Source organism: Sphaerodactylus townsendi, linkage group LG02 (assembly GCF_021028975.2).
Source record: "Sphaerodactylus townsendi isolate TG3544 linkage group LG02, MPM_Stown_v2.3, whole genome shotgun sequence".
NCBI lineage: Eukaryota > Metazoa > Chordata > Lepidosauria > Squamata > Sphaerodactylidae > Sphaerodactylus > Sphaerodactylus townsendi.
In genome coordinates this window covers 29,391,573-29,461,027 of record NC_059426.1, presented here as the reverse complement: position 1 = coordinate 29,461,027, position 69,455 = coordinate 29,391,573, and the positions used below count along the sequence as shown (strand labels likewise).

Genomic DNA, 69,455 nt, shown 5'->3' with positions numbered 1-69,455 from the left:
GGGGGGGGGGGTGGGGGGGGGGGGGGGTGGGGGGGGGGGGGGGTGGGGGGGGGGGGGGGTGGGGGGGGGGGGGGGTGGGGGGGGGGGGGGGTGGGGGGGGGGGGGGGTGGGGGGGGGGGGGGGTGGGGGGGGGGGGGGGTGGGGGGGGGGGGGGGTGGGGGGGGGGGGGGGTGGGGGGGGGGGGGGGTGGGGGGGGGGGGGGGTGGGGGGGGGGGGGGGTGGGGGGGGGGGGGGGTGGGGGGGGGGGGGGGTGGGGGGGGGGGGGGGTGGGGGGGGGGGGGGGTGGGGGGGGGGGGGGGTGGGGGGGGGGGGGGGTGGGGGGGGGGGGGGGTGGGGGGGGGGGGGGGTGGGGGGGGGGGGGGGTGGGGGGGGGGGGGGGTGGGGGGGGGGGGGGGTGGGGGGGGGGGGGGGTGGGGGGGGGGGGGGGTGGGGGGGGGGGGGGGTGGGGGGGGGGGGGGGTGGGGGGGGGGGGGGGTGGGGGGGGGGGGGGGTGGGGGGGGGGGGGGGTGGGGGGGGGGGGGGGTGGGGGGGGGGGGGGGTGGGGGGGGGGGGGGGTGGGGGGGGGGGGGGGTGGGGGGGGGGGGGGGTGGGGGGGGGGGGGGGTGGGGGGGGGGGGGGGTGGGGGGGGGGGGGGGTGGGGGGGGGGGGGGGTGGGGGGGGGGGGGGGTGGGGGGGGGGGGGGGTGGGGGGGGGGGGGGGTGGGGGGGGGGGGGGGTGGGGGGGGGGGGGGGTGGGGGGGGGGGGGGGTGGGGGGGGGGGGGGGTGGGGGGGGGGGGGGGTGGGGGGGGGGGGGGGTGGGGGGGGGGGGGGGTGGGGGGGGGGGGGGGTGGGGGGGGGGGGGGGTGGGGGGGGGGGGGGGTGGGGGGGGGGGGGGGTGGGGGGGGGGGGGGGTGGGGGGGGGGGGGGGTGGGGGGGGGGGGGGGTGGGGGGGGGGGGGGGTGGGGGGGGGGGGGGGTGGGGGGGGGGGGGGGTGGGGGGGGGGGGGGGTGGGGGGGGGGGGGGGTGGGGGGGGGGGGGGGTGGGGGGGGGGGGGGGTGGGGGGGGGGGGGGGTGGGGGGGGGGGGGGGTGGGGGGGGGGGGGGGTGGGGGGGGGGGGGGGTGGGGGGGGGGGGGGGTGGGGGGGGGGGGGGGTGGGGGGGGGGGGGGGTGGGGGGGGGGGGGGGTGGGGGGGGGGGGGGGTGGGGGGGGGGGGGGGTGGGGGGGGGGGGGGGTGGGGGGGGGGGGGGGTGGGGGGGGGGGGGGGTGGGGGGGGGGGGGGGTGGGGGGGGGGGGGGGTGGGGGGGGGGGGGGGTGGGGGGGGGGGGGGGTGGGGGGGGGGGGGGGTGGGGGGGGGGGGGGGTGGGGGGGGGGGGGGGTGGGGGGGGGGGGGGGTGGGGGGGGGGGGGGGTGGGGGGGGGGGGGGGTGGGGGGGGGGGGGGGTGGGGGGGGGGGGGGGTGGGGGGGGGGGGGGGTGGGGGGGGGGGGGGGTGGGGGGGGGGGGGGGTGGGGGGGGGGGGGGGTGGGGGGGGGGGGGGGTGGGGGGGGGGGGGGGTGGGGGGGGGGGGGGGTGGGGGGGGGGGGGGGTGGGGGGGGGGGGGGGTGGGGGGGGGGGGGGGTGGGGGGGGGGGGGGGTGGGGGGGGGGGGGGGTGGGGGGGGGGGGGGGTGGGGGGGGGGGGGGGTGGGGGGGGGGGGGGGTGGGGGGGGGGGGGGGTGGGGGGGGGGGGGGGTGGGGGGGGGGGGGGGTGGGGGGGGGGGGGGGTGGGGGGGGGGGGGGGTGGGGGGGGGGGGGGGTGGGGGGGGGGGGGGGTGGGGGGGGGGGGGGGTGGGGGGGGGGGGGGGTGGGGGGGGGGGGGGGTGGGGGGGGGGGGGGGTGGGGGGGGGGGGGGGTGGGGGGGGGGGGGGGTGGGGGGGGGGGGGGGTGGGGGGGGGGGGGGGTGGGGGGGGGGGGGGGTGGGGGGGGGGGGGGGTGGGGGGGGGGGGGGGTGGGGGGGGGGGGGGGTGGGGGGGGGGGGGGGTGGGGGGGGGGGGGGGTGGGGGGGGGGGGGGGTGGGGGGGGGGGGGGGTGGGGGGGGGGGGGGGTGGGGGGGGGGGGGGGTGGGGGGGGGGGGGGGTGGGGGGGGGGGGGGGTGGGGGGGGGGGGGGGTGGGGGGGGGGGGGGGTGGGGGGGGGGGGGGGTGGGGGGGGGGGGGGGTGGGGGGGGGGGGGGGTGGGGGGGGGGGGGGGTGGGGGGGGGGGGGGGTGGGGGGGGGGGGGGGTGGGGGGGGGGGGGGGTGGGGGGGGGGGGGGGTGGGGGGGGGGGGGGGTGGGGGGGGGGGGGGGTGGGGGGGGGGGGGGGTGGGGGGGGGGGGGGGTGGGGGGGGGGGGGGGTGGGGGGGGGGGGGGGTGGGGGGGGGGGGGGGTGGGGGGGGGGGGGGGTGGGGGGGGGGGGGGGTGGGGGGGGGGGGGGGTGGGGGGGGGGGGGGGTGGGGGGGGGGGGGGGTGGGGGGGGGGGGGGGTGGGGGGGGGGGGGGGTGGGGGGGGGGGGGGGTGGGGGGGGGGGGGGGTGGGGGGGGGGGGGGGTGGGGGGGGGGGGGGGTGGGGGGGGGGGGGGGTGGGGGGGGGGGGGGGTGGGGGGGGGGGGGGGTGGGGGGGGGGGGGGGTGGGGGGGGGGGGGGGTGGGGGGGGGGGGGGGTGGGGGGGGGGGGGGGTGGGGGGGGGGGGGGGTGGGGGGGGGGGGGGGTGGGGGGGGGGGGGGGTGGGGGGGGGGGGGGGTGGGGGGGGGGGGGGGTGGGGGGGGGGGGGGGTGGGGGGGGGGGGGGGTGGGGGGGGGGGGGGGTGGGGGGGGGGGGGGGTGGGGGGGGGGGGGGGTGGGGGGGGGGGGGGGTGGGGGGGGGGGGGGGTGGGGGGGGGGGGGGGTGGGGGGGGGGGGGGGTGGGGGGGGGGGGGGGTGGGGGGGGGGGGGGGTGGGGGGGGGGGGGGGTGGGGGGGGGGGGGGGTGGGGGGGGGGGGGGGTGGGGGGGGGGGGGGGTGGGGGGGGGGGGGGGTGGGGGGGGGGGGGGGTGGGGGGGGGGGGGGGTGGGGGGGGGGGGGGGTGGGGGGGGGGGGGGGTGGGGGGGGGGGGGGGTGGGGGGGGGGGGGGGTGGGGGGGGGGGGGGGTGGGGGGGGGGGGGGGTGGGGGGGGGGGGGGGTGGGGGGGGGGGGGGGTGGGGGGGGGGGGGGGTGGGGGGGGGGGGGGGTGGGGGGGGGGGGGGGTGGGGGGGGGGGGGGGTGGGGGGGGGGGGGGGTGGGGGGGGGGGGGGGTGGGGGGGGGGGGGGGTGGGGGGGGGGGGGGGTGGGGGGGGGGGGGGGTGGGGGGGGGGGGGGGTGGGGGGGGGGGGGGGTGGGGGGGGGGGGGGGTGGGGGGGGGGGGGGGTGGGGGGGGGGGGGGGTGGGGGGGGGGGGGGGTGGGGGGGGGGGGGGGTGGGGGGGGGGGGGGGTGGGGGGGGGGGGGGGTGGGGGGGGGGGGGGGTGGGGGGGGGGGGGGGTGGGGGGGGGGGGGGGTGGGGGGGGGGGGGGGTGGGGGGGGGGGGGGGTGGGGGGGGGGGGGGGTGGGGGGGGGGGGGGGTGGGGGGGGGGGGGGGTGGGGGGGGGGGGGGGTGGGGGGGGGGGGGGGTGGGGGGGGGGGGGGGTGGGGGGGGGGGGGGGTGGGGGGGGGGGGGGGTGGGGGGGGGGGGGGGTGGGGGGGGGGGGGGGTGGGGGGGGGGGGGGGTGGGGGGGGGGGGGGGTGGGGGGGGGGGGGGGTGGGGGGGGGGGGGGGTGGGGGGGGGGGGGGGTGGGGGGGGGGGGGGGTGGGGGGGGGGGGGGGTGGGGGGGGGGGGGGGTGGGGGGGGGGGGGGGTGGGGGGGGGGGGGGGTGGGGGGGGGGGGGGGTGGGGGGGGGGGGGGGTGGGGGGGGGGGGGGGTGGGGGGGGGGGGGGGTGGGGGGGGGGGGGGGTGGGGGGGGGGGGGGGTGGGGGGGGGGGGGGGTGGGGGGGGGGGGGGGTGGGGGGGGGGGGGGGTGGGGGGGGGGGGGGGTGGGGGGGGGGGGGGGTGGGGGGGGGGGGGGGTGGGGGGGGGGGGGGGTGGGGGGGGGGGGGGGTGGGGGGGGGGGGGGGTGGGGGGGGGGGGGGGTGGGGGGGGGGGGGGGTGGGGGGGGGGGGGGGTGGGGGGGGGGGGGGGTGGGGGGGGGGGGGGGTGGGGGGGGGGGGGGGTGGGGGGGGGGGGGGGTGGGGGGGGGGGGGGGTGGGGGGGGGGGGGGGTGGGGGGGGGGGGGGGTGGGGGGGGGGGGGGGTGGGGGGGGGGGGGGGTGGGGGGGGGGGGGGGTGGGGGGGGGGGGGGGTGGGGGGGGGGGGGGGTGGGGGGGGGGGGGGGTGGGGGGGGGGGGGGGTGGGGGGGGGGGGGGGTGGGGGGGGGGGGGGGTGGGGGGGGGGGGGGGTGGGGGGGGGGGGGGGTGGGGGGGGGGGGGGGTGGGGGGGGGGGGGGGTGGGGGGGGGGGGGGGTGGGGGGGGGGGGGGGTGGGGGGGGGGGGGGGTGGGGGGGGGGGGGGGTGGGGGGGGGGGGGGGTGGGGGGGGGGGGGGGTGGGGGGGGGGGGGGGTGGGGGGGGGGGGGGGTGGGGGGGGGGGGGGGTGGGGGGGGGGGGGGGTGGGGGGGGGGGGGGGTGGGGGGGGGGGGGGGTGGGGGGGGGGGGGGGTGGGGGGGGGGGGGGGTGGGGGGGGGGGGGGGTGGGGGGGGGGGGGGGTGGGGGGGGGGGGGGGTGGGGGGGGGGGGGGGTGGGGGGGGGGGGGGGTGGGGGGGGGGGGGGGTGGGGGGGGGGGGGGGTGGGGGGGGGGGGGGGTGGGGGGGGGGGGGGGTGGGGGGGGGGGGGGGTGGGGGGGGGGGGGGGTGGGGGGGGGGGGGGGTGGGGGGGGGGGGGGGTGGGGGGGGGGGGGGGTGGGGGGGGGGGGGGGTGGGGGGGGGGGGGGGTGGGGGGGGGGGGGGGTGGGGGGGGGGGGGGGTGGGGGGGGGGGGGGGTGGGGGGGGGGGGGGGTGGGGGGGGGGGGGGGTGGGGGGGGGGGGGGGTGGGGGGGGGGGGGGGTGGGGGGGGGGGGGGGTGGGGGGGGGGGGGGGTGGGGGGGGGGGGGGGTGGGGGGGGGGGGGGGTGGGGGGGGGGGGGGGTGGGGGGGGGGGGGGGTGGGGGGGGGGGGGGGTGGGGGGGGGGGGGGGTGGGGGGGGGGGGGGGTGGGGGGGGGGGGGGGTGGGGGGGGGGGGGGGTGGGGGGGGGGGGGGGTGGGGGGGGGGGGGGGTGGGGGGGGGGGGGGGTGGGGGGGGGGGGGGGTGGGGGGGGGGGGGGGTGGGGGGGGGGGGGGGTGGGGGGGGGGGGGGGTGGGGGGGGGGGGGGGTGGGGGGGGGGGGGGGTGGGGGGGGGGGGGGGTGGGGGGGGGGGGGGGTGGGGGGGGGGGGGGGTGGGGGGGGGGGGGGGTGGGGGGGGGGGGGGGTGGGGGGGGGGGGGGGTGGGGGGGGGGGGGGGTGGGGGGGGGGGGGGGTGGGGGGGGGGGGGGGTGGGGGGGGGGGGGGGTGGGGGGGGGGGGGGGTGGGGGGGGGGGGGGGTGGGGGGGGGGGGGGGTGGGGGGGGGGGGGGGTGGGGGGGGGGGGGGGTGGGGGGGGGGGGGGGTGGGGGGGGGGGGGGGTGGGGGGGGGGGGGGGTGGGGGGGGGGGGGGGTGGGGGGGGGGGGGGGTGGGGGGGGGGGGGGGTGGGGGGGGGGGGGGGTGGGGGGGGGGGGGGGTGGGGGGGGGGGGGGGTGGGGGGGGGGGGGGGTGGGGGGGGGGGGGGGTGGGGGGGGGGGGGGGTGGGGGGGGGGGGGGGTGGGGGGGGGGGGGGGTGGGGGGGGGGGGGGGTGGGGGGGGGGGGGGGTGGGGGGGGGGGGGGGTGGGGGGGGGGGGGGGTGGGGGGGGGGGGGGGTGGGGGGGGGGGGGGGTGGGGGGGGGGGGGGGTGGGGGGGGGGGGGGGTGGGGGGGGGGGGGGGTGGGGGGGGGGGGGGGTGGGGGGGGGGGGGGGTGGGGGGGGGGGGGGGTGGGGGGGGGGGGGGGTGGGGGGGGGGGGGGGTGGGGGGGGGGGGGGGTGGGGGGGGGGGGGGGTGGGGGGGGGGGGGGGTGGGGGGGGGGGGGGGTGGGGGGGGGGGGGGGTGGGGGGGGGGGGGGGTGGGGGGGGGGGGGGGTGGGGGGGGGGGGGGGTGGGGGGGGGGGGGGGTGGGGGGGGGGGGGGGTGGGGGGGGGGGGGGGTGGGGGGGGGGGGGGGTGGGGGGGGGGGGGGGTGGGGGGGGGGGGGGGTGGGGGGGGGGGGGGGTGGGGGGGGGGGGGGGTGGGGGGGGGGGGGGGTGGGGGGGGGGGGGGGTGGGGGGGGGGGGGGGTGGGGGGGGGGGGGGGTGGGGGGGGGGGGGGGTGGGGGGGGGGGGGGGTGGGGGGGGGGGGGGGTGGGGGGGGGGGGGGGTGGGGGGGGGGGGGGGTGGGGGGGGGGGGGGGTGGGGGGGGGGGGGGGTGGGGGGGGGGGGGGGTGGGGGGGGGGGGGGGTGGGGGGGGGGGGGGGTGGGGGGGGGGGGGGGTGGGGGGGGGGGGGGGTGGGGGGGGGGGGGGGTGGGGGGGGGGGGGGGTGGGGGGGGGGGGGGGTGGGGGGGGGGGGGGGTGGGGGGGGGGGGGGGTGGGGGGGGGGGGGGGTGGGGGGGGGGGGGGGTGGGGGGGGGGGGGGGTGGGGGGGGGGGGGGGTGGGGGGGGGGGGGGGTGGGGGGGGGGGGGGGTGGGGGGGGGGGGGGGTGGGGGGGGGGGGGGGTGGGGGGGGGGGGGGGTGGGGGGGGGGGGGGGTGGGGGGGGGGGGGGGTGGGGGGGGGGGGGGGTGGGGGGGGGGGGGGGTGGGGGGGGGGGGGGGTGGGGGGGGGGGGGGGTGGGGGGGGGGGGGGGTGGGGGGGGGGGGGGGTGGGGGGGGGGGGGGGTGGGGGGGGGGGGGGGTGGGGGGGGGGGGGGGTGGGGGGGGGGGGGGGTGGGGGGGGGGGGGGGTGGGGGGGGGGGGGGGTGGGGGGGGGGGGGGGTGGGGGGGGGGGGGGGTGGGGGGGGGGGGGGGTGGGGGGGGGGGGGGGTGGGGGGGGGGGGGGGTGGGGGGGGGGGGGGGTGGGGGGGGGGGGGGGTGGGGGGGGGGGGGGGTGGGGGGGGGGGGGGGTGGGGGGGGGGGGGGGTGGGGGGGGGGGGGGGTGGGGGGGGGGGGGGGTGGGGGGGGGGGGGGGTGGGGGGGGGGGGGGGTGGGGGGGGGGGGGGGTGGGGGGGGGGGGGGGTGGGGGGGGGGGGGGGTGGGGGGGGGGGGGGGTGGGGGGGGGGGGGGGTGGGGGGGGGGGGGGGTGGGGGGGGGGGGGGGTGGGGGGGGGGGGGGGTGGGGGGGGGGGGGGGTGGGGGGGGGGGGGGGTGGGGGGGGGGGGGGGTGGGGGGGGGGGGGGGTGGGGGGGGGGGGGGGTGGGGGGGGGGGGGGGTGGGGGGGGGGGGGGGTGGGGGGGGGGGGGGGTGGGGGGGGGGGGGGGTGGGGGGGGGGGGGGGTGGGGGGGGGGGGGGGTGGGGGGGGGGGGGGGTGGGGGGGGGGGGGGGTGGGGGGGGGGGGGGGTGGGGGGGGGGGGGGGTGGGGGGGGGGGGGGGTGGGGGGGGGGGGGGGTGGGGGGGGGGGGGGGTGGGGGGGGGGGGGGGTGGGGGGGGGGGGGGGTGGGGGGGGGGGGGGGTGGGGGGGGGGGGGGGTGGGGGGGGGGGGGGGTGGGGGGGGGGGGGGGTGGGGGGGGGGGGGGGTGGGGGGGGGGGGGGGTGGGGGGGGGGGGGGGTGGGGGGGGGGGGGGGTGGGGGGGGGGGGGGGTGGGGGGGGGGGGGGGTGGGGGGGGGGGGGGGTGGGGGGGGGGGGGGGTGGGGGGGGGGGGGGGTGGGGGGGGGGGGGGGTGGGGGGGGGGGGGGGTGGGGGGGGGGGGGGGTGGGGGGGGGGGGGGGTGGGGGGGGGGGGGGGTGGGGGGGGGGGGGGGTGGGGGGGGGGGGGGGTGGGGGGGGGGGGGGGTGGGGGGGGGGGGGGGTGGGGGGGGGGGGGGGTGGGGGGGGGGGGGGGTGGGGGGGGGGGGGGGTGGGGGGGGGGGGGGGTGGGGGGGGGGGGGGGTGGGGGGGGGGGGGGGTGGGGGGGGGGGGGGGTGGGGGGGGGGGGGGGTGGGGGGGGGGGGGGGTGGGGGGGGGGGGGGGTGGGGGGGGGGGGGGGTGGGGGGGGGGGGGGGTGGGGGGGGGGGGGGGTGGGGGGGGGGGGGGGTGGGGGGGGGGGGGGGTGGGGGGGGGGGGGGGTGGGGGGGGGGGGGGGTGGGGGGGGGGGGGGGTGGGGGGGGGGGGGGGTGGGGGGGGGGGGGGGTGGGGGGGGGGGGGGGTGGGGGGGGGGGGGGGTGGGGGGGGGGGGGGGTGGGGGGGGGGGGGGGTGGGGGGGGGGGGGGGTGGGGGGGGGGGGGGGTGGGGGGGGGGGGGGGTGGGGGGGGGGGGGGGTGGGGGGGGGGGGGGGTGGGGGGGGGGGGGGGTGGGGGGGGGGGGGGGTGGGGGGGGGGGGGGGTGGGGGGGGGGGGGGGTGGGGGGGGGGGGGGGTGGGGGGGGGGGGGGGTGGGGGGGGGGGGGGGTGGGGGGGGGGGGGGGTGGGGGGCGGGGGGGGGGGGGGGGGGGGTGAGAATGCTGCTAGAACACGGCCATACAGCCCGGAAACCACACAGCACCCCAGTGATTCCGGCCATGAAAGCCTTCGACAATAAATTATTGGTATTGTTCGGGTTCAAGTTTTTTAGACCTGCACATTTTTCTAAAAACCTGGGGAAAAAATCCAGTACTGCATATCAGCTTTTTCAGGTTATTCCGAATATTTTTCTGTTATTAAACCTGAACCTGAAAAATATACCTGCCTTTGGACTCCATGTGGGTCTGGGAGGTAACAGGCAGCACAAAGCTGAACCCACACTGCCTGCTGCCTCTGAGACCCACATAAAGTCCTGAAGCAGGCACAGAGTTCATGTGCACTTTAGAGGTGGTGCCAGCAGTTTAAAGTTGGACCCAGCCAGACTGAGCCTAGCATTGAATTGGGGGGGTCCATCAGTCTGGCTCCAGCATTGAACATTGGACTCTGCCCAAAGTCCATGTGGATTTCAGAGGTAGCAGGCACTGCTGGACCTGACCAGGCTGCAGATAAGGGAGGGAGGACAGCGGAGAGGGGTTTTCTTTCTTTTTTAAGATGGTGGGTTGAATGGACCCAAAACATGTTGGGAAAAAAATCAGTATTTTTCAAGGTCTGATTTTTTGGTTTCCCTTGGTTGTCAGCCTTTTTCAAGTTAACCCCCCCCCCCAAAAAAAACGCCAACAAGATATTGGGGGAGAGGGGTTCTGGTCCAGATTTACCGAACACCCCTCATTCTTCTTTTCTGGAACTTATCCTCTCAACCTATCTCACAAGAAGGATACAGTGAAGGAGATCAGTGTAAGCTGTTTTGGTTCCCCTTTGGGAGAAAGGCGAGGTATAAATGAAGTAAATAAATGAACAAAATAAAGTATCTGTGGACTATTCTGAACAATGTGACATGTAGCATGAGGGGGTGCAGCAAACAAGTCACTCCAGTCAAATACCACTCCTTCCAGAGTTCACTCACACAAGAGTAAAGAGGAATGGCAATTTAACTTGATTCCCTGACTTCCTTACAGCTCCCCTGTGCCCCTAGGCATAATATTAAGGGGGTACCCCAACCCCAGAGGTGGGATCCAGCAGGTTCTCACAGGTTCCTGAGAGTAGGTTACTAATTATTTGTGTGTGCCGAGAGGGGGTTACTAATTGGTGATTTTGCCACATGATTTTTGCCTTAGTTATGCCCCTCTCAACAGTAGCACGCAGAACTTGAAGCAGTCTAGCAGGAGGTGCACTGGCGTGCGTGGCAGCCTGCGCCTGCGTGCATTCGTTTCTCGCCCAAGGACCGGTGCAGCGACTGCATCCTTGCTACACTCCCGCCCAGGAATGCCCCGCCCTTGGAATGCCCCGCCACGGCCCCGTCGTGCCCTGCCCACCCCCATTGGCGCTACGCCACAGTTTGAATCCCACTACCATGGGAACCTGTTACTAAAATTTTTGGATCCTACCATTGCCCAACCCTCTGTAGTGGCTTTATGGGGGGATCAGCAGGCTGGTGGGGAAGTTCTGCCCATACAAACCTGGAGTTTTGATTAACGCAATAGTCCTCCAACAAATTGACCTGGCATAAAAAAGAGTACAGTGGAACTATAACAAAAAGTCTGTTTAAAACTGTTTTAAAGAGTGAAATGAGTGGGGGGAATGTACAAAGCTAACCAAACAGAATGTCAAAACACCAAGAAAATGAAAATGTCTTGAGGTGATTAGGGAGGAACAAAGATAAGTATCTGGAAAGAATTACTCAGAGACACTCATTAATGCAAAGGTCTGATTGTTTGCTGGCTTCAGACAGGCTGCTAGAATCTTTAGGTAACATTTGTCACAGGTGGAAGAATAAGGTAATATACTAATGACATTTCTTTGTTTTTATGTAGGCAATTCTTGAATATTCATAGCACTTCACGTAACTGTCTTCCTTGAACAACCCTGTAAGTCAGGGACTAATATTTTTCCCACATTATAGATCAGGGGTCCCTAAACTTTTTTGAGCCTCCGGGCACATTTGGAATTCTGGCATGGTAGGCACAGCAACAAAATGGCTGCACAAAATGGCTGCCATGGGAGGCAATGCCCGCCACAAAATGCTTTCCAGGACTTAACTTCAGAGTAGATTCTTAGGCTGTGGTGGCAACTGCTGTCAGAGCAACGTTATGGAAAAAATTGCACAGTCAGTCAACAGCCTCATGGGCAAAAGTCCTACCTGGCCTCACAGACTTCCTAAAATCACTTCACAAGTGCCAGGAAAGGTGTTGGCAGGTGCCATGACACCAATGGGCACCATGTTGTGGATCCATGTTATTGTTGGAGGCACAGACTGAGATGGAGGCTTGACCAAACCTGATGCAATACAGGAGATTTGAAGATTAAAAAAAAATAAAAATAGGCATATGGGGTTTCCAAATCTGACAGAACAGCAGTGTTGTGAAAGACCATTACTTCTCTCCTAGAAATGTGAAAACTTGGGAAAATTTTGAAATACTTTTGGGAATGGGTGTATGTTTTTCTGTTTTGGGGCAGCATTGAAGAAAGAACTGCTATGAATATTTTCTCTTTTGGAATGAGTGAGGACAAGCTTTTACTTAAAATGTGCAAATTTTTATGGACAACAATCTACATAGCATGAGGCTATGGTAGTTCCTGTGTACATTGGAGACATCTGCAGTATTTTCAAGGATGGACTTATTTTTTCAATGTGACTAATTCTGGCCAGGATTAATGTGCTGTTGTGTGCTTGATAATACATTATTAAACAGTTCAGAGTGTTTTCAGGTATCCAGATATCCTGCTAGTCCTACTGGGATTGTGTGAGACTGCTTGCTACAAAATTTGTGTTTTCTGTTTTCAACTTTTTCCTTACCTCTCAGATGGCAGAAATCAAGGTGCATGTGCAAAGGCGATATGAGATGTAGCAGATTGCACCTCTCTTGCTAGTATTGGGTATATTCATAGTATTATTTGTAGAAAACTCTCCATAGGATTGCACTGTTAGTTATTCCAGTCTAAGTCAATGGATTTCAGTAGGTTTTGACTGGAGCAACTTTGTATAGGGTTGAATTGTGGGTCATTTATATTTCTGTCCTGTCCTTTCCTGAACATTTAGAACAGGTGGTTGGGATTTGAGAAGTACCATTGTCCCTAACAGGAGAAGCACCACGCTGAAAAAAGAGAAACAAATCTTTTTGTGTTAATCATTAAGAATTTATTACAAGATCTTAATGTTTATAGGGCCGTAAAAGTGTTCATGAGGCATTAACTAACCTGGGGGTTAGCTAGCCCCTTGTATATTGTATACTTATCTTATATCCATGTAAAGAGAGTTTTTTGTTCGAGTTATATCATTGCACGGGCATAAAAAATAATTGGTGTAGTAAAAATGTCATTGTGAAGGTAGTAATACCTATGTGTTTGTTGAGCATTATTTAAGGAACTCATGTTTCACAGTACTTGAGCCTTAAAGGTACAGAATATATTTTTGATAACCTTCAGGTGTACCTACCCCTTTTTTTCTTATGGACTTTCCTGACCAATGGCAGGCTCAGAGCAGCTAACCACAAATTCAACAGGCTGTTATCATGCTATCATAGTCTATAAATATGATGCTGGTGTTCATAGTTATAGGCTATGATAGTATGATCACAGTATGCAGATAAATTAAGGAAAGTAAGGGAAAGAACAAATTTTCAAGATCAGTGTTTCCCAACATTTTCGATGTCATGGTACCCTTGATCTCACTCTTCATATCTCACGGTACCCCTGCCATCCCCGCACCTTCCCCTCCCAGTGCCCCTGCTTGCCGCCACCCCGCCACCACCTTCTCCCAGGGTGAAGGGAAGCACTGTGGGGCAGGAAGTGGCAGCTGACCTTGTGGCAGGTCCTGCCCCCTGGGCCAGCTCCATATCCTTGCTGGCACCGGCGGAAGACACTGCAAAAGTGAGGGGGGCTGGTAGCATTGCCACGGTACCCCTGGGACATGCTCACGGCACCCCAGGGTACCACGGAACCCAGGGTGGAAATCACTGGTCAAGATGATGCAGAAAAATGATAATCTCTAGTCATGGGAGGATAATCTCCAGATTAGATTGGCTGTTGTGGGTTTTCCAGACTGCATAGCCATGGTCTGGTAATTTTAGCTCCTGACGTTTTGCCCACATCCATGTCTGGCATCTTTAGAGGTAATGGTAAGATGTGTTTCTCACTACATCAAATAATATGTTATTAAAGCATTAAAGTAAGTTTAGGGCTGAGTAAACATTGTGAATGTTGTATATGCCCCCTCAATTTTCAATTCTTTTTTCTTGGGAAAAGAGAGAAATAAGTTGCTGTTTTTCTCCACGGCTTTAAAACTTCAGGCAATGTCACATCTCTGTCTCCCTCTCTCGTATGCCATTTCCCTGATTTGACTCAGATAGTAGCTGTGTGGTGGTGTGTCTCCAGTGGTGGGATCCAAAAATGTTAGTAACAGGTTCCCATGGTGGTGGGATTCAAACTGTGGCATAGCGCCAATGGGGCAGGGCAGGACATGACGGGGGCGTGGCCAGGCATTCCGGGGGTGGGGCATTCCTGGGTGGGGCTGTGGCAAGGATGCAGCCGCTGTGCCGGTCCTTGGGCAGGAAACGAATGTACACAGGCGCAGGCTGCCACGCATACCGGTGCACCTCTTGCTAGACTGCTTCAAGTTCTGTGCACTACTGCTGAAAGGAGGGGCATAATTAAGGCAAAAATCACGTGGCAAAATCACCAATTAGTAACCCCCTCTCGGCACACACAAATAATTAGTAACCTACTCTCGGGAACCTGTGAGAACCTGCTGGATCCCACCTCTGTGTGTCTCCTCCCTCTGCCCCCCTACACGCAGCAATTAGCCCTGCTTTCTCCCAGAGTACTAATGTCTGCTTGAGGTGGGGAAACATTTAGATCAGGGAGCAATGGGTTGGGGACTTACCACTGCTCCAGTCAATTTCAGAATCCAGCACCCTCTCTTAAAATTAGAAAATTTGGATGTTGGATAATAGATTTCCTGTATCCCAATTGTCTTAGTCCTAAGGCACGTCACTGAGTTAAAACGGTGTGAGCATCTTTTGTTCAGGCCCAACATTTCATATAGCCTTCAAACTGTGTGAGGCGAATCACACTTGTTTTGTTAAGTTAGGGGATCTGAGCAGTGGAGGGATTCTATTAGTCTATCGACTGGTTTGGTAGATCCCCCCCCCCCCCAGCTGCCGCCGTCTCACACTTACCTAGCTGCTGTGGAAGGGGCCGCTTCCCTGGGGATCTGAAAGGGGGTTTGAAAGCTCTAATAGCCCCCTCGCTCACGCTGCCATGGCGGGAAGCAAGGGGCCTTTCAAAGCCCCACAGAAGTCTGGTGCCTCAGCTCCAGGCTTCTCTGGGGCTCTAACAGTCCACTTGCTTTGCTTTCCTTGAGGTGGTGGGATGCAGCTGGTTCAGCGAACCAAACTAATATATAACTACCGGTTCTGCCAAACCGGTGCAAACTGGCTGAATCCCACTTCTGGATCTAAGGTTGAGAAATGCTGTCTTTGAAATCTCCTAGTGCAGGGGTAGGGAACCTTTAACACTCAAAGAGCCATTTGGACCCATTTTCCATGGGAAAAGAAAACACTTGGAGCCGCAAATAATTTTTGACATTTAAAATAAAGATAACACTGTATATATTGGGGGTTTTAACCTTTTACTCCGCCCATTCTGAGAAGCGCATGGATGCGTCCGCCCTGCTGCCTGCAGGGCGGGCAAGGATGGGGCCAGCGGCTCGGCCTCGCCAGCTGCCGGGAAAGTGCCCACCCCACTCCAATGGGGCAGGCGAGAAGGGAAGCCCGCGGTGCGGCCCAGCCGGCCGCGGGCAGTTGGTGCGCCCGCCTTGTTGCCTGCAGGGTGGGCAAGGATGGGGCCAGCGGCTCGGCTCATGGAGCCGCAGTGCAAGGGCAGAAGAGCCGCATGCGGCTCTCGAGCCGCAGGTTCCCTACCCCTGTCCTAGTGAGTCAAGCCATGGGATCAGAATATTTTTCTAACACCAAATGGAAACTGTTCTGTCCAGCCCATCCTGGTTCTGCAAATGTGTGGTGGTAGAAACTGTACCTGCTGAACTGTTTGTGTCAAACTGCTTTTAAAAGTTCAGCAACCATCCTTGGGTCATGAGTTAACTGCATTGTACATCACTAAAGACAAAGTCTATCTGTCTTACTTATTTATATCTTGCATCTCTGCCCAAAGGCACTGAGGTCATTGCCCTCCACCCTCAGCAATAGTGGAAGTCTTTACAGAGTGAAGGAAGAGCAGTGCATTCACTGAAATGCTTAAATCCACCAGCAAGACCCGTTTCTTGCCTCTGATACCCCATGAATTTATTATCCATATATTTTTATATCCCGGGTTTCAACTGAATTGCCTTCACAAAAGCCTACAGGACCAAAAAAAGATTCAATAAAATCACAAAACTATCATAGGCTCATTCCGCACATGCAAAATAATGCACTTTCAAACTGCTTTCAGTGCTCTTTGAAGCTGTGTGGAATAGCAAAATCCACTTGCAAACAGTTGTGAAAGTAGTTTGAAAACGCATTATTTTGCGTGTGCGGAAGGGGCCATAGAGAGAAGAATTTCAGTTAAATGCAACAATATCACAGTGTTCTTCTTAAAAAACAGCAGCAATAGAACAGCAAAAAAAATAAACAAAAATATCATATTTGTGTTGGGTGAATTAAATACCTTTTAAGAACCCAGATAATATTAATTTTTGGCACTTTACAAACATATCCTGGGAGGATATCGACGGGGTGTGTCCACACAAAGGGCACTTTCTCTGGTCACCACTAAGAGTGAGTCTTACCTATGGGGCAACTCAGACAATTGCCCAGGGCCCTGCCTTGGGAAGGGGGGTGACAGTTAATGGGGCGATTAAAATGGTAATGAAAAATAAAGCCAAAACACGCACTCAGGTGTATGTTTTAAGGGACATGCATACATTATAGAAATTGGGCACTTTCCTCCTGTTTAGGTGAGATTAAGTGGAAATAAAGGGGAGTGTTAGGAAGGCTTCATCCTTGACTTTGTTCTGGGCCCCAGAATCACCGAGGGCACTTTTGTACATGCAGAATAATGCACTTCCAATCCACTTTCAATGCATTTTGCAGCTGGATTGTACTGTGTGAAATAGCAAAATCCACTCTCAATCAATTGTGAAAGTGGATTGAAAGTGCGTTATTCTGCATGTGCGAAAGTGCCCTAAGACTGCCCCTGCCTTCACTCTACCACAAAGCCATGTGGAATGGAATTCTGTGCTTTGTGATACTGTATTCAAAATGTGTTATCTTCACTGTAAGAAGACATCTGGGAGCAGGTGTATTTTTTAAAAAGAGAGAGAGGAAAAAGTTCTATAGTACCTAATTCCTAAATCTCTTGCTGCGCTTCTGAGAACTACATCTGAATGTTTGCTAAGGAAAAGTATGAAAAGTTTACACGGTTGTAGTGCTCTGAGTAAAGAGTCATATATATATATAGGCTTATAGCTCATTCAAATCACAACCAATTTTCACAGGAACACTCAAAGGCACTTCTTGACAGTGAGGGAGGTTTTCCCACCGAATTTCAACTTTCAACCTTCGCTGTTTCACAGCTGGTTCTGCTCTGGGGAAAAGGGTTGTAATGATAACATTTAAAGTGTATATTTTCCCCACTTTGCTCATATTAAAAAATGGCCTAGACCCCTCTTTTTTTGTGAAATCTTGCCAAAAGTAATCTGCATCGGTACAAAACAGAATCTTTTTTTTTTAAAATCAAAGCTTGAAAAATGAAAGTTTCTGGAAATGACAGGTGTCTGGAATTGGGGTGTCGCATTGGAAATGTTAATATAGATTGAACTGTATTGTATTCACTGCTGCTTATGTGCTTCCAGACACCAGCCAATGTATTGAAGCAGGATGAATTTGAGTGCTCAGAAAAGAGGGTACTTTTCTCTGAAATGCTGAGAAGCCAGTGCTTTACAAAAAAAAGGGGGGGGGGTGTTCATTTCTTTTTGCAAGGAAAGCCATATTGTCAGTTGTTGTTTATGCATGTTTGTCAACGTATATGACATTTTTAGAGAGCAACATAAGCTACCCTGAGGAGTCTACTTCACTGGTGCATGAAAGGGGACGGGGTTCGCAGTATGGAAGACATTTAGGTTTCTGACTCAAAACCTGACACATTGGCCAGACCACCCCCTCCACCTCAAGACTGGTGAAGGAGTCCATCATCTCATCAACGGTGCTGTTCCCATTCTGCATAGGACACTCAGAAACTTCAGAGAGCGTATACGAGAGCCCCGTTTGCTTGCCTTCTTTCCTCCCTTTTCCAAATTGCAAGACCCAAGAATTGGTATGTGTAGAGAAAAGGCTGTGCTTTGCTAAGGTCTGACTTGGTCACAAGCCGGTTGCAACTGTGGTATTTGTGTCTGCTCAGAAACACAACAGGAATGTTTCTTTCATGACTGGGAGATTGTATATGTGCTGTGAGGGGTATAGATCACAATTTTGGACCAGGCTCAGAGGAATGCTCTGCAAAGGGCCTGGAAGGTTGAACTATCTGGGTTTTTTTTTAAAAAAAATGTCTTCTGGAAATGCCAACATAACCTGTCTGCTATTGAACCATGTCTTGTCAATTTTGGCTCGTACCCAACCTTTTAAAAAAAAAGTTACTCTAGGCTTCTGATTTCTTCGTTTTTATTTTTTGTCATGTTCAGGATGCAGAATTCAGTAAGCAGTCAATGTAACGCCCATTTTAAATTGTACTCTTTTAGGTTGGCATGACTACAGAAGAAATAGATTGCCTGGTTCACCGTGAAATAATCAGACAAAATGCTTACCCATCGCCTCTGCATTACGGGAATTTTCCAAAATCTGTTTGCACCTCTGTGAACAACGTGGTATGTCATGGGATTCCTGACAGGTACTCTTATTTCCACCCCCACCCCCACTGTAAAATTAATTTATCTCCATCATCTTTTCCCCTTTTGCCTAAATATTACATCTACACAATATCACTATTACAAATATCTGCTTCTACTTATGCATGGAGAAACTCCTATGAGAATATCACCAAAATGCTACGGCAAGTGTGCTGTTGCTGTGCTTGGGGGTCGCTTCCATTTTAATTTTGTTGAAAGCTACCCAAAGTGTGATACAGCTGGTTGTCATGTTGTAAGGAAATAATGTGGGCTCATAAGGGATAGTTTGCAGCAATGAAAACAATGATTAGGACTTTACCACATCTCTTCCCTTCGTGATGTAGCTCCTCAGTCTAGTGTTAAAGAAAAAACCCTCAATGGAAAATGATGCTAATTCTTCCAAGTGCATAACTACTATGCCGTGAATTATTCGTAAATATTACTTGCTCCCAACGGAAAAGAGGCCTACGGTCAGTCTCTGAATTTGGATAGAAATTATAACCATGTTTATCTTATTTCTCAATTGTTAGCATGGGTTGCTTTTCCGATTTCTAAGTGCGCGTACTCAGGCGCCGTTGGAGCTGGCGGGAGCTTGATGATTAGAAACGTTTATTTCATTTGCCTCCTCCACATTCACTCCTTAGTTTTGTTTAGGCGTATCTGTCATGGGGGGGGGGAGGTGTTCTTGGATTTCTTTATTGAGAACTGCCTATCACCATTATGTGTTTTCTTTTTATATATATACTTAAGCCGCCCTCTCCAGGATGGTGATATTATCAACATTGATGTCACGGTGAGTAATTTGTGTGTGTGTATTAATTCTGTCTTTGATCAACTTTTAGAGTTGGCAATAGCAACAGGAAGAATAGCAGATTACAAATGTAGCGTGCACCGATGAATGCGCCTCTCTCTCTCTCTTTTTTTTAACTTCTAAGCCAAGGCACTAGCAGCTGGTTTCCCCTTTTGTTTTTTCCCCCCTCTACTCTGTGTTTATTCCAACAAGACCCAGGCCTGCCTTGAATTTAGGGCTGGAATCAGATGCACTGAGATCAATGTTGGCCTAAGTGAAATGTCAACCCAATCCTGCTATGTGTCATGTTTTTGAGAAGGTGTAATTGTTATTGATCCACTGGGTAGTTAATGCAGAGCACCACGGTACTGGGCAGCAGCTGAAGACAGATATGTATGAGATGAGCTAACATGAAGAAAGCCAGCATTTTTCCTTCACTCTGCCAAGATTGATCTTCCTCTTCCTGCTGATTTTGAGTGGGGCCTGTCATTATCTTACTCTGTCATTAGAGGCTACATTGGCCTGTGTATGTCAGTCTATTTGGACAGCAACTCTTTTGCTAGCCGTGTTCCCTACATTTATTAAAATCCCCAAAGGTAGTGTTGTGTTCCATTTATGGCACAAGAGCCCTGAACCCCTTTTTCTTCAAAATATATAAGCTGATCCTTGGCTGGGTTAGTCTAAACTGTATGGATTTCTTCATGGGACTCAGATATCTGAAAACCTAGCATTTCGGCTTAACTGGGTTGTGGATTGCTGAACTGACCACTAGATTTGTTAGGGTTCACATTCATATGGACCAAGGCTATACACACATGGTCAATATGCACACTGCCCTGTTCACAGAACATGGGACCTGAACATGTTCAAAGAGTATTGGGGGTAGTGTGCGCATCCGTCATATGACATTAGAAGGATCCAAGGACACTTTGTTGTAACTTTGGGAAAGGTCTAAAGTAAATAATTTATATAAATGTTAAGACTTTTCTTATTATAAAAATCTCTAAAGCTGAGATTGATTAATTAATTAATGGCTTCCTTTAGCCATGCAGGAGTCTTTAAGTGTAAACTGAGATATTTTCTGTTTACACAAGAGCAATTAATTATATTTTAATATTTTAAGACTGGTTTTCTTTACTTTTAAAAGTTTCAGCTATTCATTTCTTATTATGCATGCATGTAAATAAGAATAAAATTTCAGGACTGTTATAAACAGTATTAACCCTGCAGAAATGTTGATACTGGGAAATTTCATCATCATAAAAAAATGGCAAAATCTTCCTCATTAGTAGTCTTCTGTGCATGAGTCATTTATTACATATCTTGCCACCAAATGCAAAGTTTTTTCCTTTTAATTCCACCTGTTTTTAGTTCTATTTGTTCCTGGAAATGTTTTCCCTTCATTTTTCCTCTGTTGTTTTCCTCCAAGTTTTTGGGTCCATCTCCAAGCCAGCTTCTAATGATTGTGCAATCGTATTGAAACAGGCCTTATTTCTCCACCCTGCCAAACACCTGGCCCTTATCCACACCCCTTTTGTTGCCCAGCCCATCATGTCTGGGGACTCCTTGGAGGAGGACTCATGGAAAAGGGCACAGCTTTGGCCCCAGAATCCCAGGTAATACCTGTAGGTTCTGAGCCTGAGCTTCCCGCTGTACCTGTAGGACCAGGACCAGAGGCTCAGGCAGTAGTCTCTGCAGGACCAGGTCCACAGGCTCTGACAGAGCAAGCTAGCTGGGAGCCACAACCAGGCCGGCGCGGCGAGATTCCCCAGCCCCCTGACACCAAACAAGGGGAGACCCAGCCAGCCCCCCTTATCCCCAGAGCTCCAAGAGCGTTGCTAAAAGAAGCTTCATAAATAGCTTTACCTATTTGCAGTTTGCAGGGAAGAAGACAGAGCAGCAAGCTAGCAGCTCTGGGGTGAGCTGGGCATGATGAGAAGTCTTTGCAGGAGCTGGACTGCAGTAACACAGCTGCATGAAGTATTTGCACTGGAGGGTGGAATATCTGCTCTAAAAGGGGTTGGTAGTCAAGCTGTGTTGTGGCAGCAACGTTGCGCAGGGACTTGCAAGCCACTGTGTATGTTTATGGTGCCTGAATCCAGTTTTGATCTTGCTTTAGACTCTGGACTTGGTACTGTTTTGCCCTTCTTGATGCTTGATTCCATTAAACTACTGACCCAACTGTGAGCTACTTTTGACTCTGCTTGGTAAGGGCCGGTCTACAATAGCCCCCTAGTTGCCCAATCTCCTCTTCTGCCATGTTCTCCTCCACCTTGTCAGCATTCAGGCAGACATACCTGGGTCAATTGGATCAGCTTTGTCAGTAGAACTTACAGTGGAACATTCCGGCAGAAATACTAACAGGCAGGGTCAATTTTTGTGTGGGCATTGACCTATAAAGTTACAACAAAAACACAGTCCAGATCTGTTGTGTCAGCTTTGTCAGTATCCTCTGTAGTTAATGATGTAGCGTTAAGGTGAAGATACACTGTGTCCACAGTTAGAAGTGGATAAAATTGACAAGTGAAGTTTCAAGAGGAAATTGACAAGGGTCTGCTGCAGCTCTAATTTGGCCAAGAAAATGTGGTACTTTGTGGGTGGTAGGGTATGTGTTTCTGTTTCTCCAGGTAATGGCGCCTGCTCCTGGCCTTTATCCACATCCTGTGAAGTTGCCCGACCTCTCCTTCAGCCATTTTCTCCTCCTCCTCCTCTTCTATTTTCAAAAGGGATTTTTAAAAATCTCTTTATTGTATTGAACTAGCAGTGTAACTAGCAATGTAATGTTGGGGCAGAGATACAAACTAGCATGGTCAATTGATGTGACTTTTGGACAAACAGCGATTTTGAAGCTGGGACCATTGAAAAGAGTACTAGGAGTCATTGCTGCATGTAATTGGAGACTGATGCAATAACAATTGTGGTTTTTTGGGGGTGGGGTACTTGTTTTTATTCCCTCAAGTGCTTGCTCCAGGAGTTGTTTTGGCTTCCATTTTGGGTTGGTAGTTCTCAGTAATAGAAATGGAGGCTGAGACATTTTTGAACTGCTTCTTCAACATGTAACTTCACTGGAACGCTAGAGCGCCTGCACAACAGGAAACAAAGGAGGAGGGTTGTTCCTCTGCATAATGGATGATATCCCACCACCATCAGAAATAATACCTTTTCTACAGTAGTATGTGGAACTGAAGAGACAAGGAGACCCCTCCCCAAATGATGGGTGTGTGTGTGCGCGTGCGGAATTGGTGACCATATTTGTATTCCGTTGAATGTTGCTATTTTGTTTGGTGGGTTCAGTGACTGCCAACTAATCAAGACTGGTTGTAAAATATCAGTTAATTGTGGGATCGTGGATGTTGTATAATAACTTCAGGAAAATCTTGCTTAACCAATTCAAGCCTTTATTAAACACAAGGGATACCTTCTACTTTTCTTCTTTTTTTGTCACTGACACCAGTAATGTCAACTCAACTGCTTTAATCTATGAATACAAACATCTTTGACGATTCTTTGTTCACAGCTCCAACCTAATCATTTTTTTTTACCTTCCATTTAACTGTGATCATTTCATAGTATTCAAAATACATTAGGCCTAGGTTTGGATCCATGCTGACATTTCCCCCATGAAGCACGATTTCCTCCTTTCCCTCAGCAGCCCAAAGTGCCTCCCCCCAAAATCCTGTCTCCTGTTTCTTAGGAACATGATGTTACAGGATGCTTCAGTCTGCCAGGGAAAAGTCACATTTTTTAAAAAATTTTTAAAATTTCATTTTTAAACTGCCCTCCCCTGAAGGGCTCAGGGCGGTGTACATCAACATTCTGTAGCTGTAGGTCATTGTACCTGTGCAAATTGTAGCCTGAATCCAAACTGTAATCTTCAAATGTTACTCATCAGCATTGGTTACATTGGGTCCATGCATTTAACATCATGTTAAATGCAAACAATGCCCTGTTAGTTTAATATGCATCTGGAACAATGGGGAGGGGGAGAGATTTGGAAAAGGGCCTGGGGCTCAAGAAACATAGGCCCAGAGTCTCTTAGGAGAAACACAGCTCTTTAGACCATGGCCTCTGATGGTTTGATCCCTTAAAACTCAAGTAACTTACTTTTGGTTCCAACCAATGGTTTGAACTGTCAATACAGTTAAAGTAGCACATTGGATCCAGTAAGGCAGTTGGTTCTGCTTCCTTCCAGTGCAAGAGTTCTTGTCCCAGTGTCCCTGATAACCTCCTTCTCTTGACACCAGTTCTGGATTTCTCTGGTACCCACCATTCCCATGGAAACACAAGACCTCTAGAATCCCACATTAACAGAATCACCAGAGATGTTTTCAACTATTTCCTGATGCATAAGTCCAGAGCTTTAAAAATTATCTTGAATGATCTGACTCAGTGTGGCCCCATCTTTGGTTATTTAAATCCAGAGACTGGGGCCATGAATACCCCAGGTTTGCAGAAATATCTGAAATCTAAAACACACACACACACAGGTAGGTTAACCCCTCCCCAATATTAGAAGCAGCTCCAGGGGAGCTCAGTGTCAATTATGCAGGTTGCTAGGCAACCACAGCAGTATTGTCAGCCTTCAAACATTTATTTCTGTCAGTAAATGGCAGGAGGGTGGACAGGGTCCTTTCCAGGACTGTTTTGGCCTTTGAGGGAGGACTCATTGAGGCTAGGCCTGGTGGCAACCACTGAACAATTTGTTACCATCCAATTTATCCATCTCTGGCTGCTTGCTACTGATGGCAACCACTTCACAAAAGCCAGTGTGATGTAGTAGTTTGCATTTCAGACTAGGATCTGGGTGACCCAGATTCGAATCTCCACTCTGCCATGGAAACTCATTGGTTAACCTTGGGCCAGTCACACAACCAGCCAACTTCATAGGGTTGTTAAGACAAAATGAATGAGATAAGCTGTTTTGAGGCCCTGTTGTGGACAAAAGCATAATGCAAACAAAATAAATTTAGCTGCAGAGGGGTGGCAGATAATGGTCAGTTGGCTGCGAGTGGGAAGGAGAGAAGGAAAAAGGGAAATGAGAGAATACAGGGGTTTTCAGGGAAGGTAAAGATAAAATAGTGGGAGATGGGGAAAATAAGAGCCCTCTACAAGTCCTTGTTCGAGAGCCATCGTGATGTAGTGGTTAAAATGTCAGATGTGGAACTGGGAAACCCAAGTTCAAATCCCAACTTACCCCATGGAGGCTAGCTTGGTGACCTTGGGCTAGCCACATACTTTCAGCCCTGACCTTGCTAGTGTTTGGATGGGAGACCTCCAGGGAATACCAGGGTGATGCGGAGGCTGGCAATGGCAGACCAACTCTGAAGAAGTCTTGCGTTGTAAACCCTACAGTTGCCATAAATCAGCTGTGACTTAAGGCCAAAAAAAAAATCTTTGTAAATCCTCTGAATGTTCCTGAATATGTAGTCCAATCCCATTGAACTCAGCGGTGCATATTTTTTAGTATACATTTTCAGAATCAGGATATAATTCAGAGGCTTACTTTTGTTTATTCCAACAAATGTGTTTGTTTGCTTAGAAAAAGCATATGCTGCCTTTTCAATTAGCTGCTTGAGGCAGCGTGTTTGCTGTAAATTCAGATCTGTTTTTGTACTTTGATTTAGGCTGTTCCTAATCTTCTTTTCAAGTAATGTTGAAATTTAAAGGTTTCATAAAATTCATTCCTAATTTTTTCTTCATCATCATAAACTGCTTGCTGCTGCCATAAAATTAGAATAACAAAAGTGTCCAGGAATATCTGCTTCCTACTGTTATTGATTTTCCTCCTTTTGGTATGATGTTTTAACACTCGAGTAGGACTTGTTGATCTATCATAATTCATAGCTAATATGCTTGAGGAAGATTTTTTTTGGCAGCATTTATAATTGACCTTTTTAATGGGCATAACTGGGCCATTTCATAGACAGAAACAATGATTATGGTCAAAAAAGGACAATTATAGTAGATAGCTTTCTGCAATAATTTGTTTATGGTTACATACAAGATCTATAAAATGATTAAATAATAATCTTCTGCCTATCAAATGGAAATGCTTTTCTGTGAGTGCAAATTGTTTTGGAATTACAAACTAAATATATTTTACTGTATTTGTTGGGGTTGGGGTAGAGACTACACAGGAAAGCATTTTATTTACTCTCCTCACATGGTCTTTCCATGTTGTTTTAAGAATTATAAAAACAAATTCTTTGTACTTCACTGACCACCAACACATTACAGCTCTTAACCACTAATTATCCTGTAGGGCTTTCCTACATCTTTAGTAGACAGTCATAATTTTAGCATTGACACTTACTAAACTACAATAGCTACTTACTCTGATTGTTGTTTATACATCTTAAAAATAGAATTTTAAAAAGATATATTAGTTGCTGTTGTGTTTGTTATGGCCTGAACACTGTCAATAACACTTATTAGTAAAAGTCCTATTATCCAAATTCCAGGAATAATGGTAGAGCTTATAGAGGTTTATGTGATTAATTATTTCGCTATCCTTCTTTCCTGCATGGTGGTGCAGGGGATTGTGTACTTTTGTATCTGAAGGGTTGAGAAAACATTATATACAAAAGGATCCTGAAAAATATCCTAGTGCCTGAAAGAAAATACTATGGGGATCCCAGCCCCCAGCCCCCAGCCCCCCCAGAAAGAAAAGAATTTGACAGAACCCAGTTATATGCATTTTTTAAAAAGAGCCAGAATCTCTGGATTTTGGTGGAAACAGTTGACCAAACATTGCTGCAATATAATTTTCCTTCATGGGTGGCGAGGGTGGTGGCTTCTGTACAGCGGTTACAGTTCAGAGCAAGTTAGTCATGGGATATGTAATTCTCTGTGCATTTATTCAGAAGGAGACTACACCGCATTCACTGCTTAGGCTTGTAGTATACAGCTAGGTGCTTAAGCTTGCAATTCTATAATGTTGGAAATAAGTACCGGTGGAACTTGGTTTTGAGATAGACATGCATAGTCTCACATGGTAAAATCACGTTTGGTGGAAGTTTGGCTAAATGTGTCTGACTTGCATCTGTTCAGTGAGATGCAACCAGTTTTTTTTTCATTCAATCTCATTTAATTCCCCTCCTGACTACAACCCACAACTGATACATCTTTGGTCTCTGAGCACATCCTATGAACCCTAACAAAGCCCCCTCTCTTTTTTACTAGCAGAAAAGCTTCTTCTAATGCCTAACCCCTCCCCCCCACCCCCACTTTCTTCAAATGTCTGTGTCAAAGCCTAACCCTCTTTTTAGACAACGGAGGTAATTCTGGCCTGATCCTGGGCATGTTTAGCTAGAAATCTCTTTTTAGTTGCGTAGTCTGTACACCCTGGGGATTTATATGGGATTGTTTTCAGAGTAGTTTTCACTTACGTTTAAGAAGCAGCGTTTCAGCAGACTGAAGTCGTAACCAATTAAAAATGGCACTTCTATTCTATATTATTATTTTAAACTCCCAAGCACATGATGGTACGTAGGACTTTAGTTACAGATAGGAAGATTCCCATAATGTAAGAACTGGAATTATCTACTCAGAAATTACTGAGAAATCCCTGTTGCCTGATACTACAGTGTCAAAGGTAATCTTTTGTTTCTGTAAGAGCATTTCATTTCTATTGAGTGTGAGGCATACAGCCAGAATTACCATTACCCCCCTACCCTTAAAAAAAATCAGACATATATATACAGTCTGCCCCTTTGGTAGTTCACGGTTATAGGAGTTATTTTCAAAGGCATTGTCTAAAAACGGCCAGTATGTATTGAACGCATAGGTATTCATGCTAATAGTCATCTAGCCCATTTTTTGCTTGAATTATAGTTCACATATACATTGGTATGACATGCAAGTGGTAACTGGTGCCATTTTAAAGGAATTGAAACTAGTTCTTGTCCAGAAATAAATTCCCATCCAAATAAGGAATGTGGGGATCTGCACTGCATTTCGGACTATTAACTTTTAAAAATGTAAACATCCTCCTGACACCGAGGTTTGGTGCTGTCTTAATATAAAGATAACATATAATCTTCTAGGCACTGTACGCTGGCATCCTCTTAGCGCCTCTTTGTGCCATGAAACAATGCTCATCGCAGGCACTGTAGAATCTGATCTGTTTGCAAGAAAGAAGGGGTAGCCACTCTGTGCAAGTGTCGCGGGATGTAAATTTGGATTTAGTCAGTAGCCCCTTGACAAATGAAATCGGTGATGCAGATAAACACTCCAAGGCCCCAGGGAGAACGTGGCCACTTTGAGGCTTTGTGGGGAAATATGGCAACTGGTCCTTAGCCAGGGCCGACTTAACATTATAGGCCTCCTGGCAAAGCAGTGTCTGAAGGGCCCCTCCCTACACAACCACTCATAGGAATAAAAACGTGAATCCGTGATCTTGAAGAACTACGACATGCTTACCCTACAAGTGTTCCTAATGAATTTCAGATTCAATCTCTAAGAACCAATGGCATATAAATATAACCAATATCATTGCTATTAACTGTCCAGTGAGTTGAAGGGACATTAACATATACACTTTTTATGTAGTGAATGAGATATGTACGCATACATGCACATGTGGTTGCAGAGGTGACCATGATACCAAACCAACGTCTACTCGTTGTCATAAAAAATTAACATTAACATTGTTCGTTAGCTTTAGTAAAACACATGCTAAATACGCATTTTCCCATAACAAATATTTATAGTTTAGTATAGTATTTATTTATTTATTTATTGACATCACGTCATCACATACATAGATTAGCATGGCATCCCTATGCTTGTGGAGACCCCGGGCAGCTTGCCCATTTGTTAAGACAGCCCTAGTCCTTAGCTTTTATCCCAGCACTAGCTAAAGCTCTTTATCACACCTTCTCCCATCCAACCTTTTGACATTTCAGTTTCATAAGAGTAGTTTCTGCATTGTTCTAAGTTTCCTCTCCTTAACGTCTGTACTTCTCCCAAGATTTATGCTGAAGTTCCATGCTATAGGACTGCTTAAATCCACTTGGTGACAGTGGGACTTAAAAAGGCTGGATCTGGGCAGGACTTGGAGCTTCAGTGTGCAGGTTTAAAAAAATGGTCCACCCCTGTAAAGAGAATCTACATCTCAGACATCTAAGCTCACTGCGCCATCTTGGGCTAGTCTCACACTCTCAGCGTGACCTACTTCGCAACGTTGTTGTGAGGGTAAAATGAAGGAGAGGAGAGCAATGTAAGCGATTTCAGGTTCCTCTTGAGGAGTAAGGTGGGATACAAATGAAGTAAATAAATGATAATAAATGTATATTTTTAAAACACAGCCAATCTTCATGTTTACCCTGATAAACAACTTTTTCCATCCTTACCCCCACCCAGACCTCCCTTTCCTATTCTGTTTACTGTCACATACGTGTGCATATGTATTTGTGTGTGAATGTCCTCTATTGCAAATTACCACTAAACTCGTGGCCTTCCAGACATTATAGACTACAGTTCCCATCATTCCCTGCCAGCATGATGCTGGCAGGGGATGATGGGAACTGTAGTCCATAACATCTGGAGGGCCACAAGTTTGACACCTGTGCGTGACTAGACGTATCACAGAGAGAGAGAGGGCTTAGGAATGTACTTCAGTTAGTTAATGTAAAGTGCAATAGTCTTAATTAAAAAAACACCTTTTCTATATCTGTTTAGGTGTATTTCAACGGCTACCATGGTGACACTTCTGAAACATTTTTCGTGGGCAGTGTGGATGAGGCTGGTCAAAAGTTAGTGGAGGTGGCCAGAAAATGTAGAGATGAAGCAATTGCCGCCTGCAGACCTGAGGCTCCTTTCTCTGTAATTGGAAACACAATCAGGTAAGCCTTCTCCTGACAAGTAAAGGGAGGGCTGGCAAGAGGGACAAAGGTTATTGGTGGTTTGGTGTAAAACTTGATGACATGTTTTGTGATTCAGAACCATCATTTCAGTCTGATATCACTATGTGAACTGCCAGCCTGTGATGTTGTTCCTTGGAGAAGAAAAGGGTTTTTAAAAAGAAAATCACACCAGGCAGGGTCAGCAGAGATACCCGTAGAAAGAGCCAGGGACGCAACGCAAATTGGCTTCAGTCATACCTTGGTAGGCATGAGGGATATTTATCTTAATAAAAAAATTAGCTTGGGACATTGTTACACATGTGAAATAATGTCAGCAGGGATGGAATTACAGCAACCAGGAAAGGAACCAGCGAAGGTCTTTCAAAATATTCAGTGATAGAAAAGTCTTCCCTTCACATGCCAAGTTGCCTGCAAGTGTAATAAATGCAAGAAAGCCCCCTTAAACGGATCCCTCCCCCTTTTTTGTTTTAATCCTGGTACAATTGAATTGCAATGAACAATTTGAAATGAACAATTGTTGTCGGTTGGATTAAAGCATATTACTGGTTTCTTTTTAACACTTCTGTACAATTTTTTTGAAAATCGCCTCTTACGCCTTTTCATTAATATGTTTACTAATGGCTATGGGGCGGGGGGGAGATTGCTTGAATCTTGACGGCTATAAAAATGTGCATGGCTCAGAATCTTGAAAAGGTGCCGCTTTCCCCTCCTCCCGGGTATAAATCTTCAAATACTTTGAGAGGAATAAGGTGGGGGGAGAAGAAGAGCAGCAAAATATCAGTTTGATGTATTTATAGCTTTAAAAATATTGTAACAGAGTCTGAATCAAACTTTAGTAAAACCACTTTGGGTTATATCTGAAAAGCTTTTATTGAAGACTTTGTATAAAATTGTGTTTTTGACAGTTTTAAATTATAGGCTAACTAGCCTGGGGAAAAAAGATACTGTCTTTCTGTTCTTTCATAGGAAATGTTGAATCAGACCCCTACTGGGAAAAGAAATTTAATGCATATCTCACTATCATACTGTCCATGAATATAATAGAAGTGAATTCAAAATGTAGTTTTATTTTTGCAAATGGGATGAGTCTCTGGATGCACCTCCGTATTTTTGAGCACCCAGGGTTCAACAAATTTACTGGTGGTGCTCTTGCATTTTAACAAAATTTATTCTCAAGTCGAAGGGGGCACGGAAGACGAGATTCTTATTCAAGCATTCTCTTGAGCACTGCATTCATGGCTGTGTCTAAAGGGCATGTCAGCCTTTGATTCTCTCTGAGAGGTAATTATCCTTTTCCTGTCACGGAACAACAAATGATAGCTAACTACAGAGGCACATTTGCAGTAGTCACATTCATCAACTGCAGGGGAAAAAAATTCAATTTAATTGTGTAACACAGCTGCACATGAGCTTTTTGAGCATTTCTGTTGTTCTCTCTGTCGTGCTATTCCTCCCTACCAGATCTATTTTTTTAAACTTTTTTCCCTCTCTGCTTATTTTTTTCCTCTCTTCTCTCCCCCCCCCCCCCACCTTTTTGTCTCTTCTTCCATTTTTACTCTCTGTACTTTCTTGTTAAAGTAATTTTCCTTTGTGGCTCTCATTCCCCCCCTCCCCATTGAAGGCTATGAATGTAGAAAATTATCACAATTACTCATATAATTGAGCCTCTTTGTAGCAAGTGCAACTCCAGTAGCCTTTCTCCATCATGAAAATGGTTTCATTATAGGGTTTTTCATATTCTCTGACACCATCTACACAGAGGAACAGGCGTGCAGATGAGATGTACTAGGAATAGGGTAGAGAAGGAAGGTCACAGTGGGAATAATTAGTTCTGCTATGGAAAGAGCATCTAGGCCTTTTTACTGCTACATAAATGTACTGTCCGTGGCTTTTAGTCACAAAAAAACTTGCTAACAAATGGAGCTCCCGCCTACTACTTTGAAAAAAAGATTTGTATCAACACTACAATTTTCCATCATTAAGACTAATAACACAGAGCCTAGTATACATCAAGGGGAATAAAAAGAAAAATCTCACATTCAAGTGGCGGCTGGGTGCTGACCTTTGTTCCCCCTTTTTTGTGTACGACTTAACTCTTTACAAAAAAAGACAGAGAGGGAGAGAGCCACACGCCACACCAACGCGCAGGTGAACTCTACCCGGTGCCAGCAAAGTATGGCATTCACTTGGAAAAAATCTGATAAATCTCCGTGCAGGGTAATGCATTTCATTAGATTACTACATTAATTCTAGTTGTATTTTTTTTAAAAAAGAAAGACAAGACAGGCAGAATTGAAAGTGACATTGGTCCCCCTTTTCTCTCTCTTGCTATGTCAATACCAGAGGTCAGTATTTTCACAGCATGTAAATGTGTATGCAAAGCTGTGTTGAAAAGCAAATTAATCTGGATTGGTCTGTAGTCACAATTACATACAAAATAACAGACTGCGATCATCTGGGCTATTTCTACACACACACACACACACACGCACACACACACGCTTTGGATATCTTATTTTATGATTAAATATGTTGGTTTTGTTTAAATCTCCATACTGTTAAGGACTGGGAGCTTATCCGGGCCTGTTACAATTTGGTGATCTTTTTGTTGTTTTATGATCACTGTTAACAAAATTAGAGATTGACATGAAAAAAAAAATCAATGTCTGCCTTGCTGGCGTTAGAGAAAAGGCTCGTTCAAAATTTGAATGGGTTTCATCTTTCTAAAATGCAGTGGGTGTCTTGGCAGAGCATATTTTCAGATCCTGGGTGGAAAAGCTAAATTCTGTAAATATATACCGTGGGATTTAAAAGGATCCTGAAATTAAATTATGTTATTTGGAGTTAAAAGGATCTGTCGGACAAATTAGTCTGTCAGACAGACAGAGATTTTTAAAAAACTGCATTGCTGATTGGTTTCCTTGGCCTAAGCAATTGCTGATCTGATGGTGTTCAGTCTTTTTAAGCTGGTCACCATACCTCAGTGGAGGCAGAGTGGGGACAGTATTGCTGCACCTCAGTAGTCTTTCTGTACACCTTGTCATATTTTTTCTTTTTAACTTTGTTGAAATCCTGAAATCTTTAAAAACAGTAAATTAAGAGCCCTGCAATTGGTTGCCTCAATCCAAACAAATGAAAACATAGTTGCAGTTAAATAAAAAAACCAATTTCGAACTTGTAGTTAAAATTACTGAGATAAGGGTATCAATAAATGGTTTCTAAACGTTTTAACTTATAAATATATGTTTTGATATTAACTTAGAACAATACAAAGGCAGACTTTTAAAAAAGAAATCTGTTTCTATCAGATTATGCACATTTAAACAATAAGTGGCTCAGGCAAAATAAGTCATTTTAATGTCATCTGTGATAGATTTTCTTTGACAGCTACTGTAAATTACAATTACACTGCTTCTCCCTGCACTTGAAAGTAAGCATGGCAATAAATTATCTTTTATTTCAATCCATCATGTCTGCCTTTCAGGAACAGAGCACCTCACATAAAAGTTCAACACTATTGTAAGGGAAAAAATATATAGTAATTTGTGTTGGTTTGAAACTAAAATGTACCTTTCTTTAACGGAGAAAGCCCACAATTGTGGGCTTTCAAAAATATTACTAATTATACTTCATCATTCATTGTCATTAGAGGGAATCCCTGAACTTGCTCGTTTCCGTAGTCTAAGATTGCTAGTTAAGGGAAATATCTTAAGCTCTCCCAAGAGCATTGTGTAAGCAAACAAGGTAAGCCAGTATGGTACTATTGAATTAATCTTCTAAAATGTATGTTTCAAGGTTGGTCCGGCTCTTCGTGACAGGTAGCCCCACGCTTGCCTTGATTAGCATTGGCTTATGTTGTGTTTGGTCACGTGCTCCCTTCTGTATTAGAAATAAAACCTACACCTTGCGCACCTTTGATTATTAGGAAACCACCGCTGATTTGCCTGGCTATGATTTGGTTTCCTATCACTCTCCTTGTTCCTCATCTTTTGCAAAATCTCTGTTATGGATCATGTGATTTTGCATTTGAGAGTTCTAGTTTTTCATGCTTCTAAATAAGCATTTTTAAAATTTTATTTTTACATCTCTGGTGTTTGAGGAATAGCCCCAACATAAGAACATAAGAACTAGCCTGCTGGATCAGACCAGAGTCCATCTAGTCCAGCATTCTGCTACTCACAGTGGCCCACCAGGTGCCTTTGGGAGCTCACATGCAGGAGGTGAAAGCAATGGCCTTCTGCTGCTGCTGCTGCTGCTGCTCCCGAGCACCTGGTCTGCTAAGGCATTTGCAATCTCAGATCAAGGAGGATCAAGATTGGTAGCCATAGATCGACTTCTCCTCCATAAATCTATCCAAGCCCTTTTTAAAGTTATCCAGGTTAGTGGCCAACACCACCTCCTGTGGCAGCATATTCCAAACACCAATCACGCATTGCGTGAAGAAATGTTTCCTTTTATTAGTCCTAATTCTTCCCCCCAGCGTTTTCAATGTATGCCCCCTGGTTTTAGTATTGTGAGAAAGAGAGAAAAAAAACATCAGCAACTTTTGTCTTGCAAATCTGCAGGGACATGCAGTTGTATAAATAAGGAAAACAGAAGAAAACCCCTGTTTCAGGTCATGGATCCAGCTGGGGGACAACACAGGGTTTAGGGAAGCAAGTAGGGATAGGGTAGGTTCCATCCACAAAAAAATGGGATTTATGTATCTATGTGGTAGGGGTAAACAGACAGAGCAATCCCAAGAAGAGTTGTACCCTTATAGCTAAGTCCGTGAACTTCAATAGATTTAGAAGGATGTAACTCTCCTTAGGGGCACAATGTGAAGCACTGGAATGACTTTATACTTTAAGCATCCAACTTAAAGCCAGTTTACTTTGTCTATACGAGCCATCCAGATCTTTGCTTGCTGTGATCTTCCATGGACAAATGTGGTTTGTGAAGTAGTATTCTTCATGGGTATGGGTCCGAGTGGCAATTTTTCCATTTGCTGCAATCACAGTAGCTTCTGAATCTGTCACCACTTTGTCTGTGATCACTGAGTTAACACACAATGTGTATTCACCAGAGCGTATATCCAGGGCAGAAAATGGTCACATGGACAGAAAATGTCTTGTACGAATCACCCAAAGACTGGAAAATTATGTGCAGCGTAGACTTTGGAAGTCAGATGTACTTTGTTCATGCTTCATTTTTTTTACCATCAGTGAAATCCTACCTAGTTCTGTCAAGACTTTCCTTTACTTCACAGACACAGCTAATAGGAAAGTGATGGATCTAGTTGAAGCCAAGTCAACAGGCAGTCGGGCGGCACGTAGATTGACATAGTACATTCTCAGTCATGAATGCACCCCCTCAAAATTCAGAGGAGCTATTCCTTTAAAGCCACTCTCCACATTGCTCAAAAATTTAGTAACGTTACTAAAATGACTTCCATGTTGAGGCTTAGAGACACATGGATTGAAAGGTTGTATGCCATTCTGATGTATCTCTGAGAAGGGCCATTTCAAACCTCCAGGAAGTGACATGGAAGTGTCCCATCCCCAAATTAGGCTTGTGGGGTTACACACATGAAAGGTATATGTGACATTTATATAACAGTGGGAAGAGTTGTAAGCCAGCCCTCTCCCAGGCATATAATGCAGTTTGGGGAATGGCTTTGAAGAATCAACTTCTTGTTGAATTTTGAGTTGGTGGGATCATGTTTGAGAATGCATTATGTCTTGATGGTTCTTGGAAGAGCAGAAAAGTGGGATACAATTTTTTGTAATAAACATTAATGTGCCGTTGAATTGTCTCTTTGTTTCATTCTTCCTTCTGCAAGGAGTTGGTCATTGTTGTCCAAGTATGTCAAATCAGTTTTATCTAACTTTATTGAGCATCTCAAGGCCACCTTCTTGTTGTAGCTGGGTTGAGAGAAGGCCAAGAGGCAATTCTGAAGTTCTATTGCTAAATACTTCCATTGGGATTTATTTCACTTGTTCCATCATTGGCAGATTGAGGCCCTTTCCACATGGGCCAATAAATGCAGGTGAAGGACAGGATAAAACCCGTGTTGGGTGGGAACTTCACACAGTTCCCGCCCCAACACGGGTCTAACCGCCCCTCACCTATGATATTGGCTACAGGGTGGGTTTTTTGAGAATTGCATTTTCAGCTATTCTTTTATTTTACCGCACCTCATAGTTGCGGCCAAGCCAATCGCAGCCCCCAGCTCCCACCTGCACAGCCACGCAGGGGGAATGGACCATAACATGGCCTTTTGGGTGGTCCTGCTGTGCTTTGCAGGGAGGCAGGGACCCAAAACAGCATGCGCCTCTGTGCAAAGGCATGCGCCCCATTCGCATGGCTGGCTTCCACTTGCGAATGGCCCAGGGCGAGGACAGGTTCACTTAACCCACCTCTCACCCAGGTTTATTGGCCCATGCGGAAAGGGCCTGAGCATCTTTAAAAAGAGTTTTTGTGCAATTTTATGCAGAGTAACCGAAAATGACTGAAATCCATGGGTTTAGACCAGGTTAGCTTTGCATAGGATTGCACTGTTGGTCACTCACTCCTGAGAATGTCATAGCCTTTATTATCCACTAGGATGACATAAGATTCTTCAGGAATCTCTAAATGAGCTTTGATCCCAATGTCATCATCTTCGGGGGCAGTAGTTTGGAAAGATCTTATCCAGATCTTTTTTACATTTTAATTGTGTGCTTTTCTGTGAACACTAGACTTGCTGACCCTTTTGGGGGGAGATTTCAGGCCATTGGGGTTGGGGAGATCTGGCCTTCTGCTTTCTTCTGGCCCATGACTTCTGCTTTCTTCTGGCCCATAACTTCTGCTTTCTTCTGGCCCATAACCGTGCAATACTGCTAGATGGGCAGTCCTGCGTTTCCAAATGTCTGCTGGAAGACTTTCCAGAATTCACTTTGTAGCTCTGTTCAACGCTCAGGTTTCATGAACTGGTTCTTTTCACTGCATTCATGTGCTGTCTCTTTTTTTGCCTCTCTTGTCAGGTTAATATTCAGGGACTCAAACATGGAATGTTTAAAGGAAATTTTGATTTAGATTCCAGCCACTGACTCACTCATTGGCCTTGGCAGATAAGCCCTCACCTTGCTAAACAGCGTAACAAAGCCAAACCCACTGGCTGACCCAAATGCCAGTGACTTCTCCAATTGCAAAGTGCTGGGTGGAGGAAGATGCAGCAGAAGTTTGGTTTCTGTTCTCTCTGAGCTTGAGTTGACACTGTCCTTTGAAGTAAATACAAATCTGGTTAATTTTTCCCCCCATTGATGATTGTACATTATGGAAGGGACTGCAGCTCAAAACATCTTCTTGGCATGCAGAAGGTCCCAGGGTCAATCTCTAGCTAAGGATCAAGCAGTAGATGATGTGAAAGACCTGTGGCTGAGACTCATTATAAGGCTGTTTGTTCGTTCTCTCTCTATATATATGTGTGTGCATATACATTGACAAATTTCTGATTTAGAAATGGGGTTTGGTATTAGATGTTGTCTAGTACCTGCTGTGTGGTATTAGATAGAATCATAGAGTTGGAACTGGAAGAGACCACAGGGGCCATCAAGTCCAACCCCCTGACAGGCAGGAACACACAATCAAAGCACTCCCAACATATGTTCACTCAGCTTCTGTTTAAAAACCTCCAAAGAAGGAGACTCCACCACTCTGAGGCAGTGGATTTCCCTGTCGAACAGTCCTGACAGTCAGAAAGTTCTTCCTAATGTTTAGGTGGAATCTCTTTTCCGGCGCCTTGAATCCATTTCTCCGTGTCCTAGTCTCCGAGGCAGCAGAAAACAAGCTTGCTCCCTCTTCGACATAACATCTCTTCAAATACTTAAACAAAGCTTTCATGTCCCCCCTTAACCTTTGCTTCTCCAGACTAAACATTCCCAGCTCCCTAAGTCTCTCTTCGTAGGGCATGGATTCCACACCTTTTACCATTTTGGTTGCCCTCCTCTGGACAGATTCCAGATTGTCAACATCCTTCTTAAATTGCGGTGCCCAGAACTGAACATAGTACTCTAGGTGAGGTCTGACCAATGCAGAGTAGAGTGGTACAATTACTTCCCTCGATCTAGACACTGTACTCTTATTGATGCATCCCAGAATTGCATGGGCTTTCTTGGCTGCCATATCAGATAAAGGAGCTATTATTTTTGGGTGGGAGGACAAGTTGTCTTTGGCAGGCACTTCGCATACACTCAGAGGAATCTCCTCAGGTTCCCAGCTCTGACTCTCAACACTGAAAACATGTTCCATGTATACCCTGTCCCAGATTAAAGCCCAACTTCTTTGCATCCTTTACATTTATTTAAATAAATAAACTGAATTTATTTAAGTGGTTTCATGATCTTTGCCCTCTCAGATTAAAGCTTCAGCTATTTCTGCAGAAATCTCTCTATTCCCTAATGCAGAGACAGTTATAATAACCACTGAATGGTCACAGAAGAGATTCAAAATATAGTTAAAACCCTCTGGCTCATTCCGCACATGCAGAATAATGCACTTTCAAACTGCTTTCAATACTCTTTGAAGCTGTGTGGAATGGCAAAATCCACTTGCAAACAGTTGTGAAAGTGGTTTGAAAACGCATTATTTTGTGTGTGCAGAAGGGGCCTCTCTCTCTCTCTCTCTCTCTCTCTCTCTCTCTCTCTCTCTCTCTCTCTCTTTTAATGACACATAATTTGTACAAGCATCATTTCTAAAACTAAGCAGTGATGTGTTGACCTCTTCGCAAAAATTGCTGTAGAGCTGTGTAGCCACCACTGGAAAACTACCTTGGGCATATTGGGATCTAATTTCCTGAAAAGATAGAAGTTGGAACAAGGTCTGAAACGTTCTGAAGTGAGACGATGCTGGTGCAAACTGATCAATCTACAAATGTAGTCCTTTTCACTCACTCACTTATATCCCACCTTTCTCCACAATGGAGACTAATAGCAGCTTATAACTCTAACATACAGCACAGGAGTATAGAAGAAGCAAATGAACAGAAGGAGGGAAGAGGGAGGCTGAAGGTTTGGCTTCCAGCCAGCACCAGGCTATCTTTTACAGGATAGGGGCCAAATCACACTACTTTTTGGCAGGGGCGTACCTCCTAGGGGAACATATGTGGTCATGTGTCCCCGGGCTGCAGCCATTTAGTCACGTGGGGGGTGGAAAATTATCCCCCACACCCCTCCTCCTTCCCCCCGGATCCATACACTGACTTCAAGACCTGGTGCAAAAAAGTTGTTTGGTTGTGGTGGGGGAGGGTGGCCACCCATACGGGGTGGGGGGTGGAAAACACAGATTTTGCACCAGGCATTTCCCTAGATATGCCTCTGCTTTTGGGGGGCAAGTTGGGTCCATGCATAACCCCTTCCCTCTCATCTAAGTTCTGGGCCAAATTAGCTTTCCATAATTTTAAAAATGAAATTCCTTGCAGCTAGTGTGTGGCTGCACTGACAGTGAGTCAGGCCCAGGAAACACCACTCTTTTCATGTAGTTTGACCCTAAGAGCTAAAGGTCAAGAGTCCTGTGACTTTTGGTTCCCATGCCTGGACCTTTAGTAACTGCAACAGGAGAGAGACAAACACACAGCCAGGATTTTACAAGCTGTCAAAAGATCTTCCTGCAATTTCTCCTCTTAGCGAAATGTTTTTGCAATATTTATTTCAACTAAATGGTATTAATGTAATTTTAATATTTTCAGATGCTCAGATCAGTACGACCTAATCCCACTGTAAATGCCTCCAGGTTGATTTCCTTATGTCCCAGGTGCAGATGTGCAGTGCACAAAAGCTGTTCATGACAGGGCAGGTGATGTGCATGCATCCCACATCCCCCATCATTCCCTCTTCTCAGAGTCTGCCTGTACTTGGTGAGGGAAGAAGCAGACTTCTATAGAAGCAATTAGGAATCTTCCCTGTGCAGTTGCTATATCCATTTTTGGACTGGATCATGCCCATAATGCACACAAATGTTTAGCATTCAAGATGGGTAGCAGTCTAGCAGGGGCTTAGGGGGATATAGGGGTCAAATGTCCCTGGGCTGTGGCCATTTAGTCGGGGGGGGGGATCGCCTCCCACACACACACCCCAGGTCCATACACTGACTTCAAGACCTGGTGCAAAAAAAGTTGTTTGGTCCTGGTGGGGGAGAGCGGCCGCCCATATCGGTGGGGGGGGGGAGGGTGTGTGTGTGTGGAAAACTCATATTTTGCACCAGGCTACATTTTCCCTAGATATGCCTCTGCAGTCTAGAAAAGAAAGCATTGGCTTCAAAATGCAACCTGTGCAAGTAATGTTAGTCTTCGGTACTTGGATAGAAGTCCAGGGTTCCAATGCAGAGGCAGGCAATGACACCTGTACACATCTCTTGCCTTGAAAATCCTAAGAGCTAAGTTAGCTGCTCTTGGCATTTATGCATTCTGCTGAAATGTGCTGGTATTTGAATATTACACATTTGGAATAAGAAATACTCTGTACCTGGTTTTGGTCAAATTCCCTTTTTCTTTTCTTTTTGCCATTAATGTTTTCTAAACAACAAGTTGGAGAGTTCAGCTTAGTTGGAAATCTGTGTGATGAGACTATGCCCAGTTTTTGGAAGCAGTTTATCATTACCGTTTCTACAATTAAATAAATTGATCTGGTCAGAATTTCTCTGTTTTGATGATATCCTCCAGCAACCTTAAGCACTCATGCTTCTGTTCTACAGGTCAAGAACGGGAGTAGCCCATATATCTTGATCGCTTGGCTCCGTTTTGTCAAAATTTTGGGTGTTGTGCTGTTGTTGTCCCAAGACGGAAGATTTTTGTCAAAATCCTCTCTGTTAACTGGCCTGGGAGACATTTGAATCGAATAGTTGGAACAGGCATAGAATACAACAAATCATCTTTTGAACAAGGGAGGACGGGCGAGGATGATACTCTGAATTCCAGTTGCTGGTGTGTGTAGCCATACAACATTTTTGCAGAATGGGAAGCCAGAGAGGGGAATCTTTGCCCCTTTTCAATCAGGTGTGATTTGCAGTACTGTAACGCAGCATGAGCCTTCACTTAGGCAGATTCCCATCTTTTGTCAGGGCAGAAACTATGCGAGATGTGCAGCTCAGAAGTGTGCCATTCTTCTGATCGGAGGATTTATACACTGAGAGTTCTGTTCACTGCAGACTGCAATAAATTTGTAACTGAGCCCTAGCAGAGACTGTGTGGTCCAGTGGGCAGTGATTTGAAGAACGTGTGTTCCTATCTTTCCTGACCCACAAACTGGTCCGGCTTTGGCAAGATTAATGGCTGAACCGGAGGGAAGGAAGACTTGGGAATTATAATTCATGTAGCAATTTGGAATTCGGGGGTTTTAGGATGAGGTGCATAGCGGTAAGTTCACTCAAACTCTTTAGAAAATGAGTTCAGAAAAATCTGATCAACAACGTGTGAATCACATACTACGTCTCCCGTTGATAAGACTCCTCTCAGAAATAAAAAAAATGGAAAACAAATTTCCCCAAATCTCCATGACAACAACGACTGAAATTGAAGTCATGGCAAGCAGAAGTCTATGAACATTTGTGGATGTATAGTTTGTACCTTTTTTGCATACCTGTCACATGCCTTAATGGCATACCTCATTTTTTTTCTTCCCCCACACCTCAAAGATGTACCCCACTGCACATACAAAATCCACAGTTGACTACCAGTACAAAGCAGCACCTGTGCCAACAGCATGCAGGACCTTCCATAGGTCTATTTAAAACATTTACCCTACTCTCCAGTCAGGAGTTCCTAAATAAGAATAAAATGCAATTATAGAACCCCCAAATAAAATTAAGAGCGCAATCTTGTGGTCACAATGTGACGTTTGAGCATTTACCATGACCATATTTATTTATTTATTACTAGCGGGGCCCGGCCACGCGTTGCTGTGGCAATTGTCCTTCTCATCACAGTCCACAACCCACACAGATGTCGATGCAGGTCCAGTGATCCGCAGCATAGCCTTTTGGGGTGGTCAAATGGAATCCCTCTTTCCCTTTTCAATTCACGTTGTTATATGGTGGTGTCTTGTTTTTTTAGTATAAGGTAACCCTTTCCATTCCACAACGGAACTGTCCAGAGAATAAACATGAATCCCCGGCTGTCCAGCATGAAGGCTGGTTGACCACTCGAACAGTCCTGGCTTGGGTAAGGCAGAACTGGGGCAAGGAGAGGCTATCCCAGTCAGGCAGCAGAGGCAAGGTGGTGAGGCATTCAGATCGAGGCCAGCTCCCTGGGTTCGTAAAGGGCTATGTGCAAAAGAAGCGGAGCCAGTAGTGTTGGTTCACCCCCACCCCATGGATTTTCTTTGAATAAAAAGGCAAACTCCAGCTCGCTTTTAGTAAAAGAGAGCTGTGGCGAATATGGGTGAGGAAGTGGGTAAGTGGTGGTTGGATGTGAGGGAGGGCAGAGTGAGGTGTGCGAGGATGAGCTGGATGTGTATTGTGTGGTAGCAGTGGGTGAGGCACAGAGAGTAAATAGCTCTTCCTCTCATCCTAGGTTCCCCCTGAAAACTGTATTTTCACCATCTGCATTCTGTAAAAAAATCTCAAATCCTGTCCCTTTAAAGCTCCAGTGTCCAACTCTGACTCTTCAGATGTTCAATGGACTACAATTCCCATCAGCCCCTGCTGGCATGGCCAAGTGTAGTCCATAAACATCTGAAGCTCCAGAGTTGGACACCCCTGCTTTAGCGAATCACAGAACTACATTTAATAGTTCTATTCTTAGATCCTTTGGCGAGCAGCAAGGTTGACTGGAAGTTCAGACCTTATCAAGCTAATGGTGGGCTCTGCTTAATTTTTAGTAGTAGGTCTCCATTTACCTACGAAACAACAGCTACAGCTAAATTCATGAATAAAGTAACGTACGTTTTGAAGATTTTAATGGCATGTTGGAAAAGCCCTCAGTGTGGAGTAAACCTGGAAAAGACAGGCTCCCTTAATAGGTCCATATTAGGAGGAATGCAGACAAACCCAAATAGAACATTGATTAAATTATTTTGGCATGAGGGAAGGCAGTTGGAGAAAAGCAGAGAGAGAAGACAGAGGTTAGTGATAAGAAAGAAACCAACTTGTTCTTGTCAGATGTCTGACACTGGCTCTTTTCTTTTTGCTTGTTTCTTCTTACGCGTTGTTGAGAAAACTATCACTTCCCAGCTTCTTCTTGATTTCTACATCTCTTTTTCTCTGTGTCTCTTTTACTATTCTGTGAAACAATCTCAAATCTGATGAAGACATTTCCCTTCACCCCCATCTTTAACTTCCTTGTTCCTGTGTGCCATTACTTAACTCCCTGTGAGTATTTAGGAGATCCATAAAGACATTTCAGCTATCATACATTTTGAGATCTATACTCTGCTGTGCTCCAAAATCAAACAAAATACTGTAATAGCTAAAGATTTTTGTTGGGGTGGTAAGCGAGCGGTAGCTAATCCATAGGACCTGTACGACGACAGCAACAACAGAAAATCCATTCAAGGTGTTATCTGTGAGCGTCATTAAAAGTTATTGACCTAGTTCTCCACTCTTCCACTTTTCAGCACAGAGATACCATTCATCATACAGAAAGTACTATTATAGTGGCGGCTCATTCTTGAGTAAAGGTGCAGATACGTGGTTTGGTGCAAGACAGCTGTGTGTTACTGGACTGAAAGGAAGAAAGGCTTCACCTTTGAGTGAAAATAGGTTGATTTTATTTGAAATCGAATCAGTACAAATGTTAAGCATTTGGCTTGTTGCTTTTTTAAAAAAACACCTACAACTTTGTCAATAGCAGGAGAATTTACGTTGGATTAAGTAGAACCTTGGGTAGGAATCTAAGCTGAAGTGCACCAAACTCTGTTAAGAATCACTGCCCTATTGACCTCCAAAAAGCACTCGCTTGCCATTATGGCTTCTCACACATTTGCCAGCCCTACCGACACTTTCCTGGAAGTAAATCCCATTAAATAGACTTGAGTAGACATGCTTAGATAGTTCCCTCAGAGGGATACGGGATTTCTCTCTGCCCATTTCAAAGGTAGCATGTAGAGAGGGGACCATACAGACACACACCACCCTATGCTTCTAGGACCGTGGTGGCGAACCTTTGGCACTCCAGATGTTATGGACTACAATTCCCATCAGCCCTTGCCAGCACAGCCAATTGGCAGGGGCTGATGGGAATTGTAGTCCATAACATCTGGAGTGCCAAAGGTTTGCAACCACTGTTCTAGGAGAAAGGGGGAGATAAAATACAGCCAGTTAACAAGCCTCTCTAGCCTTGTAATGATGCAATAGAACTCAGCTGGGGGTTTTATAGATCAGGAACTGGATCAACTGGAACCCTACATTCTCATTCAGCTGGCTTCAAAGTCAATGAGGTTCCCTTGAAGATGTGATAGTGATTTGAAATCCCAGCAAAAATACTTAAAAGGTACTGAGCATCTGTCATCTTTAAGTCATGGCCACAATTGGTTACCAATGGGGAAGGGGGCGGGGAATGTAACGTGAAACAAAACCACGGTACATTCAACCCGGGACTTCCTTGCTGTAAATGAGCAAGATGATTCAAGTGGGCGCTTGTACTTTCCCTCTGTCAAAATGGGCAAAGTTTCATTGCTAATTATGTGTTTAGTTCGAGAGAATCTGAGTGACTGGCAGGTCCCTGATGACCTTTTGTGGAACCATCTTCTCCTTGAGTGAGCTTGACCACAGTGGCTCAAGGTGGGAGTGTGCAACCTATGGCTCTAGACTGGAGCGTGGTAGTCCATTCCTTGCGCTTGTGGATGGCTGGCGGGGCTGGGCAGGGGAAGAGTGACTCTGACCTGCAGGCTGCTTGGCTTGTGCCGGCCACCGCCCAGAGTGGGTGGGAGTGGACGGGCCCGCTCAGAAATTGTGTCGCCCCCCACGTGACGTACAATTTCTGCGCCCAAGGCAGCTGCCCATTTTGCCCAATGGGCGGTCTGCCTCTGACTAGAGCCAAATATAACCCATTAAGCAACTAAGTATGGTTCTTTAAAAAAAATGAAAACTTTATTCTAAGCTATACTGGATAACTAGGTGGGATGCTGGAATAACCAGTTCCAAAGGGGAATAGCAGGTAATGAATTTTATAGGATTCCAGGGTTTCTTAGAGATATTTCACAGAAAGGAAAATGATAGAGGTGAATAGCTGCCAGTAATCCAGGTATGAACCATGAACAGATAAATGCCAGCAAGCTAAACCAATAACGCAATATGCTCCTGTGTATATTTATCATTGATTGTAAGACCCAACAGACTCATAACAACCAAGTGTTCAGGCTGCAAAAGCTTATGGGTTATTTATCATGCCAATGATTAAGGATGTGATGTTGTATATTTCTGCTTATGCAAATGAGCTCTCTTATACTCTTGCTCTGAATTTTGACGTAGTTTGGATCTGTAATTATCAACAGTTGTTGCCCTCTGGCTTAAGGTTCAAAGCCATTCATGGCCTTGGACCTTCATACCTGCGAGACCGCCTCTCCCCATATCGCCCCGTTAGGTCCCTCCGTTCATCAGAGGAGGACCTCTTGGTGATCCCTGGCCCTAAAGCTATCAGGCTGGCCTCTACAAGGGCCAGGGCTTTTACAGCCCTGGCCCCTACCTGGTGGAACAGGCTTACAAGGGAGATCAGGGCCCTGTGGGACTTGCAGAGTTTCCACAGGACCTGTAAGACGGCATTTGGCCAGCCTGGTTAAATACATTGCTGCCATTTCAGCTGGCCTCCTGTGGGCATAAAGGTGGGGAGAGGGAAGGGATGAAACGCCATCTGACGCTCTTTGGTTCCTGGTTTTATTATGGCTAATTAGTAGTTTTATGTTATGTTTTTAAGCTGTTTTTATCACTGTTGTCCACCGCCCTGAGCCCCGAGGGGGAGGGTGGTTTAGAAATTCAATAAACAAATAAATAAACAGTTTCCAACACTTTGGAATACTGTATAGTGCAATAGTCCCTTTACTCCTTCTCCAGTGCTGTGTGGGATGTTGCAGACACTGGATAGAATTGAAAACCACTGATAAAAGCTCCCCCTGCCAGGTAGCCCCTTATCTGTGTGGCACCAATATGGTGGCTGCGCGGCCATGCATCCGCACGGCTCACAGGGAGCATTTTATGGAGACCTTGCCCACATTGGCAAGGATGCAGTATAGCCCCATGGTATATATCTGAACGTGTGAAAGCAGCATTGGAGGAGACAGAAAATGACAACTTGGGTGAGGAAAGCAACTTGCATTCTTAGGAGGTATCCTAAACAAGCTTGGTATCCCCTAAATAAGAACGCTAATAGTGGAGGCCAAAGCAGAATGACACCCTTTTTAGCTCCTGGACTGTAACTCTGCCTAGGGATTGCTTTATCATTCTTCAGAGTCTTGCTTCGTATCAACCTGTGTGCACATTCTTCAAAGAAAATGACACACACACACACCCTGCCCCCTGCGTTAATTTACAGCGTTTGCATTAACTCCATCTGAAGCTTGGTGGCATTTTGGAGTGTCATCTGTCTTCCTTTCCAAATGTAATTTTGTTTTTAAAAGGTGACCGAAGTGTCAGGATAACTCTCCGAAATTCGAGATTTATGAACTAACATTGTCTTCCTGCAGATCTGAAGAGAAGCTGAAACTGCCCCTTTTGATTTCCCACCTTACCCTGGCATAGAAATTTTTCAGTGTCACGGTGGCCTCTAAAAGGCGGTGTTCACTTTGGGAAAGAATCCCCACGCTTTGCCAATATTATTATTTTTTCACTTTTGAGATTGTCCTATCAGCCACTTTCTTAAAAAAAATGCTAGGCAGAGTTTCTTGTGGAGAATGTTGACTTTGTTCAAAGAGACTGTTGTAAGCAATATGCTAACAATGTAATGGGCAAGAATATCTGCAAACGAACAAAAATTTAATATTTCATCTGCTCTACGCATTCTGAAGTCTCTAATGTTTTAATTTCTGCTCTCTCTGAAAGCCGTATAGTCCGTCAGAATGGTTTTCAAGTCTGCCCTCACTTCGTTGGGCACGGGATAGGATCTTTCTTCCACGGCCACCCTGAAGTTTGGCATCATGGTAAGGAAGTTCTCCTTTGGAGATGGGTTCATACCAGGGACCTGGGTTAGGTTTCCATTTAGCTGCAACGGGAACAGCCTCTGGCAGTGAGGAGAGACTGAAATGTTAAAAGGCCCTTGTGTAAGCTGAATCAGGACACGTTCACCATCACCACCACCGGTAGTTCTGGCATGGCTACAGTAGCTGCTTGGCCTAGGTCATGGTGCTGACAACATGAGTGATAGTTGCCATGGCAACACCATGTGGCTGCTTGGCTTCTCCAGTGGCTCTGCAGGGCAGGGGCCCACAGGGAACCTTTCTAATACGGTACATTAAGGGGCCCTTTTCCTCTTGGCCAGTAAAGAGGCAAAGAGGTGGTGAAATGAGGCACAAAAACTTGCAGGAGGAGGAGGAGCTGAATCTGCATTTTTAGTCACTGAAGCCCTGTATCAAGGGGCCAGCAGGATTATTATTCTACTGAGGGAAATGTAAAACAAGCAAAAGACCTGTTGTTCTTCTCCTGTTTCCTGTTCCCAGTCCCATCCTCTCCATATTGTGATTTGGGTTGGCAACAGTGGAATCCCCTGCTGTGAGTTCTAGGGGGCACCTATATCCCCTCGGGCTCCTTGTGTGAACCCAAGGGATGGAGAGGGGCCCACGGCCAGAACAGGCATTTTTGTATTTCTGTGTGAAGGCCTGTCTTGGAGAGCTTGTTGATGGATGTGGATCAGGACACCAGGTGTCCTTCAGCTTCTATGCTGGGGATAATTAGGAAAGGAATTGATAATAAAACTGCAAAGATTGTCATGCCCTTGTATAAAGCAGTGGTGCGACTGCACTTGGAGTACTGTGTCCAGTTTACTGAGATAAGCCACATCTCAAAAAAGGATATTGAGGGAGATAGAAAAAAAAAAGTGCAAGAAGAAAGGACAACAAGGATGATTGAGGGACTGGAGCACCTTCCCTATGAGGAGAGGCTGCAGCGTTTGGGACTCTTTAGTTTGGAGAGGAGACGTCTGAGGGGGGATAGGATTGAAGTCTATAAAATTATGCATGGGGTAGAAAATGTTGACAGAGAGAAATTTTTCTCTCTTTCTCACAATACTAGAACCAGGGGGCATCCATTGAAAATGCTGGGGGGAAGAATTAGGACTAATAAAAGGAAACACTTCTTCATGCAACATGTGATTGCTGTTTGGAATATGCTGCCACAGGAGGTGGTGATGGCCACTAACCTGGATAGCTTTAAAAGGGGCTTGGACAGATTTATGGAGGAGAAGTCGATTTATGGCTACCAATCTTGATCCTCTTTGATCTGAGATTGCAAATGCCTTAACAGAGCAGGTGCTTGGGAGCAACAGCCGCAGAAGGCCATTGCTTTCACATCCTGCATGTGAGCTCCCAAAGGCACCTGGTGGGCCACTGCGAGTAGCAGAGAGCTGGACTAGATGGACTTTGGTCTGATCCAGCTGTCTTGTTCTTATGTTCTTATGTTCTAGTTGGGCCTTCTGAAATCAAGGAGCCCTCCCCAAGAGGATATGGGTAGACTGGGTTTGGCCCTTTTGCTTGGCGCCCTTTTGCTTGGCCTGTAAATTCTCTCCCAGATGGGGTTTTTGGCTAGGCTCTTGCTGCTTTTATTAACCTTCAAGGGGACCCGTGGAAGGAACACACAATTGAGGTTAGCTGCTGAAAATCAGAAGTGCCAAAATTATTGCAACATTGATTGATACCCAGTTTATTGGTCTAGATTTTCCATCAGATTAAAAGTATGAACTGCTGCTGTCTTCGGAAGGAATTATTCCCCTTTTTGTCAATTAAAAAAGCAATATCCATTACACCTGCACCTACCCTACTTAGAGGCACTTAAGCAAAGTCTTATGAGACAAGTAAGAGGTAATTTTCAGCAGGTGTACTTCGTAGTAAATTCCATGTTATTCAAAGGTTCTTATTCAAAAGAATATATATGTATTTTAAAGCAATATAAGGGTGATATCAGGTGGACAATTAGGAATACAGATCCCGGTAGGCAGAAAGAATTGTTGATCTACTATCTTGACCCATCCACTCAGAAGTAAGCCCGGTTAGTGGAATCGGGGTTATTTGCACAGGAAAAAATGTATCCTTAAATTGGGAAAGATGGGAGGGTTCTTTTACTTTGCAGAAAGGAAATTTCACTTTCAAAAATGTAGTTTAATCAAGTGACCAAGCCCAGCCTTTGCTTCAGTCCATTTTGCTTCTCCTGATATGGTGTGATTTTATTTGAAAAACAGAACAGGGATAGGGTGATTGATTTGCCCCTCGGCCGTAGAAAGGTAAAAGATCATGGTGGATCTCTCCTTCTCTGCTCACCATGGTAAAGCTGTGGCCATCCCCAACTGATCTGTCAAGGGATCCTTAGAGAGCAGTAGATGTTAAAAATTAATCCATTCGTTGTTTGTTATGGGTTCTTTTGTAGCCAACCAAAACCCGTTGCTGATGGAGGAAGGCATGGCGTTCACAATAGGTAAGTTCCTGCTGGTGTCGAGGGAGTGAGGAAGATCCTGAATTCCTTTCTTTAGCATACCCATGGATCTACAGGGATCGATGTCCCAGAAAGAAAGATACAGAGGCCTTTGGGTGGCCTGACTGATGTGTCAGAAAAGCCTGGCATTTTTAAATCATTTTGAAAGAAGGGGAAAAATATTGCCTGTTGGGTTCTTGAGATTTGGGCTGGCATAAAAGAGGCCACAGCCCCAAGTTAGCCTTTGGCAGTCGTCCTCTGCCTCTCTGGTCACTTTGTAGCTGCAGATTGAGACAGGAGCCCCTGGGTGCCTTGAAGACCATGGCTGTGTATTCATGCCCCACTGGATCTGATGCACCTGGCAGTCTCCCTTCCTCCTCCCTGCTTGTTAGAGCCACCTGGGGGGGCGGGGCTCTCTCAGGCCTCTGCTGAAGTCAGGTCTTGGCTCAGGGAAGGTTCTGTTGGAAGCCTTCGTCTTGGAGCTGCCTGTTGTAGTCGGCTCTCAGGTGGCATCTTGCGCACACCTTACTCCAAAGCAGGTGAAGTTCAAGGCTGCTCATCTTCCCTGGAATCAATGCACCTCAGGCTAGCCTTTAGGTTTCAAGTACATGTCTAAAGTTCTGTGAATGTACTGGGTGCCTCTTTTCGATCACAACAACCCTCTGGGGTAGGCCACTGCTGCCAGCAGAAAGGGAATGACAGTGGAAAGGAGGAGGAGAAGAAGGGGGAACCAAATCTGCCACCCCTCTGATTTGACTGGGGGTTTTGGTAAAGACATTTTGGAGGAGGGGTCTTTTTCTCCACCCATTCCCATAGCTGGAAGTCAGTCCGCCCAGCGGCCCTCCCCTACAAAACGGAAGGTGCGAAATACCAATCACAGAGGAGGAAAATGTATTCCTGCTCACGGCATGCCTAAATGGCGCAGCAATTAGAAGGAAATAAGAAAATTGTTGTTTTGCTGATTTTAATGAACATTTTAAGGCCTGCTTTTTAAAAAAAAAAAATCCCCACCACATCTTCTCCCCCAACCTAGCCACCAATTGGCGGGAAGCGGTGGGCGCGTTGGTTGTTATGATCCGTGGGGATCACAATTAAAGCTTGATTAAAATGCCCTGCGCCAGGCTTTAAAGCCAGCCGGGAGAGGCAGCAAAGTCGAGGCCGCAGCTCTGCTCTGCTTGCTCCCAGGTGCTGGGTTGGGGGGCGTTGGGGGGGAGGAAGATCTGCGCTGGGGGGGCCGTCTGACCTGCTGACCTTTGCCTTGTGACCCTCCCAGAGCCCATCATCATGGAAGGCTCCCCGGAGTTTCAAACCCTGCCTGACGGATGGACGGCTGTGTCCATGGACAACCAAAGGTGCGCCTCCACTTGCAACCTTCCATGGAGCAGGGCCCTCCAAGAAGGCACTTTTGGGGCGGGAGGTTGGTCTGGGTTCCCCACCCCAGTTCTGCTGGTTTTGTTTCCCAAACGGAAAAGTGGGGAGGGGCCCCCTGCTCATTGCTGCTCACCCTTACAGGTCAGCCCAGTTTGAGCACACCGTCCTGATGACTTCCAGAGGGGCAGAGATCCTGACCCGGCTGGCCGAAGAAACCTAAAAGAGCCATCTGACTCCGGCTGGCATGGGTACCTGGAGTGCTCCTATGGACTTGGGCAGTCGGAGAGCTATCCTAAGAAGCAGAGCTATCCTAAGACCGTGGTGGCGAACCTTTGGCACTCCAGATGTTATGGACTACAATTCCCATCAGCCCCTGCCAGCATGTCGGAGGGCCAGAGAGCCAAGACTACAGGTCGAAGAAGCTGCCCAGTCCTGTAGCGCCTGGACTTCGGGTGGAACTGGCCAACAGGACTGGACCTGGTGGCTTCTGAGCACACTTTGGCTCCCCCCCCCCACCTGACTTTTCCTGCTTTGTAAAATATGGCGGCCACATGGGTGTGCCTCCTTTGGGCCTCTTGGGGAGGTGGGCGTGCAGTTAAGGGGAAGCCCAGAATTGGTTCCTAAAGGAGTTGGCCAAGAAGAGCGATCCAGAGGTGACCCTGGCCGGGTGCTAAAAAGGGGATCTGTGTGGTGCCCCCTTCTTCTCCCACTTGGTTGGGTCTGTTCAAGTCGGTGTGCTGTTCAACCTGGGTTTGTCACTGCCTGTAAAGGACCATCTTGCCAAAACGGGTGTGCCTTTCATGTTCTTTGGACCCAGGCCGGATCAAAGGGGGGCCCTGCTGTCAGCGGGACCCCCATGCCGGGTTTTTTTGAGCCGGGTGGGGCAATCTCCTATCTCCCTGGTTGGGACTCCCAGTGTTGGCTGTCCCCAGACCTCAGCCGTGCACCCCCTCCCCCCCAGGGAGGCAAGCAGGAAGGAAGGGGCTGATGAGGACAGACAATTAGGGGCTTCCTAATTACGCAGCCAGGATGCCGAGCGGAAGCGACTGCGTCTAGCTTTGGCTTCCAAGCGGCAGAGCCGCCCCCCCCCCCCAACCCCGGCTGCCCGGGTGGGATGCCCCCCCCCCCAGCCAGAGGGCCAGTTGCCTCCGGGACGCCACGCGGGGAGGGAGTCAGAAACTCGCGTTCACCCCCCCTCCAGAGCCTTTCCCCCAGTGCAAATCCCAGTTTGGGCTTCTGCCAGGCCGAAGAAGATCTCCCCCGGGGTTGGCGACCGGGACCCTAAAAGAAACCTGCTGCAGAGCGGGTCACCAGACCACCCTTTGCAAAGCCACCTCCCGCTGATTGGGGGGGGGGGGCAGACGTTTTTTTGGGGGGAGAACGGGAGCAGGGATCCTAAGCTGTTCGCTTTAGATGGACTTGCGCCTAAGGCGCGGGTGGCGGCGGCAGGCTGCTCAGTGATTTTCGCGGCAAGCGCCTGGCACCTCAAGTCCAGGTGTGTGGGGGGTATGAGTCCCCCCCCCCGCTCAGCCGGGATTGTGACACGTGGCCTGAGTGGGCCTATTCAGCCGTGCCGGGGAGCCCCCTCTGGCAGGGGGTCATCCAGCTCGGGAATAAAGAAAAAGCTCATCTTGGCGGGATGGTTGAGCTGGGGGGGGGGGGGGCTCCCAGGTGAGAGGGGTGGGTGTGGGCGTTTCGGGCCTCTCGGTAACCTGAGCGCTTACCCAGGACTCGATCCGGAAGCGAGCGGATTTCAGAAAGGGCAAAAGTAAACTTGGAAAGCCGGGCGCACTGAAATCTGCCTAGAAGAGGTCGGAAGAGAGGCACCGTCGCCTCTCTGGTTGATGCTGGCAGCCAGGCACGCCATCCGACCGAGGTCCAGCGCGTTTTTCGCGGGCAAACTCCAAGACTTCTGACCGAGCCGAGTGGAATCGGCGGGGTTACGTTAGAGACCCCCCCCCCGTCTGCCCCACTGAGCTCAAAGGAAATCTAAAGGAGCTTGGATTTTAATAGCCCCCCCTCCGTGCATTTCCAAGCAAGCGCCATGGCAATTAAACCTTGTATTCCCACCCCCACCAAAAAAAAAGTGATTTAGGACTCGGTTGCTCGTACCAGATCAGTGTTACTCCTGTTCCGCAGAAGGGAGAAAGGAGTCGCGCATGACTCGCCCAAGAGAGGAGCTCCCGGGCCCCACCGAGTTCAGCGAGTCCAGCCCCGTCAGTCGGACTGCATCGAAGGCGGCGATTCGAAGCAGGCTGTCGAGGAACCCAAAGACTTCCGACTGAGGAAACCGGTTTAGAACCCGGGCTGACCTTTTCACGCCACCGGATCGCCCCCTTGTCTTGTGCATATTCAGGCATCTCCCGGGGTTACTATGACTTGGAGAGCCAGAGATGTCTGCCGCTCTGCTAGAAGGGGCTGCAGCCTGCTGGTGACATTACTCATGAGTAAAAAGACAAACCCCAATCCAGACAAAATTATCCTGAACGTGCCCCCCCCCCCCTTTTTTTTTTTTTTTTTTTTTTTTTGAGGTCTGGAGAGCCGGACGGCTGCACCCACAAGGCTCCGCTTCCTGCTCGGAGTCTGGGCATGGACCAGCGTCTGGCGTATCCCTGTCTTTTCCCCGCAAGGTTAATTTTATTAGGACTGCAGGATTTTACCAACTGCTGCGGTAACAAGCTGTTTGCGCAGCAATTAGCCCGAGGTGCTGGCATTTATGGTACACATCTATAATCCTAATTATAAAGGTGATTGCGGAAAGGCTGGAGGAAGAGAGAGAGAGAGAGACAGAGACAGAGAAGTCAACCCGGGCGAGGGCTTCGTCTTTGCACGTTTGGGGGGGGGGCTGGCAAGGGTCCTTCTCCCCCCCCCTTCCCATGCCAAAGGTTGCTCGGCCAGCTGGGATTTATTTTCAAGCTTCCCGCAGAGAAGCTTGGCGGGTTTCTGGAGGAAACCCCCGTCCCTTCCCCTGCCCGCATGCCCCACAAGCACTTTCTATGGGGAGCAGGTGGCCCTTCAAGAGCAGTTTGGGATATGGAGCCGAGCCAGGCCGACCCACCCCCCAAATCATCTCCAAATCTCAAGCCAGATTCCCTTTACTCCACTCAAAAGCCTTCAGTGGGAGCCGGGCGCAAGCCTGAAATCCCTTTACTCCTTCCGAGTAAGTCTGCCCCGATGCAGAAGGGAACTGAAGCGACGCCGGCTTCGCCAGGCTGTGGATCGGGCAGTCCCCGAGCCCAGATGTGTTCCGGTCTCTCTGACAAAACAGTAGGGCGATGTACCTCCGAGACTTAGAGTTAACCTGCGCCTGCGCCTCACTGCAATCCTACCAGTAGGACTTTTTTTTGGGGGGGGGGGGGGACAGGACATAACAATTCTCTCCATGTAAACATGCCTGCTAAGTTTACTGAAGACGCCACCGCAGAACAATTTCCAAACCTCCAACTAGAAATCAATCCGGATTAACACTAAACGTCCACCACCCTGGGGGATCCGGAGCAGAATCGAGCTCGCTTTATCTCCCCAGAGAAGTGCCCGGAATCCCGGCCTCCTACTCGCCAGACGCCCTGCTGCCTTCCAGATCTTAGCTGACCTGAACCTTTTTCTCCCATCCTGGACAATTCTGAGGTTTCACAACCACTGACACACTTGCGGGGGGGGGGGGGACGAGGAGAAAAGTTCAGACTAGGGACAGCTCGCCTGTCGGACCCAGGACCGATCCTTCCTGCAAAGCGCCTCTCCCCAAACACAAAACCGGGTCTCGGTGAGCGCCACTTACTTGCTCCGGGCTCGGTCGCCAGGTAGGGTGGGGTGGGGGGACGGACGGGAGAACCCCCCTCCTTGGGTCCGCAGCTGGATCAAGGGAGGGAGAGGAGCGGTCTTCCAGGCCACGGAAGCAAAGAGTAGGGGAAGGAAGCCATGGAGGAGTCCCTTTGCGTTGCGCTCAGGCGTCCCGGGGGAGTTTGGAGCTCTTGTGGGGCGGGCGGGGGTCGTTCTGGGGAGCCGGTTGGGGTCTCCAGCCATCGGCGAGCGAGCTGCTCTGCTGCGCCTGGAAGCGAGCAAGAGAGAGACAGAGGGAGGAAACCCTCCCCACTAATATCTGTAACGCCATCAGCAATGTAATTTGTGTTGAATGTTCATTTTTTATTGGTGTTCTCCCTTTGCCAAAATGTGCGCTTGATTACAGAGCTGGGGACTCCGCGCGCCCTCCAGGAATCTAGGTGTAGCCCAGGGAAGGGAGGGGGGCGGAAAAAGTTCAGATCAGGCCAGAGTTGGGAGAAAAAGAGGAGGGGGGGGGCTGTTCTATTTTTTTTAACAAGACTATATTCCCCCCCACCCCAGGCTATTTCAAACAGGCAAAGCCGTGGTGCGCAGTCGCTATTAGTGTTAAATATATGGCTAATTATGCGTATGAAAATTAAACATCAGTGTTATGCTAATGGGGCCGCCTTCAGCTGTGGATCAGAGCACTTGAGACTAGCATTTAATCAAATAAATCAGTAACTAATACAGCTGCACGTGTGAACTTTGCGCGAGATCACTCCCCTCCCCCCCTTCCAGCTTCTTCGTCTCTCTCTCTCACACACACACATATACATATTCAGATCATTAGCCAGCGCCTTCTAATTATTAAACGCCAAAAGTCACTTGGACTTCCGCCCAGACAGACTTGCCCGACAGCAGCCTCTGAAATCTCTTCTGTCCCCCCCCCCTCCCTTTGGCACCCGCAGTTGGGCAGGGCACAGGATATCAGCCCTAACCTGGCAGGATGCTCCAGAGGTGAGGGGTCAGGCCAGGAGGTGCCTTCACAGCCCCGGGGATGTGTGTGTGTGGCTTGGTGTGGAAGTTAGGAAATGCAGGGCCCTGTCCGTTCTCCACCCCCCAGGAATGCCTCTGAGCGTGCCACCCTAGGCAGAGATGCTCCAGTTGAAGTATGGGACTAATTCCGGGAGGGGAGGCGGAGGCAAGGTTGCTGAAACCTGGCGGCCCTTTGGCGGGCCGCTTTCCTTCCTGCGTAGGAGCAGCAGCTTCCCGGTTATACCGAGTTCTTGGCTAAGGACCGCACGGGATCCGCGCTCCTTCTCAGCCCTACGACATTCACTGAATGCTAAAGATTGTCTTCTAAACGGAACCCTCAAGAAGTCTCCCATTTCGTAGGGGAGAGTCTTCCCCTACTGACGGTCCTTAAATGGGTAAAGTGGGGGTGGGTGAAATGGGTAAAGTGGGTAAAGTCTGGGAGCAGCACCCAAAGGGCAAACCGCCGGTCTAGACTGGATTGTTGTCAAGCATGGGCCTCTCAGGACCAACTTGCCCCTCGGCAGCGAGGAATCGAATTACTCTCTGTCCCGTCCGATGAAGACTTCTGTGTAACACCTACAGTTGGCCAAATGGAAGAAAAGCAAACAGGTCTCCACTTCCGTCCGAAGGAAACCGATCTGAAGCCAGTGAACGTGGCCAAACGCAGGAGGAGGCCCACGCCTTGGTCCACTAGTGGGATGAAAGAACGTTCTGAAATCAGCTTCAAAATGCGCGCTCCCCCCGTGCAGGGCTGGTAGCAGACCACCAACAGCCTTTGTCGTCCCCCCCCCCAAAAAAAACCATGCCCTATGGCACTTTAGGGGACCCACGGAGCATGCCCACTCCCTATCCATTTCTGCGCTACCAAAGGCGACCACGATGGCCAAGTTGACCCTGCCTGGCTTCCTTCAGGTTGAGGGTGGGGGGGGGAGGAAAGCTTATGCTTCCTTTCCCCCCCCGCCATTTTTTGGGTCGCCTGTAATCCTGCTGGGAGGCGGATCCCTCTGGGCACAGGGTTGCCAGAGACCTCCCGCTCCTGGCGGGAGAGATTTGGGGCTCCGCTTCTTTGGAGAAGGAAGAAGCCGGAGCGGGGGGGGGGGGGGGGCGGATCTTCCTCCCCGGGCCGGCCCAGCCACCAGGGGCTCTATCGGGGGCAGAGTCCCGGGGGTGGGGGTGGGGCTTCTCCCCCTTACCCGGTCCCACCGGCAGGCCCTGGCGAGAGAGACCTCCCCAGAGGGGACCCACCCGGGGCAGCTTCCCGGCGCCAGCCCTGTCCGCGGCTCCCTCGCCTTCTTCTCCTTCTCGCTCGGGTCCAGCGGGGCGAGCCCCCCGAAAAGCGTCCGCGGCCAATCGCGAGCGCTCCTGCGAGGCGGCGGGCCAATCAGCGCCGCGGGCTCATGCATATTCATCGCTTTTGGCTGAGTCAAAGCTTTTAGGCGAGTTTGTGTAGATCTCCGGCATCCTGCGTGGACTTTTCCAAAGGGACCCACTACTCCATTTTTTTTCTTATGAATGGGAAGTGAAAAGCCCCGCCGGGCCTCTTAAAGTGGGGGGCCCCGCAGACGCCGCCGCAGACGCCCCCCCCCCCCAAGAAGGCAGGGGGAAGAAGCGACAGGGAGAGAAAGAGAGAGAGAGAGAGCGCGCCAGCCCAGCCAGCCAGCCCGCGAGCACCGAGCCATCCAGCCGGCCGTCCAGCGCAGGGCCAGGGCGCGCAATGACCATGACCACCATGCCTGAGAGTCTAAACAGCCCCGTCTCGGGCAAGGCGGTCTTTATGGAGTTCGGGCCGCCCGGGCAGCAGATGCCCCCCTCGCCCATGTCCCACGGACACTACTCCATGCACTGTTTGCACTCGGCCGGCCACTCGCAGCCGGACGCCTCCTACAGCGCCGCCTCGTCCTTCTCCAGACCGCTGGGCTACCCCTATGTCGGCTCGGTGGGCGGCCACGCCGGCAACCCTTACATGAGCTCAGTGCAGTCCTACCCCAACAGCAGCAGCCTGGCCCAGACCCGGTTAGAGGAGACAGGTATGTTGCCGGTGGCGGCCTGCAGACCGGTGGGGAGGGGGAGGGGGGAGCCGGGTTCTGGGGGGTGGGGGAGGGAGAATGAGGAGGGGGGAGGGAAAGAGGGCGGGAGGGGAAGCCCCAGACCGCGGCAGCAAAACCGAAAGCCCCCCCTGCAAAAACAATGAAGCACCGTCCCCCCCCCACCCGCCCCCACAAACCGTGGCCAAAGGATCAGGCCCTTCAGGCGAAGCCTCCCAGCTGTCTGGAGTCCGCTCGCAAAGCCACCCGGGCCCCGCTGGCGCAATCCGGAGCGAAATTCTCCTCTCCTCTCTCTCTCCCCCCCCCCCCCCCCATGCGCGCCTATTAGGCTCGGCAATTATTTATTGCGTAGCGCTATAAACAATGTATGCAATTAAGGGCAATTAAACCTAAAGTGCCGCCGCCTGTAAAAAATAGCAAACTTTTCCCCCCTTCCCTTCCCTTCCCCTCCTCCTCTCCTCTCCTCTCGGCGGGCGAAGGAGCTGCGGGACCGCCGGCTTCCCCCTCGCCGCCTCTGTCGTCTGCACGGCGCCGGGGCCAGGCAGGCCGAGCCGGAGAGGCGGGCGGGCGGGCAAGCTGGGCTCTGGTGCTGGGCCTGGGACCGACTAACGGGGCTCGGTGCTTCCCTGCAGGGCCCGAGGCCGAGAAGAGCACGGTGGTGGAAGGCGGCGAGGTGCGCTTCAACGGCAAAGGCAAGAAGATCCGCAAGCCGCGCACCATCTACTCCAGCCTGCAGCTCCAGGCTCTGAACCGGCGCTTCCAGCAGACGCAGTACCTGGCCTTGCCCGAGAGAGCGGAGCTGGCCGCCTCCTTGGGGCTCACCCAGACCCAGGTAGGCAGCAATTGGGAGAGGGGGCTGGGTTGGAGGGGCCACGCGGGTCCCGGGTCCTCCTCGCCCCCCCCCCCCCAGAGGCCCTCCTCAGCCGCCCCGTTTAGGCCTCCCTGGATGTTGCAAACATGTTTGCAAATTGCCCCTGAAATGCCCCAAATCGAGCTATTTGGCGAAGAAAATGTCAGTGTAACCCCCTCCCCCATAGGGGAATACAGCCCTAGAAGAAGAAGAAGAAGAAGAAGAAGAAGAAGAAGATGTGGCAAGGAGTCTCTTGAAAAACTCGGGCCCTTTTCTTTGAGTCGCCTCTTACGAAGGCCGATTCCACCCCTTGGAGTTCTCCGTGGTGTCCCCAGATTCCCCTGAGCTTGACTACCGCGTTTCCGGGCCTTCTGACGAATAAGACTAATTAGGAAGAGGGGATGTGCGATGGGTATTCCGTCCTCAGTTGCTGGATGGCCATCTCCTGCGCTGGGGGTGGTGGGGCGTGGTGGTGGTGGTTTAATTTTGCACCTTCCAGGTGGTGGAGTGCAGGAACAATTCGCAAAGAACTGGTTGGGTTGGGTTGGGGCGGGGGGGGCAAGAGAATTCCCCCCCTTGGCCCTTCAAGACGCTAAATAGCGACCTAAATGCACGAAACAACAACCCCTCGCTTGGGTGGAAGGACGGCAGTATCCGTAGACGTTTAGATGCTGTCGGAAGGAGAGATTTGGGTTGGGTGGAAGGAGGCCTTTCCCCCCTGGGCTTAGAACCCTCCTCCCGGTTCTATTCTGACCACGGGAAGCGTGGAGGGGAGTGGGTGGCGGGCGCTCAGGGCGAGTTGGCCGCCGCGGTCCGCAAGCCACGCGGACCCCCGGGGTCGATCCAATGCGTTGGGGATGAGGCTGCGTCCTTGGCGACCCTTTGCCGGGAGCCAGGGTCCTCCCTGCGTCTCTGCGTGCTCTGTGGCGAGGCAAAGGCCTTGGCGCGTCTTTGAACGAACCTTTGCGGACTGACTCCGGACCCGCTCCGGCGTTCTTGGGGAAGTCGAGCACCAGGCCGTGCGGCGAGCGAGTGGAGGAAGGGGCAGTCGGCCCCCTCCCCAGCAGAAAGCCGCAGCCCGTGGGTTCCTTACTGGGGTCACAGCTGCCTGGAGCTCTGGGGTGGGGACCCTCTTCTTTCCTTTCTTCCGCTGCCCGAGGGTGGGGGGGGGCTGCAGGGGATTTTTGGCGGTCTTTGGGCTCACCCTTTGGCTTGTGTCCCCCCCTCCTCCTCCCTGCAGGTCAAGATCTGGTTCCAGAACAAGCGCTCCAAGTTCAAGAAGCTGATGAAGCAAGGCGGGGCGGCCTTGGAGAGCGGCGCCCTGGCCAATGGCCGCTCGCTGTCTGCCGGCTCCCCGCCGGGGCCCCCGGTCTGGAACGCCACCTCGTCGTCGGCCAAGGGCTCGACGGCCGCGCCGGGCGCCTACATCCCCAGCTACACGTCGTGGTACCCGTCGGCTCACCAGGAGACTCTGCAGCAGCCGCAGCTGATGTGACGCGCCGCCAGCTGGCTGGGGGGCTGCCACCCCCCGCGCCCTTCGCGCTCGCCCGCTTGGGCTCTGGCCCCTTTTGAAGGCCGCGGCCCGGTTGACTCGGCCAGCCCCGAGCCCCGACGGCCGCCGCGGCAGGACGCAGGGCCACGGCTCGAGCCCGGGGCCAGGCGGCGCGCAGGAGCCTCCCCCGACGGCGCCCGGGCCAGAGAAGCACAGATGCGATGCGGGGCTGGTTCCCACTGCGGACAGCTGACGGAGCAGCCCCTCGACCAGCCGGACGACAGCCTGCCAGCGGCGCGAGCTGAGCCCACCCTCGGCTGGGCTGGACGGGGCGAAAACAAAACAACCACGACAAAAACAGAGAGAGAAACAGTTGTTTGTGCGGGAAACACAACCGGTGTCCTCTGTCTTGTCCGTCCGTCTCTCCTGTCTTGTCCTGATGTCCCCCTTTCTCCCAAAACGCGGCCTCGGACAGAGAAACCCCCCCTCCGCCTTCTGGCCCCCTCCCCGTTTTGGGTTTTCTATACTTTGTGTCTTCACGTGTCTCTTGTGCTCCTCGGTGTGTACCTTTTTTCTTTCCGTCGACGGGAAAAGGGGGCTTCTTATGTTTGTTTTCGTTTAACTTATTATTATTTATTGACAAACGACCACTATGAGAGTGCTATTTTTTTCTTCTAAAGAATAAACCCACGAGCAGAGGGGGAGAATGTAACGCTGCTCGCTTCGGGTTGGGGCATGCCACGCGCCGGGTTCCCCGCGGCCGGTTCCGACCAGGCGCAGGAGGAGATCCGATTTCGCGCCCGCGTTTCCACCGCGAAACTGAAGCGACTGCGACTTGTCCACGGCTCACCTGAAGGCGGATCTCGACGATCCTCTCGCTCTCCAATGTTTTGGGATGGGGGGGGGGGGAGAGAAGGAAGAGAGGTAGACCAAGTCGTTGAGCGCCTGACTTGGAACAAAGCGCCCAGATGATCTACTTGTGGGTCCGCCGCCCCTACCCGGAGCCAGAGGAATCCGAGAGCAGGGGAGAAGAGTCGCCGCCGATCCGGCTCCAATTCAGCTTTAAAACCCAATTTCTTGAACCCCCTCCCCCGCCTTTTCAAAATATTGCCAATGTGAAATCTGCCCGCACCGATTCCCACGTGCCGGCCCTGATCGCTGTACATAATTTCTTAATGAATAATATTGTTCTGTAAACATGTTGCACAATTTTTTTTTAGCTTTTTAAAACGGATTGGGGTGGAAACTGTGTCGGGTTTCCTCCTCTCCCCCCCCTCCCCTAACCTTTGTTTTTATTTTATTTTTTTAATTTTAATTTTCGGTGTGGCAGTAATACCTGAGGCTTTTTGTGGAAACTGAGTTTTTTTTATTTGTGACAAATTAAAAGGAAAAGAAAAAAAAACAAACCCTCGGAAATGTGATAACTTGGGAGAGACCCGCTGTTGTTTTAGTGTTCTCTATGTCAAAGTTTAGTTTTATATTGAGAATGTTAACTTATTGCTTTGTATTCTGGAAAAGAAAACCGACCAATCAGCCCCCTTTCTTTTCCTTCCCTTTGGGAACCCCCCCCCCGCCCCATACCCGCTGCTCCCTCAAATATTTGTACATACGTTATCAAAGTTCCTTTCGAGACAGTAAAATTATGGTTTGGGGAAAAAAGTCCGTCTGCACGTGTAGTATTTCCCGTCAGGGCTGAAGGGAGCCCGTTAGGGGTGACCTCTTTCCACCTCCCGAGGAGCCCATTGCAACGTGAATCCCTGTTGTAAACGCGGATCTATGCCCAGAGTTGGGACGGTGTAGAGGCGCGCTGGGGGAGCTACAATGGGAACTGGGCAATGGGAGCTACAAAATCGGCCAGGGTCGGCTCTGGTTTAAACTCTTGGTCTTTACAACCGAGTTGCGCTCAGGAGTTGGTTCGAATCCGTTCGGTTCCTACTCAGAGCCGGACTCACGAACCGAAGAAAGAAGGATGTGTGGATCGGGTCCTCCTGTTCTACCTCGAGGTTCTCAGCTGGGGACTTTCTGCGTTTGTTTGTTTGTTTCTAAACCGCCCTCTTCCCTTAGAGGTCGATCTCGATTTTTCGTGGATGGGGCCAAAAAGATGCAGAAAATTAAAATTAAAAATCATAATAATGAGCAGTCCCAGCGCATCTGTCCAGTGCGGACCCTGAAGCAAGGACGCTGACTGGACTCCTAGCAGAGCCTCAACCGAAGCCTAGATGCAGTGGTGGGATCCGAACATTTTAATAGCAGTGGTGGGATCCAAACATTCTAATAACAGGTTCCGATGGTGGTGGGATTCAAACAGTGGTGCCGCTGCACACACGCACCTTCAGTCCTTATTGGGCAGGGAGGCGGCCAAGGGGATCCCAGTCCCGTTAGGTCCCTCGGGAAAAGGTCTCCGTCCGGCGACCCCCACCACGAACTCTATCCCCAGGAGCTCCATTCTCCTGTCCTCCTGGCCAAAGCGAGTTGCAGGAGAAAGCAGCGGAGGTGGGAGGGGGGGCAGGTTGGCCTCAGGCCCTGCCAGGGGCGAGCAGGTGGAGCAGGAAAAACCTGCAGTTGTCTGCAGGGAAACTGGCCAGCAGGGAGAAGCCGGAGGCTACAGAGCAGCCCACCTCAAAGGCCTTTCCGGCTTTCCAAGGGCCTCAGGCAGGAGGAGGGTCCCCCCTCCCCCAGGGTTGGGAGTGGGGGTGCAGGAAGCAGAAGAAGAGTTTGGATTTATAACCCACCACTCTCTTTTGTGAGGAGACTGAAGGTGGCTTACAAGCTTCTTTCCCTTCCTCTTCCCACAGCAGACACCTTGTCAGGTGGGGCTGAGAGAGCTCTGAGAGGACTGGGACTAGCCCAAGGTCACCCAGCAGGAATGTAGGAGTGCGGAAACACATCTGGTTAACTAGATAAGCCCCCCCCCCACTCAGGCGGAGGAGTGGGGAATCAAACCTGGTTCCCCAGATTAGAGTTCATCTGCTCTTAACCACCACACCACTCTCGGAGTGCTCAACACTGCTCAACCCCCCAGGGGCCCTCTCTCTGACCAAGGAAGACTCAAATCCCCCCCCCCCCAGCTGCTTTTCCTCGGGCCAAACTGAAGCGTTCAGAGAAGGTGGTTGGAGGCCGCATGTCAACAAAACAGCCCTGCCTGCCGGCTTGCGGAAAGTCCCCTGGAAGCGTGTGTGTTTTTTTTGGAGGGGGGGGGGGAATTCTCAGCCTACCGGCCCCCGGGCGTGTTCCCTCGACCCACAGCTGCGTCCAGGGCGGCAAAGATGCCCGCTGGAAGCCGAGAGGCAAATGTTTGGAGTGGGAACGCGGAGACACCGGCTAGGAGCCGGGGGTCCTTTTGGGAAACCAGGAGAAGGAGAAGAGAAGTCTGGGATTTGGCCTGACCGGTGGCACCCCCCTGCTCCAAGAACGGCCCCGGTTGCTCCCCCCCCCCCGCCTCCTGCGCCCCCCCCCCGCTCAGACAAACAGATGATCTCTGTTTCTATGGGGGATAGTCAAACTTTCTGAAGACTCCCCACCCCTTTCCCGTTCGCCCCGGTTCTCCACCAAACGCGCCTAGGAGGGAATCGCGCGGATTGCAGGCGCTGCTGCCGCCCGGCCTCTCCCGGTTCTGCTCTGGGGGACGCAGCAGCTGGAAGCCGAGAAGACGCGGCGCACCTCTGGCCTGGCTTCAGCCCTAGAGATACCGACAGATGAGGGGTTGGGGCTTTCTTTCTTTCTTTCTTTTTTCTTTTCTGTTTTTTTGCTCGCTAGGTTGAACAGGCAAGAGAAAATGGGAAGGGAAAAAGAAGGAAAGAAAGAAAGAAAAATAAATGAAAGAAGGAAGGAAGGAAAAAAGGAAGGAAAGAAAGAAAGAAGGAAGGAAGGAAGGAAAAAAGAAGGAAGGAAGGAAAGAAAGAAAGAAAGAAAGAAAGAAAGAAAAAAGAAAAAAGAAAAAAGAAAAAAGGAAGGAAGGAAGGAAGGAAGGAAGGAAAAAGAGAGAGAAGGAAAGGAAGGGCTCACTCCCGGGCCAGAGAGTTGTCCTGGCAGGATCATATTTGCACGGCTGCGGGCCCAGGGAGCCGTTTCCTGCCCCCTCTCTCCTGCGGCTTTGGGGAGCTCGACATCCGCTTGCCGGGTTCCATACCGGCTGAGTGGGTGGGGAGAGGGATTGGGGGGGGGGAGGAGGAGGAGGAGGCAGAAGTGGGTGTGAGTCTGGGTGGGGTGGGGTGGGGGGATGGATTTCCGGGAGGCCGCTCAGGGAGGAAGCGAATGATAAATTGTATCGATTTTTGTTTTGACACGCACCCATTTTTCAATTCTGGGCGATGAGTGATCAAATGATGCGGCCCGCTGGCTAATGTACATGCCAGGGAGAGATAAGGCACCGCAGAGGCGTGGGGAATGGGGCCTGGGGTGGGCTGGGGGGAGCGGTGGATACTGGAACCGCAGCCAGGATAGGAGCGAGCCAGGCCGTGGGAGAATCGGAGACTCCGGATTCCCCGGGGGGGAGGAAAGACAGAGCTTGCCCGAAGGAGATTCCCCCCCACAAAAAAGTCTCTTTGAGTGGTTTCCTGTATTCCACCGAGTCTAAATTTAGAGATGCGGAACCAGAAACTCCGGACTAGGTGGCTTCCTCTCTCTCTCCAGGGATAAAGCCGAAGCGCGTATCCTCTCCTGTGTGAACGCGAGCTCCAAAGCCTGGGAGCCTTTAGGAAAAGTCTCCAAAGCCTGGGAGCCTTTCGCAAAAGCGCAGATGGTCAAGCAACGCACCTTTCCCCGGAAAGGCTCTTTGGGAAATGGCTTGGCTTCGCCTAATTCAATCAGGTCCCGCTAACCCTTTCCAAATGGAGAAATTAGTAGTTTTCTCCCGGCGAAGGCGGGCTTCGAGTTAGCGCCGATTACCCGCCGCACATTTGCCTATGCTAATCTGCGCGCAGACCTAATTAATTCTGCTCCGTTCCTGACAAGGAGTTCGTCAAATCTCTGATTCGGAGAGGCTCCTAATGAGGATATTAATTAAACTTCGAATAATCCGGAGGGGCTTCTATTGAAACAATACCTCATTAGAACTGATTAAAAACTGATTTCGAATATTAGGCCTTTCTCCCACCGTCGCGCTGCAAACAACAAACCCGACCGGGTAAATCTTGCAGTGGCAAAATTCAATTTAGGGATAGGTGTGTTTTTTGTTTTTTTTTGCTGGGGGCGCAGAGAAGGGAGGGGAGGAAGGAAGATTCCGGCCCCTCATTTCCCAACACTTCTGCAATAGCTTACACACAGCTTAATGTTAATCAAAACGACTCTCTCTCTCTCTTTCCCCCCTGCTAAAAAGACCCCAAAGTGAGCGAACAGCTGCAGAACCCAAGAGGGTCAGCATCATTTCGGTGTATTCTCTTCTTGATTACAAGCCGAGCTCGTCAAACACAACATAATTACAGTAATTTCAGGTTTATTTATTCTAATGCAGTTTCCCCATCTCTCTGGTAATTATGAGCAATTTTTTCGCCCAGGGAATCTTTTTGCATTAACAAAAGAGATAACGCGCTGAAAGCCAAATTTGCTGTGCATTGAGAACCGGGGAAGAAGGGAGGAGAGAGTGAGAGAGAGAGAGAGAGAGAGAAAGAGAAAGAAACAAAATAGGTGCGAGCTTCCATCTCGCCGCAATTCCCCCTGTACGGGAGCTGTGCAAATTGCTTGCAGGTGTAAGGAGCCGGGCTGTCAAAAGCGAGGGCCTTCCAAATTAACAAATGCACAATGTTGAAGTAATGAAGACAGACTTCGCGAAAATTGCCAAACGAGGGGATACTTCTTTAATACGTCCTATATTTTTAAAAAAATCAGCTTAACCCCCTCCCTTTCCCCCCCTTTTGTATTAAAGAACCCCCTCAAAAGCTGGCGAGGTGTCCCTCTTACAGCTGCATGTCTGCATTTGGGAAACGGTGAAAAGAGTCCCCTCCAGATAATATCCATCTGTCTATTCCACCCCCCGCCCAGCCCACGTTAAATGTCCAACTACCCCCCACCCCCGTTTCTTCCACAATCTTTTAAAGAAAGGGCTTTTAACCCACAGTCGCAGTATCCAAGGTCTATATGCACATCAACCGAGTACAGAGACGCACGCTCAAAAATCAGGCAGATCTGCGGGAGGGGGGGGGGCGCGCGCTGGGGAACTCCCCTCTCGCTTAATGTTTACCAGACAAAGATCTTTAGATCACTCCAAGTGATCAAAGTCAGCGTAATCGATATCTGAGAGGCTTCCTGGTTTGGGGCTCTTCCACTTCCCAGCTTCATATCCTGTCGCGCCCCCCCCCCGGAATTAAAATAGGTAGGGTGGGGGTCAACAGTGCCAGTCCTCTATTGGGTCCTCAATTTGGGTCTGCTTCCGAGCTGAGGGTGAAAAACAGCCCTCTGTCTGGGTGAATCTCTGTGCTGGGTGAATCTCTGTGTTGAACCACGAATAGTTTTCTCGAAGACAAGCCCAGGAGCGCACACTCCCCCCACCCCCATGAATCCTCAGGGATCGACTATCAGGGCCCCCCCGCCCCCGGCTGCACGCACACAACACAACACACACGCACTTTTAATAATCCTGACACCAGGAACAGAAGTTTCGACGGAAGCAGTCGCCGCTCGTGGCTAGCTAGTCATCTGCTCCGCCTTCCCTTTTTCCCCCGATCCGGAAAGTTTATCGACGCCAGGCATCCAGGAGGGGGGGGGGGAGAAAAGGCCCCCCCCCCACAATCATAAACCCCCCAAAGCAACACCCAAAACGAGAAGCTGAAAAAGGCGTTGTCCATCTGCGCCTTACCTTCGGTTTCCAATTTTCTTGCCACCTGGACTCGACCCTTGGGCTTTAAAGGCAGGCTGGAAGGGGGCATTTTGCTAGGGGAAGTTGCAGGGCAGATCGCAGGCAAGGGGGGGCCCGCAGGAGAAAGAGCCAAGCCGCAGGAAAATAAGTATCCAGGGAGGACCCCAAAAACCGAAGCTGGAGACCCGAACCGCGGCTGGCAGCGCGGGGAGGAATTTCGCAGCCGGCTCCCGCAGAATATCTCTGAATTTTCCTGCTATATCGCCTCTGTCTTTATAGCTGATGGGGAAAAAATTGCAGATTATTAGCATAAATGTTTACTCTTCATTACGCTGATGACATTGTGCACTCGAGATCTTGGTAATCTTTGGGAAAATTATGAGTAATTTTTAAAAATTTTAAAGCAGCGGCAGTTACCGTGCAATTCAGGCTAATTCCGCGTAGGCTCGGAACGGATATAATTATCGAGGAGTCAAGATGTTATGCTAAAAACTATGCATTGATATTCCCATTTATTATGTACATACAACTTTGACAATGTTGATGCTTGAAATAGCAGGAAATTGTCTTGCGCAAAAATTACAGTCCATATTAGGACATGTGAAATTGCGAAGAATTATATAGTAATTGCAGGCTTTCAGATGGGAGAGTCAGAATGCTCAAACTAGTGCAAATGTGGATAAAATTACAGATCAGAGCAAAAATTAGGGGAGAAAAAAAAGGGGGCCTGGGATTTTTCAAGTTGTCTATAGGATTCCGGAAGTGTGCTAACGCCGCGTGATTGCTGGGGCTTGGGGGGAAGAGATTCGTGCCTCAAATAGCTCTTTGGACAGAGCGGATTTAATTGAATTTCTTGGGTGTTCTCTCCCCCCCCCCCCCAAATCCCTCCCGTCCTCTTCTTTTAATAGGGCCAAATGAGCAAATTGCCTTCCCGGAGGCAAATTTTCACCGGGGGCCCCTCTTAGTGCTCATGCCCCCACCCCCACCCCCGCCCGCAAATATTCCAGAAAAAGAATATTCCCTTTGCTGCGTTCCAGGGTAAGTCCCCCCCCCCACTTTCTGGGGGGGAAACCCCCAGAAACGTGATGGGGAGAACTGAGAGGCACCTCATGGCCTTCCGTTTTCTTCTCCCTCTTCTCCCCACCCCCTTTCTGCGGGGGTGCTTTCAGAAAGCAGGGAGGTGAGCTCTGTGGGTACCCGGGACGGGCAACTTACCCGATTCCCGAAGAGGGGGGAGATTAGGCCAGCCCTCGGGAAAATTTGGTCCCCCTGAAGGAAGTTTTTTGGGGGAGGGGGCTTGGGGGAAAGGCACCGGCACAAGTCTCTCTGGAGCGACTCTGGGTGGGATCGCACCGCTTTCCCCAGCGCCGCTGGGCGGCGGAAGGTGGCCGGTGGGTGAAAACCCACAACAACCCCCACCTCTCCTATATCCCTGCCCAGCCCCCTCCTCGTCATTCGGAGAGGAGCTTCAAAAATGCGGTAGACTTCTCTTGGACATGGGAGCTCCCCTCAACCTTGGCGAAACGATTTCAAGGGCGGAAGTCGGAAAGGGGGGGGGGTCTGTTGCCGGGGGCATCTCCAGCCTGCTGGATCCCGACGATTACAATTTTTAATAAAACCGCGCGCGGGGGGGGTGGGGTGGGGAGATTTTTGGACCCGGGAGTGCCTTGGAGGGTCTTTCCGGGAGAGAAGCAGACGAGCAGTGCAAAGGGCGGGGGGAGGGGGAGATGGCTGGCGGGAGCCGTCAAGGAAATCCAGGCAAGGCGCACACATACACACACACACACCCCGCCCCGCTCGGCGTGTGTCAGCGGCGAGGCGAGCTCTCTTGACGTCCAAATGTCTATATCTATCGAGATCTAATTTCCATCCCACGCCGCTCGGCCTCCTCTTCCAGCTGCGAGCGCCGGCTTCTCTCGGTCTCCCCGTGGGGCAGCTGAAAGCGGGGATGGGGGCTAGCAGCGCCGGGGGGGGGGCGCCCTTGCAGCGGCCCCAACAGCCCCGCCGACAGGCAGCCGCTGGCCGAGGCTTCGCACCCGACCCAGGTGGCCCCTCTGGGCCCCTCGGCGTGAAAGAGGCACCGACCAGCGGGGGCGGGGCGCCTAACTTCAGCGTTCAAATCCACCGTGGCGGCCTTCGCTGCAGAGCGACCCCGTGAAGCCCCTTTGGGTCAAGGGGGACTGCCTTTCGGGGAGGGGGCAGAGGATCGGAGCCCAGAGCAGCAGCGCTGTCCTGAGCCGAATCACACTCTTCCAGCCCCACCGGCTTGCAATCGCATGGATTTTTAGACGGGCGTAACGCAGTTCAGGAGGGCGCTGCCGGTCGGGCACAAGGGGGCAAGGACAGGGGCCAGAAGCAGACCAGAGGCGCGTCCTTCCAGCTCCGGGGTTTCAAGGAGCTTAGAAAGAGGGAAGGTTTGGGACGGCGCCGAAAGGAACTGGGTGGGTTTCCGCACCTGCGCGCCCGAAGTCAAAGTCAGCAGCCTTGCCCGCCTACTATGGTAGACCCTGGGTTACCAGGGTGGCTTTCTTGGCTGTTATCCAGGCCATAGGATCAGATGCCCAAAGCGCACCTGGACGCTGCAGGAAATGGGATAATTTAACCACCTCATTTCCAGTTCAGGTTGGAAATCTATTCAGACTCCTCTCTGGATGAGGAGGAGAAGAATACGTCTTTCTAAAGCCCCTTCCACACATGCAGAATAATGCACTTTCAATCCACTTTCACAATTATTTGCAAGTGGATTTTGCTATTTCTCACAGCTGCTAAGTGCATTGAAAGTGGATTGAAAGTGCATTATTCTGCATGTGCGGAAGGGGCCTAAGTATTTATGGGATTTATTATTCCTGAGACAGGCTTTTTAAAAAGGTGGAAAACTGTTTGTTTGTTTGTTTGTTTGTCCCAGCCAGAGCCGGCTGGGGGCGGCTTGCACCCATAATTTAAAATACATCAATTCATCCCCAAACTGGTCTACAACAACAATATTACTTAAACCATTCAAACATTAAAATGCAAATAAATATGATTCATTAGCAACTAACCCACTTTTTGTCAATGTTACCTTCCGCATGCTATGGACCCCACCATAGCATGGTGAAGGCAACACTGACAAAAACCTGTGTCTAATTTCCACTGATCTCACACACATGGCCCCTCCCTCTCCCCAGGGCACCGGAGATGAAGTTCCCAGCACAGAGACTGGAGTGCAGGTTTGACTGTGCAGACTGGGGAGTAGCACCCAGCCTACCCCCATCTCATCAGATCTCAGAAGTTAAGCCGGGTCAGTCCTGGTTAGTATGTAAATTGGATCTCTCTCTCTCTTTTTTCAATGTAAAGAACCTCTGTTGCAGCCTGGAAGGATGATTGGATATTGCCCTCCTCCTTCCCTTGATCTTTTTCCGCATCTTGTAAGCCACGTGGTGAAATCAAGTTGTACAAACAGAGAGGGAGGTCTTTTATTTGTGAAAAACGGTGTTTTGCCTTTTTAAGAAGGAGCCTATGGCTGGCTGTCTGGGTGGGGGAGAGAAGGACTTTAAGCTGTTTCTTGCCTGGACCCACAGAGGGGGTTTTACTAGATAGCCAGCGCTAGATAGGGACCTAGGGATTGACACCTTTACTCTATCATGCTGGCTCTATTCCTTTAATGTTAGACTGATACTTTCAGGGACTTCCTTCCGACTTCTGCTTCCCTCTTCTCCATCTTACTTTCACCATGCCTACAGGGAGGATGGGTGCTCCCCGCAATCCCTCTCCATCCAGCTAGATTAGGATAGATTAGTGAACCTATCTACCTACCTTTCTATCCGGAATGGAGTTCACTGATAAATATTCTTTTTATTGGATTAGAAACTACAACTGACTCCGACTTTCTTTTGTGCCTAAGCTCACACACACATGGGATCTGCACACGCCTAAGCTCACACACACATGGGATCTGCACACGTGCGCATGTATGGTAAGTGCAGACGAGAAACTTTTACCCAAAAAAGGGTATATCTACTCCCCGCCCCCAATTGTATTCCAGATGCTGCCTAAAGAGCTTTGGATGGGATGCAAGAATATTTTCCTTCCTCCTCGCTTCCCTTCCGTAGTCCCTTCACAGACTAGGCGCAAGAGTCGTCTGAACACACAGCATGGAGATCTCGCTGCTCCAGGCCTTCAGACCGGACACCACATTTTGGGGAGGGCTGGGATGGTCGTGGAGGAAAAGATGGGCGTGCAGTTGCTGGACTGCGATATCTGGAGGGAGCCCAGCATGTGTGGGGGTCCTCCTCTCCCTCCCTC

The 69,455-nt window shown here is 53.3% G+C and overlaps 2 protein-coding genes across 3 annotated transcripts; both read left to right on the top strand.

Moving 5' to 3' along the window:
* The first annotated feature begins 17,457 nt into the window (after nucleotides 1-17,457).
* On the top strand, nucleotides 17,458-50,222 carry METAP1D (methionyl aminopeptidase type 1D, mitochondrial). Of its 2 annotated transcripts, XR_007243664.1 has the most exons (8): nucleotides 17,458-17,606; nucleotides 18,355-18,397; nucleotides 28,076-28,239; nucleotides 45,247-45,344; nucleotides 47,779-47,826; nucleotides 49,097-49,175; nucleotides 49,336-49,493; nucleotides 49,578-50,222. XR_007243664.1 is itself a non-coding variant. In XM_048486572.1 (7 exons), exons 1-7 carry the CDS (start codon nucleotides 17,464-17,466, stop codon nucleotides 49,412-49,414), a joined length of 654 nt encoding a protein of 217 aa, XP_048342529.1. In that variant the 5' UTR covers nucleotides 17,458-17,463; the 3' UTR covers nucleotides 49,415-50,218. The 2 variants fall into 2 exon arrangements, 1 of the variants encoding a protein (XP_048342529.1); XM_048486572.1 differs by having other exon boundaries at nucleotides 49,336-50,218.
* A 5,163-nt stretch (nucleotides 50,223-55,385) lies between these two features.
* Nucleotides 55,386-59,782, top strand: DLX1 (distal-less homeobox 1). Its single transcript, XM_048487082.1, has 3 exons — nucleotides 55,386-56,018; nucleotides 56,669-56,868; nucleotides 58,127-59,782. Exons 1-3 carry the CDS (start codon nucleotides 55,706-55,708, stop codon nucleotides 58,379-58,381), a joined length of 768 nt encoding a protein of 255 aa, XP_048343039.1. The 5' UTR covers nucleotides 55,386-55,705; the 3' UTR covers nucleotides 58,382-59,782.
* The last annotated feature ends 9,673 nt before the right edge of the window (nucleotides 59,783-69,455 follow it).

Bases quoted from the DNA above. Each gene is read 5' to 3' on its own strand.
- DLX1 (XM_048487082.1), top strand. From the start codon at position 55,706: ATGACCATGACCACCATGCCTGAGAGTCTAAACAGCCCCGTCTCGGGC. The intron at 56,019-56,668 runs GTATGTTGCCGG...GCTTCCCTGCAG, and splicing joins GACCCGGTTAGAGGAGACAG to GGCCCGAGGCCGAGAAGAGC. The intron at 56,869-58,126 runs GTAGGCAGCAAT...TCCTCCCTGCAG, and splicing joins TGGGGCTCACCCAGACCCAG to GTCAAGATCTGGTTCCAGAA.
- METAP1D (XM_048486572.1), top strand. From the start codon at position 17,464: ATGACTACAGAAGAAATAGATTGCCTGGTTCACCGTGAAATAATCAGA. The intron at 45,345-47,778 runs GTAAGGAAGTTC...GTTCTTTTGTAG, and splicing joins CCCTGAAGTTTGGCATCATG to CCAACCAAAACCCGTTGCTG. The intron at 49,176-49,335 runs GTGCGCCTCCAC...TCACCCTTACAG, and splicing joins GTGTCCATGGACAACCAAAG to GTCAGCCCAGTTTGAGCACA.